At 33.7% G+C, this 72,089-nt stretch overlaps 3 protein-coding genes across 3 annotated transcripts in view; 1 reads left to right on the forward strand and 2 right to left on the reverse strand.

The window, feature by feature from the left end:
- The first annotated feature begins 2,075 nt into the window (after positions 1-2,075).
- On the forward strand, positions 2,076-28,922 carry LOC123658476 (spondin-2). The gene is made up of 7 exons (XM_045593890.1): positions 2,076-2,322; positions 21,577-21,776; positions 25,496-25,600; positions 25,867-26,046; positions 27,278-27,495; positions 28,162-28,346; positions 28,711-28,922. Exons 1-7 carry the CDS (start codon positions 2,136-2,138, stop codon positions 28,920-28,922), a joined length of 1,287 nt encoding a protein of 428 aa, XP_045449846.1. The 5' UTR covers positions 2,076-2,135.
- Positions 28,923-50,552: 21,630 nt separating this feature from the next.
- On the reverse strand, positions 50,553-52,529 carry LOC123658651. Its single transcript, XM_045594014.1, has one exon. The coding sequence runs from the start codon at positions 52,527-52,529 to the stop codon at positions 50,553-50,555; it is 1,977 nt and encodes a 658-aa protein (XP_045449970.1).
- Positions 52,530-70,878: 18,349 nt separating this feature from the next.
- Positions 70,879-72,089, reverse strand: part of LOC123658652 — a 7,967-nt gene continuing 6,756 nt past the window's right edge. The window contains exon 3 of the mRNA XM_045594015.1: positions 70,879-70,962. Coding sequence (XP_045449971.1) covers positions 70,879-70,962 — 84 coding nt within the window. The remainder of the gene's footprint in view (positions 70,963-72,089) is intronic.

Raw genomic sequence — 72,089 nt, forward strand, 5'->3', positions numbered from 1 at the left:
CGTGCCAGACATCCTGGATCTTTGTAATCCTCATTTAGCATATAAAGATAATCTTACGTAGATCGTCGGTACAAAATAGTTAAAATATTATTCAATTTATAGTTATTTATTAAAAGTTGTGACGTGAATGTAAATATACCTTCCTTGAAATTATAAAAATTATTAGACTCTATAACGCACATCACCTGTTCATAAAAAAAAAACATAAAATAATCCCTTTAATAACTTCAGTTCCCACAAGGAAATAAAACAAAAGTCCAAAACTATCGTATTTCCTCGCCCGTATGTAGTTTAATAGCATCCAGTCGCGTCTTAAACACAATATTTTGCATAAAGTCATAAACACGAAAATCCATCATCCTTTCAATGGCAGACATGGGATGGACGGTAATTTATGATGTGGTCCAGTATACGACGTTAAGGGTCGCAGTTTATAATCTTAGGCTAGTGAGGGTGTATCTGGCAACCAATTTGGAACCTTATGTTTACGAGGTTCGGGTTCCCTCGTACCTATTGGGTTGTTTCTTATATCTATTTGTCTTTTTTCGGGATAAAAGTGTACCGTATGTTTTGGCTTCATAATATACGGATATAATGATCTTAAGAATAGTTTTTTAATAAATATTTTGAGTATTATTGGACATTACATATTATTGGACATTAAATTATCACGTTTCGTCAATTTATTAAGTTACTAGCTTTTATCCGCGGCTTCGCTCGCATTGATTTTTTTAAATAAAAAGTATCCTATGTATGTACTACTTATACCTCCAAGAATATGTGTACCAAGTTTCATGATTATCAGTTAAGAAGTTTTCGCGTGAAAGCGTAACAAACAAACTTACATTCACATTTATAATATTAGTAGGGATTCCGAATGCGATTATTAGTTTTTCACGATTAATCATAACTTATAGTACTAAATGAGTGAGGATAAACTAGAAGTAGTGACGCAACACGTTACAATGCAATTGACTACAATGTGGGACATATTGTCGTTAATGATTACTCGTTTATTTTGTAAAGGGTTATATCTCGTCGCGTTATAATTATCTCGTCGCGTTATTATCTTTGTCTTTTGTCCCGAACAGCGGTTTTGAGGTCAAATCCTATAAGAAGATTTTTTGAAGTAAAACTTATTTACACACGCTTGACTTGGAGAGTAAGCTGGTGAATATGTGACGAGAGCGTTACGAAAAGTTTGATCGGGCGAGTGAACGGAAGTTGAGAGGGAGATATAAGTTAGGTAGAGCTAAAGAAAACTTACTTCAGTCGTGTGGTCTAAAGCACACTGTTTTTTTTTTCAGAATAATATTTAGCTTTAGTTCTCTAAAGTGCTTGACGAGTCATTATTTGTATCTATTTTAGTCTAAAAAAATTTTTAATAATTATAAATTTAAAAAAAAGATATAAAATGTCAACTCCAATATATAAAAATCAAATCTAAAACGTCTGTTTCAGTTTATATAGAACCATTCCTAATTAAAATGTCTCAACTCTGAAACCTTATTGAAATGTAAGACGTTTAATTTTAACTTCCGACAGAGACATACTTCAGCTCGGACAAGCTTTGGCTGTCACTGTTGATTCAAACGATTTTGCACCTCAAAGGGACGAAAATAGATAAGGACCGTTGACCTCACGTCAGATATTTGACTTACGATCTCATTCATTTCACAAACTATAATAATATTATCGGTGAGAAAGTAATGTAATAAATTTGTCTGTTTTCGTTTTTTATTATTTTTGAAGCTTTTTTTTAAATATCAAAAGAGGTTACAATTAAAAAGGTTCGTCTTAAACTGTTAAAGACCTAATTAATAACTAGAAACTTTTCAATAATAGTGTAATAATAATACACGTTGTGTAAAATAAATATATTTTTGTAGACAAAACCGTAGCTAGAAGCTGGTATATTAATCACAAATATTAACGTTATTTCAAGATCTGCATATCAATTTTATTTTTATTTCATTTGGCACAAAAAAATCGTAAATCATATGAAGATTATCTCAGGATTAGATTTGAATGATTGCTTTGAATATTAATAGATTTAATTTTGTTTCAGATTAAAGCCAGGCGTTTGTAAGCAGTATGAATGTAACATAGAGCTGAGGAGTGTATCGACACAGATAATGGCGTGGATTGCGCTGTTGTTACTTCCGGTTGTCACGGCAGCTCTGCCGGCGACTGACACGGATGCTTGCAATCCGGACAAAATGACCGTTTACCGAATGGTTCTTCACACATATTGGACGAGAGAAAAATTCCCGAAACATTATCCGGATTGGAGGCCGCCTGCTCAGTGGTCGAGAATTTATGGTAAGAGATACATTATAGATTATATAGATACATTATAGAGATACATATATTTATTAAAACATTGCTTCTGTTAAACTTGTTCTTTAAAATTCATTTTTATAACTTCTCAAGAAAATTTTAATATATAACATTTACGATTTAATAATAAAAATATTACATATTTAGTACATGTTTATTTTTTAAATCTCCAATTAAATACAACCTTTTTTTAATTATTTAGTAATTGATTAAGATGGTATTTTTGTAACATTATCTATGTATCACTATCTGATTTAGAAATTTGACAATAGAAGCTTTTTAAAAAGGTCGTTAAAAACTAATGGATATAAAAACTATTAATTCGTCCGGTTCGTTGATCTGTCTCATTTCTTTCGTGATCTTTAAATAAAACGATGAGAGTTTCTTTTAACAGCATTAAATTTATAAAATTTAAGAAGTTTGACATATTGTTTTGAACATTTAATTTCATTCATTGTTTCTCAACTGTCAGTTTAAATAACAGTTATAATTCAGTTTACATTTTTATTTAGGTTACATCCTACTAGTAATAAATGCGAAATTATGTATATTTGGTTGGATATTTATTGAGGTAAAACTTCTTCACGCAAGCTTGATTTTGGAAGTATGCTGGTGAATGTGTTACGAGAGCGTTACGGATAATGTCATCGGGCGAGGCGAACGGAAGTTGAGAGGGAGATATAAGTTAGTAAAGATAGAAAGAGAGAGAGTTACGTTTCGCAAGTTTTACTTCAGTCGTGTGGTCTAAAGAACACTCGTTTTTTTATTTATTCTATGCCAAAACTAATAAGCTGATTGTAATAACACTTAGTATATACACTACTTTTTATCCCTATATTGTCAAAAAATCAGAATTTACCATTTCTTCCAAATGGTTAAAATAATTGTAATCAAGCAATTAAATTTACAACACCATCTATAAACTTGGGTATCGGCAAAGATCACTATAATATACAATTAAGTAATGTAATTTGCGGCTGTGAAGTATAAATTCATATACATACATATATAATATATAATCCATATACAAATAAGTGTTACATCTAGATTAATATTCTGGGTTTGTTTTTTCTGGATTTACACCATGTACCTTTTTATATTTGAGGCTCCGATATTTCGGCGCAGTTGCATGCGCCATGGTCACGGAAGAACAAGAAATATCGGAGCCTCAAATATAAAAAGGTACATGGTGTAAATCCCGAAAAAACGAATCCAAATAATGTTAACAACCATGGAAATTTAAAACAATATATTAATATTCTGGGGTCGGTTCAAAACCTTTTTTTTTTGTTTACCAAGGTCCGTTATGGATACCTCCAGCCCTGGAGCAGCTGGAGTGTATGTCGGACTCGAACCGACTAAAAACCCTGGTGGTGTTCCTTCATCTCTCTTAGGGCGAGATCATGGTGACGCTATGTACTTCTGCGATCCCGTCGGCATTTGCCCAAACTAGGGCCCGTCGTAAAAAGCGTCTCCTTAGAGGCTTCCTCGAATACTATGGGCGCCTTTCTTCTCGGCACGTGCATTGCGGATGAAAAATCACCCGATCTATCGCCCGCTGGTCTGACGTTAAGGTTGCGGATTGGCCTGCGTCACCAACCACGCCTCCTGCGAAGAATTGCGAGCGAGTATGGATCTTATTCTCACTCCAGTTCTGCTGCTTCCTTTCGCAGCATGATCTCGCTGCAGAATGTGGCTGCTATGTGCCGACCATGGCCCTAATTAAAGCCGGCAGTGAGCTGTCCTTCTCCATGACCGTCGTCAGGGATGCACGCTGCTCAGTCCACGCTGGACATACAACACGCGTGTGTTTCGCAGTTTTTTCGTTACCGACGTTGCAGTGATGACATTTTAACACTCGACATAGATAGCAGCCGAAACAGCCGTGCCAAGTCAAAATTTGCGCCGAGTGGAACAACACCGCACTGTGTCTTCTTTCGATCCAGCTACGTATGAAAGGCTGAATCGTCAGCATCAGTTACCGGCTCGCCTCTGGATCCTCCAGACTAAATTCACAAACCTGGATAAGAAAGCACGACACCTTCGCACGACTAGTTGTTATTGATAAAAATATGTTTCTGGTTTCGGAAGTCTGGCCTTTTCGCCGAGGCCAGCCTGTCGCTGGAGGGATCCTGTGGCCTGCAGATCCGGGACCCTCCAATTAAAGCGGCTGAAGGCTCCCACAGCGGTTTTGGTCGGTATTGCACCGCCCAGTGCTGAAGCCGACATACGGTCCAGTACTGCCTACCCGGGCATCCTGAATATCACCCGTAAATAGGTTCCCCTGCGATACCAAAAAAAGGTTTCTGGTTTCGGTAATAATTATAATAACAATGTTATGAAACTCTCGTACGATATGTTGACCGTAAATTTAAAATTAAGACCTACTTTTGGTTACAATCAGACAATAATTGTTACTTAACAAAATTCTAAAAATCATTTACAAAGTAAATAATTAACGAACTAATTTAATGAAATTAATGGCAATTAAAAGTCCTATTAACTAGATTAAACTGAATACAACTATATGTCATTTTAAAAGTGTTTGGCAAGGCGCCAGTGTCGAGTTTTAAAATAGACAGGCATCGATAAAGACAGGAAACTAAACTGTCACAACAACAATTGGGGTTTGTAGGAATATTTGGGAAGTGTTGTAAAATTTTATCATTTGATAATATATACATGTCATTATTTTATTAGTTCTATTATACCTTCTAAAAATATTAATACGAAAGTTAAGACACATACATACATGTTCATATCATTCTAAAACTACTTTTTATCCTTTCGATTCGATTCCAGGGTCGAGAATTACGTGAGCGAAAGCGCGAGACTCAAAATCAAATCGAATCAATATTTTATCATAGCAGACGTCGCCGTATATAAAGTATCTGATACATAGCATAGAGATATGTTAAGAATAAGGAAATTTTGCAAGTAGAGCTTTTCATTATTCCCCTTTTTAATTTTCGATACGGTACGATTCAGCCTGTAACATCCTACTGCTGTGCACAGACCTCTTTCTCTGTATTGAATAAGAATCGGAGCTTAATCCACCACGCTGCTCCACTGTCGGTAGGCGGATTATTTTAACTTTCATTTACATTAATTAAATACCAATTTATTTTATGTTAACAAAGTTTATTGAAAATTGGCTATCCCTCGTTTCAGCGTCATTAATTCTAGCTATATATAATAACGTAACGATTAACCTTTTGTAGCTTAATTTTTGTACATAACGTACGTAAATACTTACTATTTGTGTATTTCTTAAGAATGTTAATGATAATAAATTTCTGTATATTTCTGTATTATATATAATAAAGGTATACTATTTAATAATTTTCTAAACTATATTTCTAATTCTTTACCCGAGAAGGAATTGTTAAATCGTTAAAATATTTAATTTACTGTGATAATCAGATTTAATTGATACAACATTCGATGTTTAAATTGGTAAATTTAAAACGTATTAAAACGAAAATCGTTTGTTTCTAAATTTCGAGTCTAATAGAATTAGTGTCTTAGATAATAAGAGAAAATATTTCTCGTCGAAAATCCCATAAAACGGATAAAAGCTTTGAAGTTGGAAATTGCTTTAATTACAGTTTGGAATTCGACTAAAGATCTCATTTTGATGTAATCTTATTATTTTAATAAAACGCTTCGACAATTTAAAAGGCAATTTGTTTAACATACGCGTTTTATTATGATTAGAGATAACGCAATGAATTTCAAATTGCGGATGATAATCGTACTTCTTAGCGATATTGTGCGGAATTAATAAGCTAGATATTTTTTTTTTTTGAACGAAGATCCTAATGGGGCGTTTCAGAGCGGTACTCTAGTCGGCAAGAAACGTCCGTAACGTTAAAAAAACACCTAAGATTTTTATGTATAGTCTTTGTATGACGGCTATACAGCGTCTAATGTATAGTCTACGTGATGACTGCTATGATTATTGCAGTTTGCTATTATTTTATTATAGCTGTGCCCGCGACTTCGCCCGCGTGGAATTTAATAAAAATGTTATTTTTTAGTTAGCTGAGTTATAAAATAAATAAATTTCTAAAATAAAAGTAGCCTAAGTTACTCCTGATTACATCAGCTATCCAGTAAAAGTCCCTTCAAAATAGGTCCAGCCGTTTCAGAGATTAGCCGGAACAAACAGACAGACGAACATTGTAAAAATATAAGATTTTAGATTAACACGGTTACTTCTATCACTAAAACTATTCATAAACGGTTATTTACTATGTTTATTATTTTCATTTGTCTCGTGAACAAGACATTCGCAGTTAATGTCGAAATATCGAGCACCGCAAAATGAAAAAAAAGACATGTTAATTATCCCGTTTATGAATAGTTATTGTAAATATTATTTTAGTATATGTATCTTGTATACATCCACATCCATATGTATTTAGTAAAAAGCGGTGATTTTAATATTACAAAAAGACAACCCATTTTTTTATTTGTATAGATTTTTGTAAATCATTGTAAATAAAATAAAGGTGCTAAGATAATTTTGTAAGGTATTTTTTTTTTAATTATTAAATTAATAAAAATCATAATAAAAATTCGTACCCGAATATTTATTTTCTTTATACCTCGAATACAACTTGAAATTAATATTTTATAATAAGGAACTTCATTCGTATCTGGTGTCCACCACGCGGTTTTTATTATCTCATTCTATTTAAATAAGTACATTATTCACAGGAACATAACAGATTATAAAAAGAATATGAAAAAAATTGGTCGATCTTAAATGTCTAGAAAAGTACGGCATAGATCGAATTTAGAAAAAAAATAAAATGTGGTATTTATATTTTTTATGATATGAAGGATTCTTTATCACCATGCTTCGCTTAATCAGGGATACATTAATTATAAATAAATTTGTGGTTATGGAAGCAAAAATTTGACGACTCGTTAGCGTAATGGCCGCATCAACTGGCAGATGCGCTAGCGGTCGTGGATTCGTCCTAGGATATAGGTTTGTAGATATTTTTTATGATCTTGACTATTGTGCTTATGTGTAGTATATTAACTAGTTATTACCCCTCACTTAGTATTTGTCGCGGTTGAAAAATGTTTACGTTAATAAAACACATTTTATAAAAATGCCAAATGTATGCCTCTTCCGTTTCCAGTAATAAAATTGAGACATAAAATAAGAATAGAAACGAATACATCATATTCATAGACACCGGCTATGGATATCTTTTTCTCAAACTTTCACCCATTTAATAAGTATAGATATATCAAATTGACTGATTGACTTCTTCTTAGCAAAATCGTTGTGTTAAATAAATAAATAACCTTTAAATATCAAAACGGTCAAATTTAGACTCAAAGCTGAATTTAACTTAAGAAAAAATGATGGTGTTTTTCGTAAATTAGAAAAAAAAAATAACAAAACAAAAATAGCTCAAGTTCGTCTGCTGAATAAACAACGGATTACGATGAAATATAAATAATTTTAATGAAACACCGAGATTGTTTTGCCAAAACATTGCTACAAAGTAACCTTGATTGGGTTATTGTAAACTTTAAATTTTGAGATTTTTTTTGTCAAAATACTGTCTATCTTGCTAATTATATCAAAGGATTTATAGTTAACTTAAATTGAGAAGAAGCAATTCCATATTTATAGTATAAAATAGTCAGATCTACTTTTTTATAAAAACAAGTTCAAATCTGTAGTTTCCTCTGTACTGATTTCATGTCATCTCTATTTGATTTATGCTTAAAATAGGATATATAGTAAAATGAACATGATTAGTTTATTGCTAAACTTTTTTAGGATTCTCGATATTTCAGAACTAGCAAGCGATATTGTCACGGATGCACTGCGTGACTATTGCATGTTACTATTCTTTTTAAGTTGAAAATAAGTTTAATAATATTTATAAAAGTTAAACTTCCAACAATATTTTTATTTATTTATTATATTATATATTAAAAACAAATGGTCGCCAATATATTACTACAGCCCTCATATTCAATAGTTCGTCTAAAACAATTGCATTTCAAAATTATTTTATTATATTTGAAACTCTTAAAAAGAATGCGTGGGCTGTTTTCTTATCTACTTCTTATTATTTTTCTTTTAAAAATAACTTGTAATGAAAAGTTCAAAAGTCCTTTTATTAAGCATCCCACGCAGAGTTTGTTAAATTTATTCTTTCTTCTAAATCTTTTGTACAAAATTATTTAAAATCACGAGTTACAGATGATGTAACATAATTATGTTTAGAACATATTGATGTGAAATTCGGATTAAGAGATCGTTACGCGTGATCATTATTAGATATATGTAAAAATAAATTTAATATAATACTCTGCTCTTCATTTAATATAATACTCAGCGTCTTCGCTGCGACGAAGCCAGCAATGCGTTCACCAACCCGCCTGCCCAGCGTGGTGACTATGGGCAAAACACATGAGTTCACGCCATTTTTGGCCTATGTCCAGCAGTGGACTACAATAGACTGAAGTGTTGTGACTCTGCTCAAAATTTGGAGCGGCTCGACTGGGGAAGTACCTCAACCTTACAAAAGATCACAGCTAAATAATACTGTTTTCAAACAGTATTGTATTCCCGTTGGTGAGGAAGGTGACCAGATCTCGTGGCCCCCCGGAAGCTCTGGTCACCTTACTCACGGGGACGACCTTTACGATTGGGGATGGGGTCGGCAACGCGCTTGCGATGCTTCTGGTGTTGCAGGCGTCTATAAGGTACGGTAATCGCTTACCATCAGGTGAGCCGTACGCTTGTTTGCCGACCTAGTGATATAAAAAAAAAGATCACAGCTAAATACTATTACTCTGAAGTAGTGTTGTGTTCCTGTGGTGAGTAAGGTGGCCAGAGTTCCTGGAAGGATCGGAGGTAGGAACGGCAACGCGCTTGAGTTTTTAGTATTGCAGACGTAGAACACTAGTTTACTAAAACATATATAAAAATACTAGCTGACTCGGCAAACGTTGTCTTGCCGCTAAACGCTATTTAAAAATAGGGGTCGGTGGTAGAAGGGTAAAAATTTAGGGTTGGACGTATTTTTCAACGCCAAATCATAATAAAATAAAAAATAATATATAAAAATTAAAAAAAAAAACACTTTAGGAGTGGACTACCCTTAAAATTCAGGGGGATGAAAAATAGATGTTGTTCGATTCTCAGACCTACCCGATATGCACACAAAATTTCATGAGAATCGGTCAGGCCGTTTCGGAGGAGTTTAACTAAAAACACCGCGACACGAGAATTTTATATATTAAATAAATAAATAATGTTTCCTGTATATTTATTTATTTATAAGCGTTCACATATTTATAACTCACATTACTGCACTTTCAATATTAGGAAAACGTGATTGTGAAGAGATCGTTAAATAATACAACATTATCTAGTTAAAATATTTATGACGTTAAAGTAGCTCTGGTTTTAAATTTCATTGTTGAAGATCCTGGTTTTAATTTCCATTCGTAGCGAATATTTTATTTAAACAAATATTTCTGTGTAATCTGGGTCTTTACTTCTTTAGTCTTATGTTAAGGTCTTCAGAGTTATAGTTCTTATGTCCATGCCACGGAAACTACTAGTTATTTTAAGAGTCTGAAAACAACTGATATTTTTGAAGGGAAAAATTATACACTTATCTGTTATTGAACCGGTGTGATGGATTAAGTTTTAACTCTTCTTTTTCGTAAGAGGTCAGAAGTAGGTCATTCATATATAATGTCAGTTAAGTTTAACATTTCTTACAGCAAATCGCTTTAGTTAGAAATTACACGGCAAACTTTGTACAACTTTTCTTTAAATATGTAAATTTTTTCTCTTATACAAATTTGGTATTGACTTAACAAAAAAAAAATCAATTTTTCTCAGTCGTGTAGTGGAAGTGATTTTTATTCGTTTTATGCTTTTTCGTTTTTAAATTTCATCGTTTTCTATATCCGTGCCACACCTGCCCAGTTTATATTTCGCCACAAGCGCCACTACGACGGTGTAAAATTAGTAAAATGTTCAACTATGACTTAGTCATATTGCTTTTGATATATTATTCGTACAAACTTGGCACGACTTCAATTCTGACCCGTCGATTCTCATTTCTCATTTGTAATGATGCCTTAGCGACTACTTAAAATTACATTATTTGAGTATTTGAATAAGTTATAGATTTATCTATATATACTGATGATATTAATATCAATTTTATTTATATTAATTGAATGCACTATTTTCTTAATTTACTAGTCTAATTTGACAACTGGCTTAAATATATGAAATGAAAAAAGCCCAGTAGGATGATAACAAACTTGTTTTCGAAGCAGAAAGTCGAAAGTGTTAATTAATTTAGTTTTTTATTTTTAACCCGTCAATTATTTCCTTATGCAGACGTAAATTATCGTATTAATATTTACAATGACTAATTTACGTTAAAAAACGTTTACGTACGAATGTACGAGATTTGACGCTAGCATAAAGGATCATCATTTCAGCCTATCACAGTCCACCGCCAGATATAGGCCTCCACAAGTTCGCACAATTTCCAAAAATGGCATGATCTCATGTGCTTTGCCCATAGGCAGGTTGGTGACCGCAGGGCCGGGTTTGTCGCACCGAAGACGCTGCTGCCCGTCTTAAGCCTGTGTATTTCAAAGCCAGCAGTTGGATGGTTATCCCGCCATCTCCCGGCTTTTTAAGTTCCAAGGTGGTAGTGGAACTGTGTTATCCCTTAGTCGCCTCTTACGACATCCACGAGAAGAAGGGGGGTGGCTATATTTTAGGGTAGCCACATAACATAAGGGATACTGAAAGGATAAAAAATATAGTTTTTCATATTTTCGTTAATTTATTTGTTACAAATAATATCTAACGTGCTGATTTCGACTGCGTTTTTATTACTTTTAATTTAATATAAAAAATTCTATTCTACTTGTATAATATCGACTTATAACTTTTTTAATAATATCTTATGATACAAATGACACAGAGAAAAATCGGAACTTAATTCACCACGCTGCTCAACTGCGGGTTGACGGAAATATTTCCTACTATGAGTAACAATCGCTATCAGGTGTATATGATAACACCCGGGACCGACAGCTTCACGGCATGGTGGGGAGAACCACGAGGACAGACATGCAACACGGAAAGAAATATCTGTCTAAAAACAAATATCCATCTCAAGCGGGAATCGAACCCCCAAACCGCCAGCGTTTAGGCGCGTAATGGCACCACTACACCAGGACGTTTCATCGTATTATCTTAAGATACATTAAAATAAACTTGCCTACTCTATCTAGCAAATAGTTATTGTATTTTGTGATGGTCGAATAATTTTATCTGTAAGATTTACCTTACATATCAGATAAAACAACAAAAGTATCTCAAATAAAGTTTCAGAACGATAAAAGTCTGAATGAATGTTCTTGTTAGTCTGTGGTATTTTTCTAAGAAAGAAAGATATTAAGAAGACGCCACTTTGAGAAAACAACACCATTTATAAGGTGCGCCTGCTCTTAATTGCGATCGTTAACACACGATACGAACATTGTCGTTAAGTGAGGCCGTTTCCGAACTATAAAAGCTTTTTTTTTAAATTGAATTTTTACTGGCTGACATTTTTCTAAGTAGTGTGATATTTAATTTCATATGCATTGAGTTTCAGGACTTTTATATCAGTTAATTGTCCTGTTGGTGCAATCGTTATCAGCTCCAAAACTTTTAGTTTAATTTTTGGAAGAAATACGTCAGTTTTTCTTCTAGTTACGTAGTTCGTAGTCGCGCGATAGATGTCGCCACAAATGTTCATCCTAAATCTGAATGTAATGTATATGTTATAGTTTATGTTATTGCGAGAACTGCATTTATAAGTAAACTAGCTGTGCCCGCGGCTTCGCCCGCGTTGAAATTAGTGTGTCACAAAGTTTTCCCGGCAAAATTATATTGAAACTCTCATCAAAATCCGCTTAGCCGTTCCGTAAACCTTCCTCTTAGCCCTTTCTCCAATGGTGAAACCGCATGAAAATCCGTTCAGTAGATTTTGAGCGAATCGATCACATACACTTTTGGGGACTTTGTTTTATACACTAACTGTTGCCCGCGATTACGTCCACGTGGTTATGAAGATACATCATTTGGACACCTTCTCACCATCTAAAGAGCGTACATTTTAAATTTCAAGTCTCTTCGTTCAAAAACATGGGACTTTAACACAAACTTCCAACCACCGTTTTACCCCCTTAAGGGTCGAATTTCATAAAATCAGTTCTTAGAAAATGTCTACGCCCTATAAGGAACCTACCTGCCAACTTTCAAGCTTGTAGGTATTACAGTTTCGGAGATTTCGTGATGAGTGAGTCAACTTACCATCCCCCGTTTTAACCCCAAAAGGGAGTTGATTTCTAAAGATACATTATTTGGACACCTTCTTACCATCTATAGAGCATACATTTTAAATTTCAAGTCTCTTACTTCAAAAACATAGAACTTTCATACAAACTTGCAACCCCCGTTTTACCCCCTTACTGTTCGAGTTTCGTAACATCCGTTCTTAGCGGATGTTTACGTCCTATAAGGAATCTATTTGTCAAATTTTATGTTTGTAGGTGGTATAGTTTCGGAGATTTCGTGATGAGTGAGTCAACCTACCATCCCCAGTTTTAACCCTAAAAGGGAGTTGATTTTTAAAGATACATTATTTAGACACTTTTTCACCATTTATAGAGCATACATTTCAAATTTCAAGTCTCTTACTTCAAAAACATAGGACTTTCATACAAACTTCCAACCCCCGTTTTACCCCCTTCGGGATCGAGTTTCGTAAAATCCGTTCTTAGCGGATGCCTACGTCTTATAAGGAGCCTACCTGCCAAATTTCAAGTTTGTAGGTGTTATAGTTTCGGAGATTTCGTGATGAATGACCTTTCGCTTTTATATATATAGAGATAATAAAAACATTGTAACACTGTTTCTTTTCCAGGACCTTATTGGTTTCAAGGACTATAGTCCTTGAAAGTTTGACTTACTACTTTTTCTTGTAAATAAGCATATAAAAAAGCAAATCTAGCTGATAATGTTGAGATTATAATATATGAAATAAATTCTTACCGACTTTACTTACTAAAGTATGTACATATAAATCCATGCTTATCCAGCTTATCTAGCATATTTATGTTAAAATCAAAGTCAAAATAAAATTTTCGCTGTTCAAGAATAATTTAAAAACGCTTTTGTATTATTGTAGAATAATACATCAAAGTATAAAGTGTGAAGTATGAAAAATGAAGTTTGCTGAAAAGAACCGTCACGAAAAATAAAATATGATATCATTTCTGCATACACATCAAACCACTAAAGTGATTTTATTAAAGTTTTGAAGAGATAATCGTATTCAAACATCTGGGTTACAGCGTGAGCTGTAAAATATTGTTTCCTAAGGAGTTTTAATATATAATCATGTGATGTTATTTAAAATCAACGCTAAGAAAAAAGTACAAACAGATAAAAGACCATTCACTTAAAAGAAAATGGCTAAATAAAATTGTCCTGGAGTGGGGACCGCGTGTTGCAAACGTAGTGTGGGATACCCTCTGGCCCGCTGGACCGACGATGTACGTAATATACGATGTACGGTGGTGGCTGGATGAGGATTGCGGAATACTGGGATGTTTGGCGCGAACTTGGGGAGGCCTTTGTTGAGCAGTGGACTACGATACGCTGAAGTGAAGAGATTAAATAAAATTTATAATTCTACGAAAAACAAAGTAATCATTTACTGATTTTTTAAGACATTTTTTTAAAACGTGGAAGAAACGGCGAATACGAGTGCATTTCCAATTAGTATGTGTCTAGAAACATTCAAATATTCAGTTTTCTAGCATTTTCGAGACCACATTTTACATTCAGAAAGTATCATCTTGACACTAGCTGACTTCGTACCGCCATTTTTTTTCGTGAACATTTTGAAAGAAATATCCACTGGCGCAGTCGTTCAGAAAATATATACATGCATACTTTTCGGTGATTATTTTGATACATATATTACATTTATTAATACAGATTCCCTATACTTTAGATTATTTTTTACATCGTATGAGTAAAACAATTATTTATCTGTGCATTTATTCTCGTTCTGTATCGCGGCCAATTGGCAGCGCGGGAGTTCAACAGACTCGTATCGGATGAATCACGCTTATGTAAACACGATGGCACCTCTTTGGTCATGGAAAGCGTCCATTCATATTCCGACAATTGTACTAGCCTATATGTTTAGTGTTTGGATTACAGATTATTTTTAGGTTCTATTTTTTTTTATATAGTTCAAATGTAGAAAAGTATTCACGTTCTGATTATAAACAAGTAGTGTTATCACCCGAGTTAATTTGAGGACAAACGTACTAAAATATTTTAAACCATTACTGTGGAACTCGACGACTAACGAAGTCGCGCGGCGCGATGCATTTGATTTTACATTATCTCCTAATTTATGTAAACCAACTTAAATTCTATAAAAGACAAATTTATCTTCATAAAATTGCCTTATTGACGAAGTATTTTTCATTCATAAGGATTCAGAGTTATTTTAAAACTGATAATTTCTAAGACATTCATTGAGATCAAATAATTTCGTGGGAAAATTTATTAAAAAAATATGTATTTCTTATGACTATCGTATTTATTTGGATAAAGATATCATCATAAAGTATATCATCTAAAAAACCACCTTCGCAAATAATAACATTATTTTAGAATAAACTTGATTACCATAAAAAAGGTTAGAATGAGTTAACCTTAAAAGATAAACATGCTTTCGCGGACTTTAGAACTTTTAATGTCAATCAAGTCCCTTCTACATAATTTTTGGTTAGCTTTAACCGTTTACGCAGCTCACGCAACGGAAGGTCTCAAAAAATACCCATATAATAATTATATATTTTGTATCCTTTTCGTAACATTTCTTATTGATGTTCAGCTCTTATTGGTCAAAGCGTGATGTTATATAGCACAAATAGAAATTTAACATTCAAACGATTCGTTCCAGAAATTAGAGCGTTTAAACAAACACACAAACTTTTCAGTTTTATAATATTAATATAGATGTGGACGTAGACGTGTTTATACAACACGCATTTCTTATAAATGTAAATATTATTACACTAATGCAAAAATCTTTTACAAATCAGACGAGTAACGTCTGAAATATGTAGTTCCTATTGTTTCCCTATGCAAAATAATTATAAAGGATACGTATAGGGAACTTTCATATACAAACACCACAGCAGAAAAAACAAACAGAATTACCATCGAACACATTATTATTCTTTGATAAATTAAATTAATTTTGAAAGCTACAGAGAATTTCAAAGCAAAACGCAAGGAAAAAGTTGTATAAAGTTTTTTTTTTACTTTTTATTTGAGTCACGTGTTACGTAAATAACACGACAGTGTTCTGCCGCAGAATTTACGAGGGAACATTTTGTATCGTCGATTTAAATGTATTCCAAATAACGATGTATTTTAGGAAAGCGTGTCTTAAAAAGTTTAATACTCTTGAATTACGTTTTATACGTTCGATCGAAATACAGTTATTAATAAAAAATGTACTACCGGAATAAATTCTTGTCGTTTAATATACGTTAGTTATCTTAATCGTGTCATGTGCGTTATAATACTATTTTTACGTTACGATTACAATTTTCGTGAAAACTTTTTATAATTTATAAAACGCCGACGTTCTTAAATAATTAAATACTAATTTGTTGGTCTATTTAATTGGTATAGATGACATTAAATTTAAATTTATTAACTCATTAGTTTTTATCTGTATAAGTTCCGCTACTTCGGTTGTTTTAATCTTTTTATCTAAAAAGCCTCTCAAACTTTCACATCCGGTTATCACTAATACGGAGGTAATATATTATCAAATCTCTTCCCGACCCATTGGTTTCAAGAAACCAATTAGATCTTGTAATACTTATCACAAATACACAAATAAACATGTATTGTTACGATCAGAAAGTGCTTAAAAAGTTTATTTTACTCATAATATATGTAAAAATTAATTAAAATAATATTACAGTTTAACTGAGTGCTTTCCAGCAGTGTTGTGTTATTGTAGTGAGTAAGGTGACCAGAGCTCCCAAGGGGGATGGAGGTAGGGTCGGAAACACGCTTGCAATGCTTCTGATGTTGCAGGCGTCAATAAACTATGGTAATCGTTCACCATTAGGTGAGCTGTACACTTCTTTGCCGACCTAGTTGTATGAAAAAAAGAAATTTGTGAAAAATATTACACTATTGAAAAAACATTATTACACAACTTTCTGGTACAGTCGGATAATTAGTAAATAATGACTATCATTAAATATATTAACGCATGTATAAACGTAATCAAGCAACCGAAACCTGTGCTGTGTGGTTACGGTAGTAAAGGTTAAGGTAGGAATATAGCCACCCCCACTCTTCCCGTGGGTGTCGTAACCCGTAAAAGAGGACTAAGGGATAACACAGTTCCACTACCACCTTGGAACTTAAAAAGCCGACTGATGGCATTATAACCATCCAACGGCTGGCTTTCAAATATAAAGGCCGAAGACAGGCAGCAGCGTCTTCGGTGCGACAAAGCTAGCCCTGCGGTCACCAACCCGACTGCCCAGCGTGGTGACTATGACTACTATATCAAAACACATGTGTTCGCACCATTTTTGGTGCGAGCTAGGGAAGGCTTATGTCCAGCAGTGAATTGTGATAGGCTGAAGTGAAATAGTCAAAATCTTTCGTTTAAAAACTCGCAAATGCCCCATAAAAAGTTTTGTAACAGTTAACCTTTCAACTTTGACAATGTTTGGCACATTAAACTCACGACTTTTTCATATAAAAATATGAGGTTAATATTCAGCAGTTGTAAATAGATATACATACGCTAAAAGACAGACATATATATATTATATATACGAAATTTTATAAAAATTACAAACATTACACAAAATAAGTTGCTATTTATTCTTGTTTTTCACAAACATCGTTATTTCTTTAAATTCCGCGTCACGAAACAATAATACTCGTAGATTTATTAACGCAACCAATTGTTTTATTTCGGTGTCATTGGCTCGACATTCCCCTGACTCATTCCTCCTTGAATCGTTATCAAAGTTTAACATTCATTTCATCAAGCAGAAACGGGCCAGTGAGTCTATTATTTCGACTTCATTTATATAAATATAATTAAACTAAATAAACGTTACAGTTCCCCTTAATCTAGTATTAATGCTTCTCGTTCTATTTCTATTTAATTTCCATAGGGCACAGTAGGAAGTATTTAGGTTAAAATTTGTAGCAGCCCGACTGGAGAGGCACCGAACAGAAAATTGAAGCCAAACACTGTAAAGAGTTTTTGTGTTCCTATGGTGTCTAATAAGCGTCGGTGTTTCCTGCGTCCGCTTCAGCCTGTAATATCTCACTACTGGGTATAGGCCTCTTTCCCCGTGTAGGAGAAGAATCAGAGCTTAATTCACCACGCTGCTCCAATGCGGGTTGGCGGATATATTCCTACTATGAGTAACGATCGCTATCAGGTGTATATGATAATAACCGAGACTGACGGCTTAACGTGCTCTCCGAGGCACGGTGGGGAGACCCACAAGGACTGCACAAACACCCAGACCACGGCAAACACCTGTATGGCCAATACAAATGTTTGTCATTTGCGGAGATCGAACCCGCAACCGCCAGCGCAACAGGTACAATCCATGGCTGTGACCGTTGTGCCAACGCGGCGTCTTTTGCGTCCATACACTTAATATCCCAGTGCTGAGCATAGGCCTCTTTCCCAATGTAGGTGAAGGATCAGAGCTTAATCCAACACGCAGCTCCAATGTGGATTCGCGGATGTTGCTACGTTAACCTACTATCAGGCAAAACGAAGTCTTGTTTCCCACCTTTGTGATAAAAATATATTAATGCTCTATTATTTGTTTATAATACCACTATAATAAGTTTATGGTCAATCTGCAACTCCACCATAGTGTATGTAAGTTTATGATTCGGTATCAAATCTGAAATTCAGTATTAAAATGACGTCATAAAGGTGTCATAATGATTTTCCGATAAGGTAATGCGGATGAAATAAAGGGAAATTATAACAATTACCTTGCATTATTGCATAACAAACGTTACAAATCAACCATCATTATGCAATCGTCGTAGTAGAAATGCGTTTGAAATAAGTAAATTTGCGATGAATTTTTTCAACAGGGTTCTAATACTTATAATAGCAACTAAAATGTTAAAGTCGAAAAAATATTAATATTTTTTCCTCCTGGGGGGATTGGGGATTGGGTCGGTAACGCGCTTGCGATGCTTCTGGTGTTGCAGGCGTCTATAAACTACGGTAATCGCTTACCATCAGGTGAGCCGTACGCTTGTTTGCCGACCTAGTGACATAAAAAAAAGAATTAATTAAGCGTAAAAATTGACACATATTGTCAATTTAACATCTTATTATTATACTTGAGGGTATATAGTATAGATTGTTTGTTTTTTTATACTACTTTTTCATTACAATTAAAACGACACAAATTGTATCTAGTTAAAAAGTGATTGACTGAAATTTTTACTTAATATATTGTTTCAGCGCGGTTTGTGAGAAAAACTAATAGTTTCTAAGAATATAAGAACCTGACGTTATCGTCAAAATACCCATCAATAAAAAACCTCCGATCACTACTTGAACATAATTTTGACTAGCTAAACTAATTATCAAGCTAATAAATTACCTACTTACTAACTACTAAATTCAAATTCATTTTCCACTAATTAATTAAACAGATTGAAAACTTCCACGAGAACTTTGTGAGTTTCGAGATGAAAGGCTTGATATAAAATATTGGATTGTAATACGATCCCTTCACAATTAACGCAAATAAAAGCCATTAAAAAGTATACTCACCGAAGTCAAGGATTATATATATATTTTTTATCTTTAATCTCTACAAAAACCGTTTGCTATCCCTTTTCATGCCGGATTCATGTAAGATTTAATAAACCTTCATTAAAGGAACCGTGAACCGTGATTCATTAAAAAAAGAATATGTCATTAATTGTTAGTAGGCTTATTTTAAGACACTTAAATTAAACATAAGGAAAATAAAACGTAAAAGATAAATAAACTAAATATGTTCGCAATTTCCTCTTGTAATTAATGTAGCTTAGTTGACAGGTGTAGTGAGACAAAGTCTGTTTATGAGTTTGTTCAAAAATATAGTGGCCATCATAAAAAAAAACAAAAACGAAGAAAATAGTTTTATTTAATAGAAACTATTCTCATTTTATAAGTGATATTGGTTCTGCTGTTCTCGAAAGATCTGTTTGCCAATGAACAATATACTTTTCATTTCTTAAGTAATCCCTGACAACTCTCCATTATTGATATTAAGAATTGTTTAAACTTAGAAAGATGTGGAAACTACAGCTAGTAAAAAGATATCTCTAACTAAGAGATACCCCTCTATATTGAAATTATTAAAAATATATACATATACCAATATTTCTATATTCTATTTATTGAAAGATAAAACCTTTTTAACTAAGTGTTTTTAAGAAATACATATATATTTATCGCTATATTTCTCGAAATTTGATCTTTAAAATTTACCTAATGTGTGCAAATAAGAGTGATGTACTGGTTTTTTATTAACTACACCTCGCACTTGGCTTTCCTTGTACTAAATTATCTATCCCTATTAAAATTTGATGGGTAAATTAATATATGAAATTAGTAAGTCGATGCACAAGTAGTACAACAACAAACAACATTAGTTATTTTCCTACTTGTTGTACTTGTAATATAAAAGTTTTATATATTCATTGATTTTCGAACTCCGAAGATTTTTACGGCACGTGTTTATTTCAATTACCTTTGACACGTTAATGGATATTTTGATTCGAATCTTGCTGTTCGATCCAGCAAAATGTCGTGGGAGTACATCAGTAAAAATGTTTTTCGTCGACATCAATGCTTTAACATTTTGCGTGCGTGAGTAAATCAAAGCCTGAGTGAGAGCTGGTATCTAACCACGTACGAATGAACTACTTATATTTGCCTATATTTTTATACGTAACGTAGACTTTTAGAAATATAATTATGTCGGCACCTGTGCTGTCGTAGGCAATTAACAAGAGATTTATAAACAACGGATGCAAAGATCACGCCACCTAGCACATCGTTCGATAGTTACCTACCCTCACTCATTCTATTATTCGAGTCATTCTGACATGTCGCTGGCCCCGGGCAATAAAGCGGTATACGCCGGTTACACCCTTTTTAATGTTATTTAATTTTTGGCTTCTCTGAGTATCAATCTATCACTCTTATTTTTCTCAGTTTTTTTTTATTAATATTTCGTTAGAATAAATGACAATAACCGTTTTATTGCATGGATAATTCTCTTACGACTAAGCTATGTATTATTGCATTATTCTTAAGAAAAATAACACAAAAAACCGGTGAACATCTTTACAGTAATTGTTAATTATCTTGCCATTAAAATAGTATCATCTATGAATTGTATTATACATTTTTTTAATTATTTCATTAAAAAAATATACGATTTGTTTTTTAAAAAATATTTTTAAAAGCTTAAATTGGTAAAAAAAATAGCTTTCATTTGACATATTGAACGTCTGTTTTGGATCACTGTACACTGCACTATAAACAAATTAGCTTCTTTTATTTCTCCTGTAAAATTTGATTTTTGATATTACCGCTTTATTGCCCGGGGACAGCGATGTATAAAACAATCGGTATAATCGCGGTTAGCCGCGATTATACCGATTGTTAGTTATATAGTGCACTTGTTGTATCCTGCTAGTAGCTTAACCTAGACTCTTTTAATAAATAATTATTTTATGCAAACGAATTAATTATTAAATATTACATTACGATCTATAATTTGGCTAGGCAGAGCGGGCAACTCGAGCAGTGAAGGTGAGCGTTGATGTACATCTCAAAGGGGGCCTCCTTAAAGCAAGTCCTAAGAACTGTTTTGAGTTTCTCCCTCTGACATAGAATGGACCCGGCACCATCGAATGCTAAGTTAACGGGGGGGAGACGAAGTTCTTAAACTTCTTCCCCCCCCCGTTACCTAATAACTGTCTTATGTTACATTACATTGTAATCAACTAGTCTGACCACCTCTTTCCTACATATATTTTTTTGTCCACAGGCGTATCCCACAGTCGGTCTTATATTTTGTTTCGCTTGGGACGACGAGTGTCAGCACCAGTCAGACAATTCGCCGAATCTGGTCGATCAGATGCGCTGGGTTCGAGTCCGGGTACTCTCGACGTGTTCGGAGCTCCAGCAATCAATCAAGGCGCGGGAAGAACCGAAACTGAGTTCTTTGTTGACGGAAATCACTCTAGAGTAAGTCTTTATAATACAATACAAATACATTACGATATAGTGTACTGCAATACGATTCATTACATTAGAGTACAATGCAATATTACATACAGTACCCAAAGGTTATCTGGAAGAAATCGCTATTTAGCAATAAGATCGCCTTTGTACATCTTGTATTGTATATTTCTTTATATGTGTCTGTATTTCGGGGTACATTAAGAATAAATAAATAAATAAATAAATATACATATTACATGTATTGAAGCTGTTAGTCATTAAATGTTATTTTTCACGTCAGTGTGTTGCTTGTATAGTTTTCTTGTTGGTTAGTAATGAAAATGTATATAACGCCGTAGACTTCCACACGTGTTTTATCTTAGTTTGTATTTCATACCACATTCATATCTGTTAACACTTCCAATGTTGGGGGCCGAAGTATTGATTATTTTCAATCTCTCCTAGAGTACTTATTTAATATTTGCAATCCACAACTCGCAATTAAATAACTTTTAGTGATAATTGTGTTTAAAAATTACATTAAAAGAAACAATTAACACCAATTTTTATGAAGTTATATAGTCGTTTTTTATTCGGACCATAAAAAAAGATTGTATTAAATATAAGTACACTAAAATAGAACATTTTACGTTAGAATTATTTTATACTGTAATATACTCGTATACTGTAATATACTCGTAAACAAAACAGAATATCGAGCAAGCGAAGAATAACAAATATATTTATTTGTAATGTTTTATTCAACAACACAAAAAAATATATATAAAGAAGGCAATAAAAACCACAATCCGAACTAAATAAAATATAATAACAATTTACGATGTCAATATTCAAAGTTGAATGTCGCCATTAATAATTAACACACAATTATTGAAACCACAAAGCACAAGTTCATGCGATAACGTTTCACCGAAACGATTGCAGACAACAATGCGACAGCGACAATTACGCAATTAAATTGACGATACGTAAAACGTTCGGCCCTTTCGAAAAATATCGTATTTCAACACTAATTAATGCCCGGGAGAGCAAACAACAAAACAACAATTACGATACGACAGACGACAACATAAAAAACTGTAGACGATTCAAATCGAGTAATAAAAGGGTAATTTATCGTAACAGTGGCGGCTGTTTTATAGACAGTTGTGAGTAATTTCGGTTGTTTACAGCGAAGTTTTTATGCCGGCTCGTTTATCAGTACAGGGAGGTCAAGAGGTCGATGAGGTCGACACTTATAGTCTAAGGATATATCTATTGACCTCGATTAAATAAAGTTACGGTAGTTGGTTTTTTAATACCTTTTACTGTTTACTTTTTTCGAATAATTTAATTAGAATTACATCTGTGAAGGTTTTACCAAAATGGGATAAAGATAACCCATATCACTTGAATGTCGGTCGGTACAACTGTCACAGCTGATTTACTGAGAATACACTCGTATGAAATTCTGTACACCGGACGTGATATGCAAGAAAACATTATGTTTTTGTAATCAATATAATATTTTATGGTGAGGATATCTTTGAATTTTTAATTATTCTTAACTATAGACTGTAATTTTACTTTTGAATAATTTCGTTTACTCGCAAACGAAAAAATAAAACTTCAATTACACGAACAAGTTGTACAAGTAGATATATGAAAAAATATGGACAAGTAAGTACGTAATACTGAAGATAACTCAAAAATTACACGTCAAATTAAAATGGGAATTAATCAAATTTAAATAGGACCACATGACAAGCACAACCTTTTGATTACAAAAAGAATCATCGAAATCAGTCCAACCAATAAAGTTCAGAAGTAACACACATAATAAATACAGTCGAATTGAGAACCTCCTCCTTTTTTGAAGTCGGTTAGGTTAGGTCGGTTATAAAGTGCTTTTCGTAATTTATCAAAGTACTAACGATAAAATATTATATCCCTCAACAAAATGACTTCATCGAGGTTAAGCTCTCAAAATATTGTTACTATGCTACCCAACTAAAAGGCCAGATTAAATAGTTGACCAAGAAAGTTGTTACATTTTGGGTCACTTCATGACATGTCACTATCATAATGCTAAATCATGTTAAATAAATACGAGGTAGGATACTGTAGGTTGGATAGTGACAGGATAGAGATTTGCTAAGCTCAGCTTGTTAAGTGATTTTATTAGAAAACACCTACGGTATCTACTGAACGATTAAACTATTAAGGGTTGCATTGGCGTTTCTCGGTCCGACCTCTACTCGTGACTTGATGATGATGACGTCTGTTTACGCTATATAGACTTGATTTGCTGCAGTTGTGTTGTGTGTTTTTGCAAATCAAATATAAAAATTTATTCTATTACGGCATTTTATTTTATGTAATTTAAAATTTTGTTAATATAAAGTTGTCATACATTGTTGGTTTATATTAATCCTAAATCTATACCGTCCAATAAATTCCTTCACTGCAATATTCGAAACTATTAAATTTTAGCTTCTCAATACGATTTGGACAGTCAAATACACTTTGATATTTGAAACAATATCCTTTGGCAAGTGAAATTATTAATTTCAATTGCTATTAAACTATCACTAAATGGAATAAACAACTTTTTATTGCTTAGGCTTCATTTTTGTATTAAAATTAAAAACCGTAGCTTATAATTAATATTTAGAGTAATAATACGTTGCTTTCTATAAACATAAATTTTAATTAAAATTGTTTTAAATTCTTGAAAATATATAAAAAAAAAACTACTGACTACACCATTTCACACATACAACAAGGTACATATCACACTGTACGTACGTCACATCAGTCAGCTCAGCTTATTGCAGTCCACTGCTGGACATAGGCCTCCCCAAGTTCGCGCCAAACATCCCGGTTTTCCGCAATCCTCATCCAGCCTACACCGGCAATCTTACGCAGATCGTCGGTCCAACGGGCCGGAGGACGTCCCACATTGCGTTTGCCAAGATGCGGTCTCCACTTTAGGACCCGTCTGATCCAACGACCATCGGTCCTGCGGCACAGATGGCCAGTCCATTGCCACTTCAACTTGCTAATTCTATGGACTGTGTACTGTGATGTTATATTCGTTATACTATGTTCGTTCTCTCGCGGATAGTCTCATTTCTAATCCTATCTTTGAGAGAGACCCCAAGCATAGCCCGTTCCATTGCACGTTGAGCGACTTTAAACTTGTGGACCAGTCCCTTCGTCAGTGTCCACGTCTCTGCTCCGTATGTTAACACAGGCAGGAAGCATTGCTCGAAGACTTTTGTCTTCAAGCGTTGCAGAATCTTCGAAGTGAAGACTTGACCAAGTCTGCCAAACGCTGCCCAGACCAATCAAATTCTCCTATCGGCCTCCCTCTCGAAGTTGGTGCGACACACTTAGTATCACATACTACGTATTAAACTTATACGTTCAAGTTTTAAACCAAATATTAATAACATTATTTTTTTTACTACACCAGAAGGTCCACTAGATTTCACTAGCACATAATTTTTTGATGAGTTCCTTGTATTGTATGATGTAGTAAGTTACATTAGGTATGTATTTGAATCATAAGTCTTACGTTTATTTTTATTTTTTGTAATTATTTTATTAGTATCTACTATGTATAAAATATATTAAACTGTAGATTAAATGTAAAAAAAAAATTACAAACTGCATATTTAAAACTAACATATATAGGAAATGTCCATGGTACAGGACGATATAACCTCATTTCTCCGCAGGTATCGGTAATGGCTCGAATGGTTCCGTCGCCAGATTGGTTCATTGGAGTTGACAGCTTTGATCTCTGCGTCGACGGCAACTGGTTAGACAGCATCACTATTGAGGTAACTATATATTTACTTGACTTTTGACTTTGACTTAAAAATGTTCATACATTTAAATGTGATAAATAAATAATTAAAAAATTTAACAAAAGAAAAAAGACTCACTAAAGATATTCCTTAGAAGATCAATCTCAAAAAACACATCCAAACTCGTTCAATTAAAAAAACCCTTAAAAATCAACACAGCCTGTATAAGAGACAACACACTAAAAATAAAGTTTAAGTGATAACATCCTCATTTTATAATAAATAAGTCAATGTTTTAGGTGGATCCACTAGATGCTGGTACTGACAACGGTTTTACATTTACGGCCCCCAACTGGCCGACTGCGCCGCAGGGAGTAGCGTATCGCATCACATCCAAATACCCCTCCCACCCTGCTGGCTCGTTCTTCTATCCACATTTGAGACGACTGCCTCCGATTGCTACTTTTCAATTCATAAAGGTATTATTGATTGATTTTTCATATATATTTTGGCTTCTGCAAAAAATTTGCCATGGAAATAGCTTAAACATATTTAGCATGTTATATTTAACATGTACAATATCTTCATCAATTATGAACTAAAAGTGATTTTTTTTTTGTTAAGCCCGTAAAATCATAATAGTTAGTTGAAAATACGAATAAGTTTGAGCTACCACCACAGATACTTCAAATGTTAAATGCTAATGTCTAAAAAAATATAGAGGTAAAACCTACATGTTTCATAAATTCTTAAAACAAAAATTCTGAGACTTTCATTAATTACCCCTTAGCGGAGAACCACAGCAAATTGAGCTGCATAATGTCTCTTTCATTGGATAATATCTCTTTGCTCATCTAGAATCATAGCCTATTTGCTGACTATTATAATATAATATAACACAGTTAACTTCATATTCGAAAGTAAATTATCTGAATAGAGAAAATCCAATTTTCTTGTACTAACAAATTGATTTTCTAAATATCATCTACAGCACATCGTTCGCCTAAATTTACTTTGACGGGCTTGATTAATTCCATTATATATTATGTTTAAACAGTAATACAATATTAAAAAAGATATTATCGCAATTTCAGTTTAAGTTTAAATCTTTCAATTTATACAAAATTACGATACAAAAGATGTCTACAAAATTGAAATATTATCTCCTCCTATCATACTGAAACGTGAATGCTGCTAGTGTAATTTATTTCTTAAATATATATATTTGAGATACATTTATGGTTTCGTAACGTTAAGGACTACCACAAACTAGAGATTATGTATCAATTAACCGATATTTAGTTTTTTCGACTCAATCTTTAAGATGGCCAGTTATATATGTTAGGAAAATCTATCATTGTGATCAGATAAGTAGAAGCATATATTTTTGTTTGAAAGCACTAAGACTAAAATGGTCACCGTGGCGCAACAATGAAATATATTTGTCTCTGTTTCGGCTTATTAGGCTAAGTAATACACAATTATACTAAGGATAATACTACACTTGAGATCGAAATGCTGATATCACATCTATTTCCTATACTAATGTTAATATACAGCCCATCACGCTCTGAAGCCTTTTTAAGCTCTTTCGAGACTTAAATTGTAAGACAGTCTAAATAAGAGTCAGAAAATAACACATTTTGTGCATGAAAACTTGGAGATTTGAACTCTACATTCAGAATTTCGCTGTTTGTTTTTCTTATGTAGCTCCGCGAATACGAGCTCTCCGAAGTATTTCACCGAGATAGCGACGACCAACGATACGACGTGCTTCAGCTCGACAAACTCAGTCATAACAACATTGACGTCCTTGATGGGAACAGAGCTCTGTCCATCGCTGAGGAAGTAGAGCGAGATGAGGCGCCGAGGATCTACTCTGAGGGATCTCTCACTACACCCGATAATGCTTATTCTTACTACTCAATGTAAGTTAATATTTTTTCTTGACTTGTTTTTAAGTTTATGGTTCGCTTCAGCCTGTAATATCTCACTACTGGGCATAGGCCTCTTTCCCCATGTAGGAGAAGGATCAGAGCTTGATCCACCACGCTGCTCCAATGCGGGTTGGCGGATATATTCCCTAATATGAGTAACGATCGCTATCAGATATGATAACAACCGGGACCGACGGCTTAACGTGCTCTCCGAGGCACGGTAGGGAGACCCACAAGGACTGCACAAACACCCAGACCACGGCAAATACCTGTATGGCCAATACAAATGTTTGTCATGTGCGGGGATCGAACCCACAACCGTCGACGCAACAGATACAATGTTATGCAAACAAGTTAATGGTTAATGTATATTTTTTTACTTTTAGTGGGACGGTAAGAGATGTGTTTTTATTTATTCGTTCTGTCTACAGAAATTTCTTGCATAATGTGTAACTAATGCTTAAGTAAATTTGATTTAAAGTCAATAAATCCGGAAAAAAATAATCTTTTTGCGTTGTCAGCAATCGAAAGATCAACACTTTGAATCAAAAAAAAATCTTGCTTTATTTAATAAAAATGTGCATTCAGTACAGTAGCGCCACATTTCAGAAAAATATATAATTGAATAACTGCATAAAATTTTATGTATCTACCCAGTACAAACAACACAGCGAGCACGACCGAAGAACCTCGGTCAGCGAACGAGCTACCAACATCAGGGCCGACAGCCAGCGAGCGATCAGCTCTGAGGAGCCTCGCGAGACGATACCGAGCAAGGAGACGCCGCAAGTTGCGAGCTGATAATACCGACCCCGCAGAACGGAGGAAGCGGAAAAGAGCAAGTAAGACTCAAGAAAAAAAATTATAAAATATATAGAGTTAAATATAAAAAATGCATAAAGAGACATCTATCTTATGAAAAAAAAATATTCTAAACTTATAATTATATTAAAGTAATTCACAAAACACCTACATATTTAGCTTTAACTTTGAAGTCGCACACGTTTACATACCCCATTCGAATGAAGTATTACATCTATCTATCATCTAACATAACATTGTGTGGGCAAGAATTGTTTTCCTTATAAATTTTGTTTATCATGAATAAAACATTCATCTTCAATAACGATATTGGTGTTTGGTTTTACTTATACTGTATATATTCTTCACAATGAATTCTTATTAATCAATATCATTTTTCAACAGAGCTGCTAGATTGCCGTGTATCAGACTGGGGAGAATGGAGTCCCTGCAGAAATGATGGCGGCTGTGTCGGATCGGCATTACGCACACGAAGAATCTTACGTCGCCAACGTCCTGGAGGCAAACCGTGTCCACCCACAGCGCAGTCGCGATGGTGCGCCACCAACTGCACCGCACCAGCGCCGCAGGACGACTGGCGGAATAATCTCACGTAATGCAAATTTGTAGTCACACAAAATTCCATTTTTAAAATTTTCTTTTTGTTTAATGACCAGTATTCTAACAACACAACTTGCGTTTATTAATTTCCTTATGTTGGCATCTGTCCGTCCGTCCAATAAAATTGATTTGATTCCGAACGTATCTGTCACTGGCATTTTGAATGTAAATTCGTGTTGTGTAAGAAAAATATTGAATAAAATTTCTGTATAAAATAATTTATTAAGATACGACTGTCAAAGTTCGGTGATGGTAGACTTCGATTGTTTCTCGCTGTACCTAATAACTGCTTTTTATTTTTATTTTCCTGTTAATTTGTCAATTATCTTTAGAAGTAAAATTTGTATTGAGATATGACTTATGCGTTACTTTTATCTTAAATTTTGTTACCCAATCTGTATCTCATACTAAGAGTTTATTTATATATCTAATTAATAATTAGAAATAGTAATAAATATATAATTTGATATAAATACAAAAATGGTGAAATAAGGCCAGCCACGCACTAACGTACTACAGTCGTTAATGAATATCTCAAATATTACCGTAATATTATTTATTTTTGTTTAGTAATTGTCTGTCGCCTTTTACTAGGTATTAGGTATTAGTTACGTAGATTTACGAAGACTTCAAAGCCACCTCATCTGCCTTCTCCGTGTATTTTCGGTGGTCCTCAGCGACATAGAAATATTAACATTTGCAATAGACAACGTGTGGGTTAGTCAATTAATAGTGAACTCGTTTCATCATTAAAATATACATATCGCTTAAGTAAACGATTTGTGACAGTAACTCAATAAAAAGTAGAAATGTTTTAGGGCGTAATAACTCCAAAGATTCAGCTTTTATTTTTAATACATTGTAAGTGTAAAAATAAATAAATAAATAAGTCTGTATTTAGTATATAAGGATTATTATCGTGCTTTTATTTTTTTTTCGGTAATTGTAAAAGAAAAACTCTTTTGTAAATTACTTTAAAGTGGCCATTTTTTTTAGTCAGTCGACAAAGAAGTTTTCAATTCAGAACATGTAATTAGTATGTGTTTTAATTTTAATAATGATAATAAACTAGATTTATAGTATATTTTTTAGATTATTTAACTAAGTTAAAAATTGTAAGTGGTAAATGGTTTGATAGCTTTATAATAAACAAATAAAGTTTTGCTTCTATATGCCAAAGAATAAATAAGCTTAATTTCGATACTGAAAGTTATCACACGATTATAATTAAAACAAAAAAAAAATGAATTAGTATGGAAAAAGTGATTCGAAATTATAACATATATATGTACCTAATTTGATTCAACCATAACTCTTACCAATTAGAAATAAATGTATATTCCTCCTAATTCAAAAAATAACGATATTTACAAACCGATAACAACATGACATAAACGACGAAACCAAAGACCGGTATTAAGTACTGAGAGAATAAAACTAATTTACAAAGTAAAGTAACTTCTGTATTCATTCAAATAAATTACTAAAATCGTTTATCAATAACGGTGGCTTAATGTTAAACGTTTGTGAACTGAGAACAATTTTCACTTGAAAATTGTACCGTTTTCAATTTCGAAATTCCCTTTCTCTTCTCCAAAGTAATTTTAATTAAGTTATTAATAAGTTCTTTTTTAAAATGAATCTTTTTATAAAAATTTAGAAATAAATCATTTCAAGTTTTTTTTTTATTGTTTAACTGATATCGTTGACGATAAAATAATATCGTTAACTCGTCCACGTGGACGATACCGATACCCTATTATCGGTGATGAAAAACTTAAACAGACCATTGCATGTTATGTGAATATTTTTACATATTATGAAAAAAAAGTTACAAGTATTATGTATCATTATTTTAATTAATGAAAAATCACTTTGACGAAAATATATCAGTATTTCAATCAAAAGTCGTCGAGTTTGTAGGAGTCCTTTATATTTTAAATTTAAACATATACTTTGAGTAATAACGAGAGATCCCGTTTATAAAATTTATCTCACAGTAATAACGTTGAAATTTGTAAAATAGATACAAAAAAAATTGTTAATCTTAGCGTAATAATTATTGAGCATGTGTATTTTTTACAATGTAAATTATTCTGATTTCAATAATAAAACATAATAACAACAGAGGTGTTTCATTTCATTGGTATATTATATGCAAAGCTCGAATAAAATGTGAATAAAGATTTTTATTTAAAACATAATTATAAATCATTTTTACAAAGGATGTTGGTAAGGGCGAACTTATTTCTATAAGTGATCTCTACCAGTCTACCAATGGTGGTGGGAAACAATGTTACTGCGGGGCACATTAGCGCAAGAGTGATAAAGTAAAAAAAAAAATAACAAAAATTTTAAAAATAAGCCATAAACTTTTTTTTTTTTTTTAATGTCACTAGGTCGGCAATCAAGCGTACGGCTCACCTGATGGTAAGCGATTACCGTAGCTTATAGACACCTGCAACACCAGAAGCATCGCAAGCGCGTTGCCGACCCAATCCCCAATCCCCCAGGAGCTCTGGTCACCTTACTCACCAACAGGAACACAATACTGCTTGAAAACAGTATTATTTTGCTGTGATCTTCTGTAAGGTCGAGGTACTACCCCAGTCGGGCTGCTCCAATTTTTGAGCAGGAAATTCCTGCTGTGCCCTACCTCAGTTAAGTTTAAACTTATTTAGTTGTTATATTTATTGGCATGGATATTCAGTGCCAACCTTCAACTTCACTGAATTCTAAATACTTTCATTTTATTTGTTTTTATTTTCGTACTGTAAACTACTTTCTTTTTGACGCCTGCACGATGCCGAAAAAGGATCTCCGCTCTATCGCCAAGCGCTCAATAGCCATGCCGATATGTTTACCATTGTATATTTTAGCAATGTAAAATACATATCAGGCATATCTGTGTACTAAGTAAGGAACATCAAGCTGCATACTCTCTAATCTCATGCAGTGGTATTTGTAATACATTCTTATAAGTGTAATAAAAAATATATACATAATAGGATTATAAAACAGTTTGTAGCGTCCATCACGACAATAGAATATTTATCATTAGTTGTATTTCAAACTTTGTAATACCAGAAATAGTAGTGGATGTTTTAAAAAATATATTTTAATATAGCATATTGGAACCCTTGGCAGGGATTCTGTTTTCAACTACATGGTTTGGTTGTGGGTTAGGTGAAATATGCAGAATAAATAGATTTTCATACTGATTATTATTCGAACGAATGACTCGCCTCATATTAAGTCATTCGTAGTGTACTATAGCTACACTTTTTTATTTATTTATTTTCAAACACCAACGAAAAGTACATTTACGTAAAATAAGAAATAAAAAAAAATTAAAAGTGCCTTCCAATTATATTATAATTATTACATATTTTTATTTCTACATGTATATTCTACACAAAAAAAAAAATAGAAAACTCACCCTAATACTTAACCGGCGTTACATTAGAAATTAAGCCTCTTGAGCGCGTAAAAAAATCCGTCTTTAACTTCAGTAATACCAATATGACTTTAATCATTTAATTATTATTTTATTACATTTCAATTAATTATTTTTTTTTTAATAAAATTTACATAAAATTATATAATGACGATCCGAAGATTCTTTTGAAGTCTATTTGAATAAAGCTATTTTAATTTTGATTAACTTTTTGAGTATTAAGCAACTCTATTTAAATGTATCCCGATTTAATACAATGCAATATAATTTTCCAAGCTCTTTAATTCAGTCTTATACTCGACATAGTTACATATATAAAATGCAGAAAATTACCCTCCCATAGTTGCACAGCGTCATTAATCGCTTTCATTAGCCGCACGGTCTTACACAGTGCCTCTAAGCCTACTTCAAGTTCTTAATTCGCTATTTAAAACGTAACACAATTTGACGCTTGCTACTGTTGGAAAGCACCTGTAGAAATCTACATTTATTTAACATCGTGACCTATTCCGAATTGGGTCGGGTTACGTTTAAATGACACGAATTTCCGTGTGAGCTGAATTAGAAGTACACTGGCAGAGTTATGAATGTCTCATATATTCACATGTAATAATAGGTATGTCTGTATAATGAAGTTATATTACAAGTTATAAGACGAGTATACAATGGAACATATACAATACAATACACATTATTACGGTTAATTCAAAAACTGCTTAATAGATCTCACTCATTATGAAAACACATTATACAGTCGAATTTAGAATCTCTTTTGAAGTGTGTTAAAAATGGGTCATTTCCATATAACCGAGTCATCGTTTACCCCTCATTATCTATGGAATTAATTAAGCTATTTTTCAGATTAAACGATAATTTATCGCATTCAGTAGTGAAAACAATGATTGGTACGCTTTTTGTTGTTCAATTAAAATTAATATGAGTTAATTAATTTCTGAAGTTGCCTTTGTTCAACGTTGATACACCGGGCAACGGGATCATTAATTTTTAAGTAGAAATAATCATGTGGATCGTTCCCAGCGAAGTATAGTCGGGCATTCCATACAATGTTTTAATATACAGCAATTTAAAATTTATCTACTTTTTTGTAAATTTTTCTTTTTTTGTTACTTTTGTTTCTCAAGTATGAATATGTTTTTTTTACTTGTTTAATAATTATTCAAGTTATTTTAATTTATCTTTGATTGATTGATTGATTGGTTTAATGGCTTTCAGTTGTGCCAAAGTAGCACGGTTGATTCCGCCAATGTCACGTAGAGTGGAGAACACACGAAGGAGATTAATTGGTCGGTGCAGTAGAGATAACAGTCTCTATTTAATTTTGAAAACAGGCAAAATAGTCAGACTTTCATTGTTACACCATAACCTAAAACAACACAAACATTTAATGTTAAACTAAGACTACAGCTGTTAGCGACTAAACTATTACAAACTAATTACACTAGGACAGACACATTAATTTATCTTTGGTTATATGAACTTTAATTGTATTTTTTGCTGGTTTTCATATTAAGTTTTTATTAGATGTTGTATCTATTAACTCGGTGTTACAACAAATGTACGGATATTATTAAAAAGAAAAAGTGTAGTAGTAAAGTCGTAACACTCAAAGGTAAATAAGTCGTGCTATGGTAATGGAATATAAAATATTAAAATACGTGTAAAATAAATAAATAATAAAGCCATAGCTGCGTTTACTATACAAGTGATAACAATTGATTTACAATCTGACAGAACTCGCTGGTGCGTGTCGGTTAAGAAGTAAAAAAATCCTGTGCGAACATGAACTTCAGAGAAATCGCCAGTGACCATGACATTACGCGTAACATTGACGCGTTGATGAAAAGAAATGATTCATGTCATCATTCAGTTAACTGTATTATTTTATATAGATATTTAGTTACTTTTTTATTCATTTTTGAGTAAGTGACGCCGCATTGGTGCAACGGTCAGAGTCATGTTGCGCTGGCAGTTGCAGGTTCGATCCCTGCACATGACAAACATTTGAATTAGCCGTACAGGTGTTTGCCGTGGTCTGGGTGTTTGTGCAGTTCTTGTGGGTCTCCCCACCGTGCCTCGGAGAGCACGTTAAGCCGTCGGTTCCGGTTGTTATCATGTACACCTGATAGCGATCGTTACTCATAGTAGGGAATATATCCGCCAACCCGCATTGGAGCAGCTTGGTGGATGCAGCGCAACAGGTACAATCTGTGGCTGTGACCGTTGCGCCAACGCGGCGTCAATTTAAATAATTTTAATCGGCTCAATATTAGTAGATATAATATATCGAGTCAATAAGTAATAGTTAAAGTAACCGAAGACGAGGACCAACTGAGGTAGGGCACAGCAGGAATTCCCTGCTCAAAATATGGAGCAGCCCGACTGGGGAAGTACCTCGACCTTACAGAAGATCACAGCTAAATAATACTGTTTTCAAACAGTATTGTGTTCCTGTTGGTGAGTAAGGTGACCAGAGCTCCTGGGGGGGGGGGGATTGGGGATTGGGTCGGCAACGCGCTTGCTATGCTTCTGGTGTTGCAGGCGTCTATAAGCTACGGTAATCGCTTACCATCAGGTGAGCCGTACGCTTGTTTGCCGACCTAGTGATATAAAAAAAAGACGAAATTAAAAATTTCGAATTCTACCTGAAGATTAAAGAAGAAGTTTTCTTAATTTCACCGTATTTCGGCGTATCTATAATAAAGTTACTATAACTAGTATTTTGAAGTACATTTGATAGTCTCCAGCTTTTAAAGTTCGCATTGATCTTTACGCTGTTTTTTAAATAAAAGATAAGGTGCTAATTTGCTATCTGCCAACCGGCATTGGAGCAGAGTGGCGGATTAAGCTTTGATCCTTCTCCTACATCAGGAAAGGGACATGTACCCAGCAGTGGGATATTACAGGCTGAATCGTAAGGTGCTAATTACGTCCTTATTACTTTATTATCTTTTTAAATCTTGTATGAATAAAAAATATTATTATATTTTGTGTGATACTCCTTACAAGAACTATTTTAGTCACAAACATGTCTTGTGTCTTTACCTTAATACAAAGGTTGCCCAGTGGTCGAATTTCGACCATAATTAATTTAAATTATAAGTTTGAACATTAAACAAAAGAGTTATATATTCGTGTGTATGTCAGATACGTGGTAGTGTGAGTAATATTTTTTTATTAATTTAATGTATTTTTATGCATAATTAAAAAAAAGATATTAAAATCATTTCAAAATTTTATACTCCTCGTAAAAAGTGGTACAAAGTTTTTGCTTCACGTATTAATATTTAAATTACCGATATATTTCATAAATATTTGTTTTGTAACGTTGATAGCACTTGTTGATTAATTTGACGCCAATTTGTGTGTACCAATTACATTATGGACTTATTTAGAATGAGGAAAATCATTATTAAAACATTTGAGGTAAATATAACAAAAAAGATCTTTTTTAACGACATATACCTAAACAAGAAAATTAGGCCTGAAAGAGGTCTACAGTCAGCAAGTCTGAGTGCTGCCTTTATTAAAGGCTCACCGATGTTCTTCTAACTTTATGAAACATCATATTTACAATTTACTATTGATCTACCATCAAACACTGTATGAAGCGATACATTTTGATTTGTTGAATTAACACAATCATATCTTTACATCACCATCATTGGCCTTAGTCTGTCTATTGCAGACGATTTAATTCGACGATTCTTCAGGAAAATGCAGAGTTGGCGTTCGATTGCGTTGATCTTTACATTTAGCAACTATAAATTTGTAGTTATTTTTTGGTATTTTTACATTACTCTTACCGCTTCCGCATCCCGAATATTATATTTATCAAAAAAAAAAAAAAAATTGCAGTCGGCTGTTACCTGTAACATAAGCATTAAATTGTTTAACATGGGCACAGATGGCCGTGTGTGTATGATATAAGATATTATATTATTTTAAGATATTTAAAAACATTAGGTATCATAATTATAAAAAAGTCCAGAAACAAGAAGTCAGAACTTCTAACGAGAATTTCTTGTAACATATATTAATGAGTGACAGAAAAAAATCCTTAGCTTGGCTTCACTAGACACTCATCAGATCACGCAATGACAATTTACGATGGTGGAAAATTAGTCTAAAAGCCATCAGACCAATTACTTAATCAAGAATACCAAGATACAGCGAGCTCATTTGTGTTGTTTTATTCACTAGACGTAGTTATTTGTCGTACATTTATGTCATACATGTTACATTCAGACTAATTTTCTACAAAATCAGGAAACATCAGGCTGAGGCTTAAACTAAATTAATATGTTATTTATATTAGTATAAACATTATTTATCCAAATATATATATTATTAATCAAAAATATGTAGCTTAAAATTTAATATAGTATGGTTCAGTAAGTCCTATGCGAAAATAACTGAGGTAGGGCACAGCAGGAATTTTCTGCTCAAAATATGGAGCAGCCCGACTGGGGTAGTACCTCGACCTTACAGAAGATCACAGCAAAATAATACTGTTTTCAAGCAGTATTGTGTTCCTGTTGGTGAGTAAGGTGACCAGAGCTCCTGGGGGGATTGGGGATTGGGTCGGCAACGCGCTTGCGATGCTTTTGGTGTGCTTCTGGTGTTGCTAGTCTATAAGCTACGGTAATCTCTTACCATCAGGTGAGCCGTACGCTTGTTTTCCGAACTAGTGATATAAAAAAAATACAAATAACACAACCAGATACGCCCAAACCACGACCGAATACCTGTATGACCTATACACATATTTGTTAAGTGCGGGGATTGAACCCGCTACCGCTAGTGCATTAACCAGTTACAGCAATTATTGCGTCAATGTGTCGTCGTACTTATTTAAGACTAGCTGTGCCCGCAACTTCGTCCACGTGGAATGTAACAAAAAAATTATTGTTCAGTTTGCAGAGTTATACAATAAAATAAATTTCTAAACTAAAAGTATCCTAAGTTACTCCTTTTACATCGATTAAATTATGATATTGAAAATAGGATTTATGTGGATAGATAACAAATATCGCAAAAAGCATTGATGAATCATACTCGAAGCTTAGCAGATGTTATGAAAGCGGTTTAGTTACGATTGTATTTGCATCTGCAATAAAAATATCGAATCATTTTACTACGAGTGTTTTCGAATATCGAAGAATGATCGAATTTCGTTTGCATGTTCGAAATTAGGTCACTGCCAATGTATGTGGTTTGTGTAATTTCAATTCTCTAATCGAACATTGAATTTTGATTTGTCTTTTTGATTTTTTTGGTGTAATTATTACTATTGTCACAAAGAGATGACTTCAGATATTGAAACATAATACGTATTAACCATACTTATATACGTACTACCAAAGTAGAATGATTTAAAAATGTATCATAATAAGATTGTGGATCGTCTGAATGGATATTTCAAGCAGCTTCATATTTAATTTTAAAATATTCTTAGAATAAGGGTACCAAATATTCGGTATTTATGCCAACCACCGCTCTTATACAGGAGTTGTATTTGAATCTGGAATAGTCTATAACAAGGATTGTCCAAATAGATTAAAATTTTGTGTTGTATACCTATAGAAATGTTTATAGAGAAACTATCTATACGTGCATTTGTACAGTCCACTATGATGAATGATGGTCAAATCAGTCGCAAATAAACTTAAAATAAAACTAAGCATTCAAACTACACGTCGTTTTCTTAAAACCAATCGCCGCAAGCAAATATCAACCTTATTCAAATGAACAAGGATATAGATATATAATATATAGCCGCTATTGATAGATAATATAGAGCCGCACAGCCAAAAGTTACTTAGCAAAATATTTCTATTTGCAACAATAATCACGATATGACACTAAGGAACTCAACGTACACTTTCTTTATATAGATTTTTAGGACATTTTACACGGTGTTTTCATTAGCAGTGAATCGACATAAATAATTATTTTTTTATTCAATAGACTTACACTACGAGGGTGGCTCCCTATAATTCGAAAACGCCTACCATTCATAATAGACATTTTTTGTTTTCACCCCTAATTGACTGTGAGTGTTAGCGACGCAGTATTATAGTGGGGTCCGTTGAACAGGAGACGTTGATGACATTATTATTAAGCTTCTTTTCGGAATCTTCTTTGTATAGTATGTACGTGCTACTTGTGCATATATCATACAAAGTAACTTGATTTAGTTATTTTTTTTTATTAAATAAATTTGTTCAATTTTATTTTAAAATTTGCCTACTATAGTCGACACAAAACAAGAGGCCCGTTTGGACATTTGATGAATACCCTACAACGTAACTTGGTACGAAACGGTAAGAAACTATAAAATAATTGTTAATAACATAAAGTGTTTTTAAAACATACGTAAATTTTTTGGCCCGTTATATAATATGAGAGAATATATTGGGAGTATTCTTTTCGCGCTTACTTTATAGTAGCATGCAATTTCCAATTATTACGAAACGTCTCAATAACAATTACGTTCTAAGTCTTTTTTTAAACACTAGTGATGTAACTAATTAATTACTGAATTCCACTAGCTTCATTCGATTTTAATCGTAATTAAATGTCGTGTCGTGATCGTTACTGAAAAAAAGAGCTTGGCACTCAAAGTCGTAAATAAAATTTTGATTTTTCTAATAAACCGCGATGAAATCCGGAAAAAAAATGTTTAATTCTAATGATTAAAATGCGTGTAAACAATAGAAAACAATATAAAAATATAAAATAAAGACAAGTTGACCTTTTTTACCATTTTATTATTTCAAATTTCCTAAAGTTTAAGTTAAATTTTTGATAAAAAAATATAGTTATAATTACTCAATCAAATCGATCAAATACTCATACAAACTTGTATCGATTTTCCGTGAGTATCGAATACCGAGTTGTATGGTTACTCCGCTATTTATGTCCCGATGACATGTGTCCAAACGGGCCTATTATTTTGTGACGACATCGCTGACAGTCGCGGGTTCAATTCCCGCTGATAGCAACCCTGTGTATAGACCGTATAGAGTTGTCGTAGTCTGAGTATTTTTGTTTTTATGTTGTGTGTATCAGACCCACGACATAGTACTAAATCTTAGTGAGGGTGAGTGTGAAACCTTTTATTTGATTAACCCTTCATACAAAAAGAGGAAAGCCATAATTTCGACGCCAATATATGTTTGTGTGTTTGTCGTTGGTACCTCAATTGAATGGACCTGTATCGATGCGTTTTTGTTTTTAATTTGAAACTAATCATTACTACAAGGAAACTGGTTTATGTGTTAAGTAAAAATCGATACACTAGTACGAAGAGTAGACGCTCTTTAAAAAAAAAATTATGACATTTTCGAAAGTTATTACAAACATCATTTTTTATATATTGTAAGCTTTGCTGGTACAGAATGCAATGAATAGTATTAACCTCACCTATTATACAACTTACCTACATATTATATTACATTATACATATCTCAAATAGGTCATTAGTTAGATACAAGGATGCGTACATAACCATAAATATCAGTTGTATTTATAACGTAGCCCACAGAGATCGTTTTGGGTCGTACGATTCGCCACTAATTAGTCCCCCCATCTGTCGCCGGCCCTTATCACGATTGCTACTGTTAATGATTGTTTTAGTTAATTGGTCACTACGATGTTAGGAGATTGGTACAATTGTACACACATATTTTTAAGATTTATAGCATGTACTGTACATTTGTACACAAATACTAGAAATAAAATAAATATTATAGTACACCAGACATTAAGATTATATAAAATAAGAATCCATAGACTATTAAAAATTAATCAATAATAAACTGAATTCGGTACTTTGAGTAGTGCAGAATATTATAAATAGATAAATATAAATAATAGCTATATATAAATAAAGATATTAGAAATAAAAAAAAATCTTTAACTAACAGTAACATAGATTAAGTGTATATTGTAAGTAGAACGCAAGTCTACATATATGGTAACTAGGAAATAAATGTATCAAAATCAAATCAATCAAAACACCAAAAATTACATTTACAATTTTAGCACTCGATAAATCGAATTTATTTAAAAAAGGAACGGCATTTGAATTAAAAAAATAACATTCATTTTTTCGCAACTTGAATTTCAATGTATACTTTTATACAACCTCCGCTTGCAAAGTTTGCAGTTTTTACTCTCATTTAAAAAAAAGTATCACAAGTACACTACGATGGTCCACGACCTATTTCTCTAGGGTTTAAAGAATCCTCTAATTAATGAGGTAACCGTGCCAGCCTTTTTGCTACGTTCATATTTTATTCGAATTCTTTATCGAGATTATCTTTTTTTTTATCTAACTGAACAGCTGTTCCCTAATTTTATCCACCGAAAGTTTTGTAATGTTGTCCACCGATTTTGTGTTGAAGTTTTGTTTCATAAGTAGTTTCAACGTCAAAGAGTAACAAATCATTTATATAAATTCCTCCGAACTTTCGAGTTCAGAGGCATTAAATTAAACCGCAAATATAATATTTCTAAGCTATGTACAGAAATAATTAAAATAGATGAAGTCGTTTAAGCATGAGATATACTTTCAATATAAATCAAATGTTCATTTTTGTTGTACTATTAGCAATAATACTAATAAGTACTGTATGGCTACGGTACTAAAGAATATAGCCATCCCCTCTCTTCCCGTGGGTGTCTTAAGAGGCGACTAAGGGATAGTGCAATTCCACTGCTACCTTGGAACTTATAAAGCCGACCGATGGCGGGATAGCCATCCAACTGCTGGCTTTGAAATACACAGGCCGAAGACGGGCAGCAGCGTCTTCGGTGCGACAAAGCCAGCCCTGCGGTCATCAAGCCGCCTTCCCAGCGTGGTGACTATGGGCAAAACACATGAGTTCACGTTATTTTCGGCGTAAATTTGTGGAGGCCTATGTCCAGCAGTGGACTGTATAGGCTGTAATGATTAGCAATGAAAATTCCAAAACGGTACTTAGCGTACTTACTACCATCAAATAAAACACATATTCTACTAATCATATTTTAGTAATTTTTTAGTATCTAAGTAGGTATTTTTTTTTTGTTGCATACGAGTATATTAGGGGCTACAAAATATTTGTTTTTTACGATCTCAAAAATCCAATTAACTTTGTAATCTCGACCGCAGCGATTAATTAATTATCTTCGTGTTTTCTCCATTCTACATGACATCGGCCTAATCATCTGTGATATTTTGGCACTGTTGGAATTCATTAAGAAAATGAATGAATATCTTTCATCTAATTGCTCTTCTATATGTGCACCATTAAAATATCCCCTGAGCCAGAGCGAGCTATCCATCTTGTAAGTCAATGTGGCGAGGAGGGTGCTACTCATGAGTCATGACGAACGTGCCGCGTTTGCGTTTGAACGCATAAAATCGTGTACATGCATTCGCGAAAATTGCATTTTAATAATTTAGATATATTTACTAGTAAATTTTTGTCCACGTTCCCATTGTGATGGCTTAAAATTATATTTAATGTTCGTATGAATATAGCCTTTACATATTATGTAATACATTAGCGATCATACTAGGTTGTTCTAGAATAAACCTGATCACGTCACGCAATTCTGGATAATAAGTATAGGTTAAATTAGTTTTGAGAAAGTAATTAAAATTAAAAAAAAAAAAAAAAAAACAAAAAAAATTAATGTAATGAAGCGTGTTTTTGTTGTTTTTTTTTTTCAAACCTATGCAAAATAAGAAAAACTGTAGTTACTAGAACTGTAGTTAGTAGAAAAACTGTTAGTTATTCAACGAGACATTTTCAAAATTCAAAGTATCAAAATAAAATACATGACTGTAATTGTTACTTTAGTACTGAGGTAAGCACCTAGAAAATATATTGCTTGAAATTTCAGAGCAGCCCGACTGCGGAAGTACTTCGACCTTAAAGAAGATCATAGCGAAATAACACTACTCTCAGGTAGGTTGTGGTTTTGTGGTAAGTAAGGTAGCCAGATCTCCTAGAAAGGTAGGTAGAGTCGGCAAAGCGTCTGAAATGCTTTAGGTATATCAGATGTAATGATAAGGCTACGCTATTATTACAATGGTCCGTACTCTGATTTGTCACTAGAACTTTAAAAGAAAAAATCGTATCGTTGTCTTCTCGTGAGATATTAATACGTTTAAGTATAAACGTAGGCGGCCTGTTGACGTATTTATTTATTATCAATACGGATTGCCGGGTAAGTTTTGAGATGACTTGGAGTGTCCTCTGATATTTCAAGGAATTAAATTGATAAGTATTCGTTAAGAAAAAAAAATATAAAGACTTGTTCAATTTTTTTTAATTTTGATAAAAAAATCGTTATAAAACAACACAATTAAATGAGGTCGTTACTTAAATACCAATTCGACACAAATAATTAACATCAATTTAAATTTTAATGGTTAAAATTAAACGAACAGACAACATTTTGTAAATTATTGTTACTGCTGTGACTAAAGCAGCTTAAAAATATTGTGTGAAAAAAGTATAAGACGCCTAAAACTGCCATCATTAGAATTTTTTTATGTAATTAGATCGTCAAACAAGCGTACGGTTCACCTGATGGTTAGCGATTACCGTAGCTTATAATGCCTACAACACCAGAAGCATTGCAAACGCGTTGCCGACCTTATCCCCAATTCCCCTAAGGTGCTCTGGCCACCTTACCTACCAACAGGAATACAACAAACTAGTTATTAAGGCTTCTAGATTCTAAAGTTGCGGTGAAATACCGATGTATGTTAAAAAATAATAATAATAATATATGGAATAACAAAAGCACGGGCATAATAAGCCTGTAAATATATCACATAATTAAAAAAAAAAAAAAAAAAAAACAGGAATACAACAGTTTTTGAAAATAATATTATTTAGCTGTGATCTTCTATAAGGTCGAGGTACTACCCCAGCCAGGCTGCTCCATATTTTTGAGCAGGAAATTTCCTGCTGTGCCCTACCTCAGTGAAGAATATTTTACTATGGACATAATATTATTTATTTCGACAAAATAGACAATTTATTACGTGATAGAATTATTACGGGAATAGTAACACAACATCTAAAAATAACATAAGTTATTTTTAGCTTTATATATTGAGATGTCGAAGGTATTGAAAGGAAACTTCAAACATTGTAGTTGTTTATTACTTAACAAACAATAAGTACAAATATAATCAACTTAAAGAGCTATTTCGTATAACTCGGGGTAACCACAGGCATTCCCAGTGTTATTTATATATAGGTGTCCGGTTTCTATGTACCTACCTTCAAAGGTTAGGGGAGCGTTACTGTAGGTACATAAAGCCTAATTTAATATTTAAAGGGATGGTAGTAAAAATATTATGATGAAAAAATTAAATATTCAGTGATAATATCACATACACGCTATATGCTATCGTTACTACTGGAAACTTTTTTATTAAATTTGTTAAAGCTTTTAATTCACACCAAACAGGAAATTAAGTAACGGGTATTGATTATACAAAACTATCTATTCGCCATTGAAATACTAACACACAGTAAAAATTCCATTTTTTGTGTCAAATTTTGCTACATTTCAAAATTTGTATTTCTAGTAACTAAAAATTTTCTTACTAAATTATTAAGTAAATTGTTATATTGTCTACTTCCTGCAAGATGTTAGACAATCTTGAATAGCGATGTTGAGTGTGTAATTGAAATACTGTTGTAGCAAACAGTTCGTTATAAAACGGAAACCATAAAACAGTGTTGTATTATCCACAAATCAACGGCGGCTTTCTTTGCCCTCATCACGTTATTGACATTTGAAGAAATTTGAATCTTAAAAACAAGAGTTAAGACATAACTTGGCGTGAAGGGAAACTGAGTAAAGAAGTACAGCGGTATATTTTGGTTTGTCATAATGTAGTTTATGGATCATTGTCTTGTTCCGGCTGTTCTTATTTTCTCGATGGTAAATTCTTGTACAAAATACGGAACATGGACAATATTTGCTAACTTTACTCTATACAGTTATGTTTTAAGGAGTTAAGACGTCTTAAAATAAAAATTTATAGGTCCAAATTCAAAATTTCTGTAACATTTTTATTTATTAATACAATTGCATATTAAAATTATTGCAAAATATTTAAATTTAATTGAATTCTGACATGTGATTTTCGAGTTACATCTAATAATGCATATTACTTGATTATTTTTTTCGTTGACCTACGTTGTATAATACCTCATAACTCTCTGATGACTACTTTTTGAGTAATCTTTGAACATGCATATTTACTTGACTATTATATTTATATACTTTTTATTAATAATAATATATTTATATTATAAATAATAATATTATATTTTATATTGTCGATGTAATTGAAGTATTTTTTTTTAGTTTCTGAGCAAACGTAATGGTAATAAACATTACCAGTAGTTTTTTGGACAAGGAATGGATCACAAACATAAATGAGAAAAGTCTCGCTATTCCTATAGTCGATGTATCTGAAGGAAAGCTTAATTGAATCCTGTTCATATTCAAGAATCTTTTACATGAATAGAAATCCGACAAAACATGACACATATTGCACAAGATAGACAAAGTGCGTGTGTTACATGCGCTAGTTTCTCTCAATGAATGGCTCAAAGACGTGTCACCTTTTCAGAACAAGTCGAAAGAAACTACTTCATTATCATTTTCCTTTCAAAAGTCCACACCTGTGATTTGACCTGTGACCAATGTTATGCGAAAATAGGTCATAAAATGAACTAACAAAGGATGAATTTTCCGAATTTCGCCAACTTTGAAGTAGACAGGGCTATATTCGTTGACTTTAATTCAGAAGTTTTCCTTAAAAAGAGAAGTTAACTTACGTAATTTAGGCTATAAAAGGTTCTTAGCAAAATTGTAAATGATTAATTGCTTTAATTACAAAAAAAAAAATATTGAGAGAAAAATATCGAAAATATTATTTTACAAAATATATCTGTATATTTGAAATTATACTAAAAATATATTAAGTCTAATTATTATCTTGTACAGTAAATTATTGAAACATTTTATTTCTTAGTGTCCATTAAAAATAATATTAAATATGATTATTACAGAACCACTAAACCTTTAAATACTTCCCTGGCTTCACGTTTGTATTACAAGAGCAACTTGTAATACAAACGTACTAGAAACGTAGGTTCAAAGTATAAAGGGACATTTACTCGGATATTCTTTTGATTGTCCATTTGCGTAAATTTCGTTCGATGTTATAACGAATGGCTGGAGCCTTTTAGGTATTTTTCATTTGAATTCACTGGATAGAAGGGTTTAAAGTAAATAATTTTCACGTTTGGATACCCCTTTAGTCGTTTTATTTGATTGGTAAAACGTTTCCATATACCTTACGTAAACATATTTCGATTTAATTTGTTGTAGTTGTATATTTCACAAATTTGTTAATTTTTTTTTATAATTTATTAGGCTTGCGTTTGACCACTATTTCACCTGATTTTAAGTGAGTATGTGGTCTAGGATGGAACACGCTTACCTAGAAGTAGCCTATTCACTCGCTACTTAAATATCCCCAGATTGTAGTTTATTTTGTAGCTTATTTTACAGAAATCTATGTCTGTCTCGAGCAGGAATGGAGCACGTGGCTGTCAGCAATGAGTTCATTTCTCGCACCAATGTATCAGATAAGAGAATCCTAAAATATATGTTTTTAATTAACCTTTAATTTGACGTCGCGTTGGCGCAACGGTCACAGCCATGGATTGGCTGGCGATTGCGGGTTTGATCCCCTCATATGACAAACATTTGTATTGGACATACAGGTGTTTGCCGTGGTTAGCGTGGTGGATTAAGCTCTGATCCTTTTCCTACATGGGGAAAGAGGCCTATGCCCAGTAGTGGGACATTACAGGCTGAAGCGTATTTTTAATTAACTATTTGTTTTATTTCAATCTGCCGATCAGTTTATCAAAATATATTGTAACTGTCGGAAAGGAATTGGTACTTAGGCATCTATTGCATAGCTGGTATACATGGATATATTTGCTGGTGGTACAGTATTATTTCGACAGCCCCTCTGGTGTAGTGGTGCGAGTAGTCGCCTGAAACACCGACAGTTTGCGGGTTCGATTCCCGCTCGGGATGGATATTTGTATTATCACAAATATTTCTTTCTGATTTGTATTTGTCTTTATGGGTCTCCCCACTATCCCTCGGAGAACACGTTAAGCCGTTAGTCCCAGTTGTTATCATCAAGAACTGATAGCAATCGATACTTATAGTAGGGAACATATCCGCCTAATCGCAGTGGAGCAGCGTGGTGAATTAAATTCCAATCCTTCACCTACATGGAGAAAGAGGCCTATACCCAGCAGTGATGGTACAGGCTGCATCTTGTGTGGGTCTGTTGGTATTGTTGTGAAGGAACATAACAATAAAATTTTTTGTGATCCTTCATAGTTCTTAGTTAAGTTTCTAAGAAGAATTACGACAATACGATTATAATTTTGCAAGACTATCATAAGATAAATTTAAAGTGTCATACATATCAAAGTGCGTGTAAAGAAATATAATTTAAGTACTTTTCATATTAATGCAGTCATTAATTGTAATAGTAATCCCTACTTAATCTATACATATTAATAAAAATTGAGTGTTTTTTTTTAATATTAAAATAACCGCTTTTTACTAAATTCGGTACATATACAAAAATATTTTTTTTTTACAATTTTGTCTGTCTGTCTGTTTATCTAATCTGTCTGTTTGTTCCAGCTAATCTCTGAAATAACTGGATTGATTTTGACGGGACTTTCACTGGCAGATAGCTGGTGTTACAAAGAGTAACTTGGGCTACTTTAATATCAGAAATTTATTTATTTTGTAACTCTGCAAACTGAACAATAACATTTTTTTTTTATTCCACGCTGTTGAAGTCGCGGGCACAGCTAGTTAGTTTGTTTGTTACGCTTTCACGCAAAAACTACTTAACCGATCATCATGAAAATTTGTATACATATTTTTAGAGATATCAAAAGTAACATAGGGTACTTTATATAAAAAAAATTCAATGCAAGTCGCGGGTAAAAGCTAGTTGAATTATAAAAATATTTTTGCCGTCAGTTTACGCAATTCACTAAAACTCATTTTTTTTATGATTTACTGCCATCAGAATCCACATAACACAAATTAAAAGTTACACAATTATCTTAAATTTAACGTAAAAATACACTCTTTAAAAGTTAATAATAGCATTTGCAGAATTTATACTATAGTTCGATTGCAATAGGGTGAAGAACCAAAAACATGATTAACTTTATCGTCATCGATAAAATGCAAAGTGAAATGAGGGTAAAATTTAAACCAGAAACAGTAAGAAGAGATTAGATTTCATTTCCAGGAATAAGATATTCCTTTAACAAATAAGCTAAAGAAATAAAATGAAAAATAATACAAAAGGGCAAACGAATTCCCGGACGCTAACTAAGCCGTCCTTGACAAGGATAGAGCTCTACTTTTAAGCTCAATGCAAAATGCTTTTTATAAACAAATATTTTTTAAGAGTTGATGGCATTCAGCTGTTATGCTGTTCGTAACTTTTTTTGTACCCTAAAAGTCAAATATTTTAAAAATTACGTCTTTTTCGTGTATATGTTCCTTTACCGTGAGAATCAATCTTGATAATTGTATATGTTTCTTTTTTTTATGATTAACGTTTCAAAATTTCTTAGTATTCATTGCTTACCTTTATAAATTTATAGTACTACATTCCACTTTATAAAAATAGCTTGTATGTTATTGTTTAAAAACATTCATTAGCTAGATATTCCCACGTAAGTAGAACTAAAGTTGCAATTCTAAGTAAGCGGGTCTCTACATAAACATTATTTTACATCTCTATCATAATAGACCCAATCTGCATATTACAGCTCTCCTAAATCTTAATTATTTTATAATTAATGATACCGTCTTACGAATGAATGATAAATTATAATCATGATTAATTATTGTTCACACTCAATTACGCAACATTTACTTTATGAAAAATTCTCGTTTATTCAAATGTCTGTCGGTAGGTAAATAAGTATAATAATTATATTGTGTAATAAGTCAATATATATATTTGTTTTTTTTTTTTGTTACAACCCTTATTTATTTCTTTTTTCTTTATATTTCTTCGTATACTTAAACAGGCTAATTATAGATGGGTTTTCCTTCCTTCTATTGAAAGTTCTGGAAAGGCTAATAGATCGGGAGCTGAGGAGCACAACCCTAGTTGAGCGACCTCTGAATCCCAACCAGCACGCCTACTCAATGGGCAAATCAACGGATTCTGCCCTACATAAGGTTGTATCCTATATAGAGGGCAATCTCCACCACAAAATATCAACTCTAGGCGCCTTTATCGATATTGAAGGAGCCTTTGATAAAACTAAGTTCACCAGCATAAGCCGGGCCCTGACTAAGCATGGAGTCAACACCACAATTGCCGGGTGGATTGACAGCATGCTAAAGTACAGGACCATCCAATTCACTGTGAATGAAACAACTAGAGGCGTTGTAGCGAGGGGGTGTCCGCAGGGGGGGGTCCTTTCCCCACTTCTGTGGAACATAGTGATCGACGAACTGATCACCTTGCTCAATGACCGCAGATTTCTCACAGTGGGCTATGCAGACGACTTAATTGTACTCATCAGTGGACCTTCTGAGGGGACAGTCTGCGATCAAATGAGGGCCGCATTTAAAGTCGTTGAACAGTGGTGTATGGACCACGAACGGGAACAGTGAACCCCGCAAAGACAGAACTTGTGATGTTCACAAATAAACGAAATTTAGGGAACCTTAAACTCCCTAAATTATTTGGCACCAGTCTCGCCTTAACCAAGGAGGTCAAATATCTTGGAGTAATCCTAGATAGTAAACTTCTCTGGAACAGGCATTTAGACTCAAAAATCAACAAAGCCAGCATAATCCTCTGCCAATGCAAACGGCTCCTCGGCAAAAGCTGGGGAATATCACCTAAAAGTACTCTATGGCTTTACAAAACTATTGTCAGGCCTATAATCACCTACGGTGCGATAATCTGGTGGCAGAGAACAGAACTTACAACCGTCAAAAATAAGCTCCAGCGGTTTCAGAGAATAGCATGCTCTGCAATCACTGGTTGCATGCGTACCGCCCCACGGCAGCTCTTGAGGTTATGCTTGACCTGGCACCGCTTGACTTGTTTATACAACAAGAGGCTTATGATGCAACCAGGAGGGTCCACACAATAGACTTTGAAGCAACCTTGTGAGCTATGAGCCACTACTTGCTGCTCCGTGTGATAGGATTCCCAAACAACATATTTTCGAAAGGAAATACCATATACAACCATTTGAGGCTGAAAGAGACCAGTCCGGCTTACGCGAGGTCCGCATCTACACCGATTGCTCCAAAATGGGGTCTGGCACCGGTGCCGGAGTGTACTCACAAGACCTTAATATCAATTTATCACTAACGCTGGGCCAACACAGCTCCATCTTCCAATGTGAGTATGTTGCGATAACCCATGCAGCCACCGCCGTCCTGTCAAAAGGCATTAGAGATTACAACATCCGTATTCTGTCAGACAGCATGGCTGTACTCAAAGCACTAGGGAGCAACTCGACCAACTCTAGTCTTATATACGAATGTCACCAAACCCTGGAAGTATTGGCCTCACATAATGAGGTAATCCTCCAGTGGATAAAAGGACATAGTGGATCACACGGAAACGATGCCGCCGACGAGCTTGCAAGATAGGGGTCCAAAACAAAGGTTGCTGGCCCAACCATCCTAATGCCACTACCATTTGGACAACTGCGCTCGTGGGTAAGGCAACGAACGCGTGCAACTCACAATGCCCTCTGGGCAAACCAAACCGGCTGTAGACAGTCCAAAATGATACTAACGGAAGTATCACCGCATCTATCGTGCCGAGTGCTCAGTCTTAACCGCTTGGGCATCCGAATAGTCGTTGGCACGATTACCGGCCACATGGCACTTAATCATATTTTAATGTTCATACGGGGATTAACGCGAACAAAATTTTTTAAGGTAAAATATATTACCTTGAGGCCTGACGTTTCGGCCAGGTTACACCAGCCGTGGTCGCAGGCAGACTGATCCAGCGATGTCACGACTCCGCTGTCAGGGTAGATGTTTCTTCATCCACCCTCAACTCGTGATTATTGTCATTTGTACCGCGACACACAACACTTATTATGTCCCTATTCTGTAAGTCAACCGGAAGGTGCCTATTCTGATATTTAACCGACTGCGAACTAAAACGAGGTTGTGTAATTTTAATCACTGGGTTCCATGTCGGGGATAGTTTGAAACCGTCTTCGCGATTGAATGTTTTGTGTTTTTTAATTTCAATTGCTTCTCGCACTAGTCTTGAGTAAAAGTGGCGATCTGTGGAGAGGATTTCCGTGCGATGGAATTCGATCCAGTGATTAATGCCCGGTTGTAATATATGTTCGGCTATCGCTGATTTATTCGTTTGTCGGTTTTTTACAGCGGCGATATGTTCTTTGACCCTTTCAGCTATCGTCCGCTTAGTCTGGCCTATGTAAGAACTGCCGCAGCTGCAGTTTATCCTATAGACACCTGGTGTTTGTAACGGCAAAACATCCTTCGGTGTGCCCACTATGTTGCTAACCTTTGCCCCCGGCGTAAAGATAGTGGGTATTGAATATTTCTTCAATAGACCGCCGATCTTGTCTGTCACTCCTCTCACATAGGGCATGTAGGCCGGTTGTCGTTTAACTTCCGGATGTTTGCGTCTTTTTGTCGGTTGCCTGGTTTGTCTGTTCACTTGATATCCGTTGTTCGCAAGTACCTCCTGAACATGGTCCAGCTCCTGCTCCAAATGTTCAGGGTCACAGAGATCCTGAGCTCTGTTCTTTAACGAGGTTACAACGGACTGTAAGTGACGAGGATGGTGGTGTGACGATGCGTGTAGGTACCTATCGGTGTGTGTCGGTTTGCGGTATACACAGTGCGATAAGGACCCATTAGGTTTCACTTTTATTCGTACATCTAGGAAAGGTAGCGATCTTTCCGCCTCCATTTCATATGTAAATATCATCTTAGGATGAATGGAGTTTAAATGTTGTATATATTGATCCACCTCTATTCTACTACCCTTGACGATGCTAAAAATATCATCTACGTATCTTTTCCACAGTCTGATGATCTTCGGTCCAAGGCTGAGAGCTTTCTCTTCAAAATGTTCCATCCAGAGGTTGGCAAGTACCGGGGCTACTGGACTACCCATTGCGACACCATCGATCTGGAGGTAGTACTGACCTTGGAAAAGAAAATAGTTGCCCTCTAGGCAGTGCTTTAGTAGATCAATATAATTTAACGGCATTTCGCTATCCCTAAGTTTCTCTCTCACTACGTCCAGACACTCATCTATTGGAACATTGGTGAAAAGGGACTCCACATCAAAGCTCACCATTATTTCATTCGGTTCCAATGTAATCTCCTTGATTATTTGAACGAAGTGGCGTGAATCCTTAACATAAGACGGTGATTTACCCACAAATGGCTGCAATACTGATGCGACGTGCTTTGCAAGGTCGTAAGTAGGAGAGGCGATTTGACTTACGATAGGCCGCAGCGGCACGCCGGACTTATGTATTTTAGGCAAGCCATATAACCTAGGTGGTTGGTGTGCTTTAGGTCTATAAAGTCTTTCGTACTCGTCTTCTGTAAACAGGTCCTGGTTTTCCTGTATCAAAGTGCGTATTTTGCGTGTGACCCTGGCCGTGGGATTGTATGAGACCGGTTTATATACCTTTTTATCACACAATAGTTCCCGTATTTTTTGTTGGTAATCAGTCGTATTTATCACTACAGTGGCGTTTCCTTTGTCAGCCTTAAGCACTAAGATGTCCTGGTTGTCCCGAACACTTTTCAGTGCTTGACGCTCTTCTGTAGTAATGTTGGTAGCAGGCGGTTTCGATTTCCGTAATATTACCGCGACGTCCTGTCTGAGAGTGTCCGCATCACTGTCCGGTATTTTATTACGTGCTATCGTTTCTTCAACACTGCTGATTACATTCTCATACGGTATTCGCTTAGGTGTTAAAGCGAAATTCATACCTTTAGCCAAGATGTTAATTGCAATGTCATCTAGATTTTGTTCGCGTTAATCCCCGTATGAACATTAAAATATAATAATGAAACGCGAAAGTTTAAAAGTTGTTATGGCACTTAATCACCAACTATTCACTATGAAAGCAACGGACAGTTCTCTTTGCAGGGGATGTCTGGCTGCTGAAGAAACAGCCGCCCACGTAATCCTGGAATGCGAGGGAGTGGCCGCACACCGGGCTACCATCCTTAAGGAAATAAAGACGCTCCGAGAAGCCTGTGAACGTCCCAGGAGGCTTCTGAGCTTCTGGAAGGAGCTGGGCTGGCTGAATTAGCTAGCCCTCTTTTCACGCATAACGGACCACCCTTGTGTCTAAATGCGGAAAACCGAGCCCACAACAACAATAGATGGGTTTTAAAAATTCTTTTTTTTTAACATTGGTTTTTAATTTCATTGAAATTAAGTATAACCTAAAATATTGAGTCTTACTAGTCTACTTTTTGCACTGAACAATAAATTGATTTAGATAGGGGACAGCGAAAATATCTTGCTCCAAATCTGGAGCCAAAATCTTCAACATCATTGAAGATTGATTGCCAAGCAATACCGCTTCCAAGAAGAGCTATAATCTCACGATTGACTGTGGTAGTAGGATTAATAACACCTTTGATAAGATACTCTTGTTATATAGGCCTTTGTAGGGCTTACTCTGCTCTTACTGCTCTAGTGGTGTAACTAAAAATAACTAACCTTTTAAATCATATAATCAACTGTCACAAACTAATTTAATGATGACATTACATATTCACATTTATAACTAACAAACGGAGGAACAGCAACACGTGTGTCGTCAATAACAATCTAGTGATTACACGATGCAGCCCATTCGGTATGCGATGCGTGTCTTGATTAGACTACCTAAATACCTTAATGTGTGCTAGAATCTAGTGTATTGATACCAGTATATATTAGGTAGTATATGGATGGTAAGCGTTAGGTGTACAAAGAAAATAAATTTTCTAATATAGTCAATTATTTTCTGATATGATGGATATATAACTGAATTATAGAACCATACCATAGTTTTTTTTTTAATCCAAAATATTTTTACAGCAATAATATTATGGATGCCAAAAATGTTGTCAGATAGAGGGATACGGGGAAGCAGGAGGAGTTTAAAATAAAGGAAAAATCACTCTTATACGCAATTATATATGTACGAATAGGATATATGCATCGCATTCTATATATACGAGCTCAAATAATGTAAACCTATATAGAGCTTCATATTTTGTTGTATTAAATGAGTCACAATTTTAAATTTTAAAATTGATGACTCTCATCTTGGAGTCCCGCCATTTTCCTTTAGAAATTTCATCATATTTTAAGACAGTAGTTTCGACGTTTCCTTCGTGCAAAAGCTAACTATATATGTATATTTAGGGTACAAGAATTAGTAAGTGATGTTTACTGAAATTAGGGTTGAATTTTGGGTTTGTTGGTAATCACAACTTTATTAATATTATTAAAATTCATTTTTTTAATAAATGAACAAAATCTGATATAAAGAGGTAAAGTCACTAACTTTGTTTGTTTATAGAGGGTAATCTTCGCAAATATTGATCCGATCTCGAAAATTCTTTCACTAATAGAAACTACACTATTCAGGAGTAACATAGCCTATATTTTATTGTAATAGAACAAAAAATTCAAACAAAAATCTTATATATTAAATATATTAAATCTTATGTAATTATTATTATTCATAGTAGGGAATATATCCGCCAACTCGCATTGGAGCAGCATGGTGGATTAAGCTCTGATCCTTCTCCTACATGGGGAAAGTGGCCTATGCCTAGTAGTGGGATATTACAGGCTGAAGCGAAGCGATATAATTATTGTTTCCAATAAAAATATGCGTTTATAATAATTACTTCAAGTAATAAATACACGAAATAGGTCAGCGATGTTAAAATATTTTGAGAAACAATACTTTTAAGTATTGAAAAATCAGCGCCGACGAAGTTTTCATTAAAGAAAATGTTGGGTAAACATAAAAGAAAATTTAACAAATATTTAACAAAACTGAAAAGTATGAAATGGAAGCAAAATCAATCGGATGTGAAGGCAAAATTAATCAACGTTCACACGTTGATAATAATTTTTTTATTAAAATTATTATATATTAATATAAAATGGAAAAAATTATACTAAGGCAAAAAAAATCTATAAAACTGTCTATACAAATGTAATTGTATAAAGCTGAAAATGTTGTTTCTTTTTGTTTAAGCCTGCTAATTTTAGAAACTACTAGTTCATAAAAATAAAATAATAACTTTTTGATTTGAAACCACGGTGCACAGCTATAGTAGTTTTATAAACCGTATTATGAACTGTCAATTACGATAAAAATATACCTAATGTAAAACCTCAACACAACCTCAGTACAATTTTTATTTAGGTACAAGTTGGTGTAACTTTGTTTCAAAAGCGTACAGACTTCAAGAACCACTACACCAATATTTTTCAAGTCAAGATAAACAAATTTTAAATGGTATCGTATTCATCACTTCAGCCTAATACAGTCCACTGCTGGACACAGGCCTCCACAAGTTCGCGCCAAAAATGGAGTGAACTCACGTGTTTTGCCCATAGTCACCGCGGCGGCGTTGTGCCCGCATGGCTGGCTTTGTCGCACCGAAGACGCCGCTGCCCGTCTTCGGCCTGTGATTTCAAACCCAGCCGTTAGATGGCTAGGTAATTATGTACATTGCCGGCAAGAAATTTATGGGGTTGCGGGGAAAGTGGGTGGGAGGGAATGTGGGTTTTGCACCCCCCCCCCCGGACGACTATTTTCGTGTAAATCCCGTTGTTACAGAGATATCGTGGTTGAAGTTTTGAGGTTCAATTTTTAAATCGGAAAAAGTTAACCTACCACCTTTGAGGTTAGAGTAACGCTTGGCTCCGGCGCTGCGGGAAGTGCAGCCCTTCCGCCTTTGCGTGCGAAAGCACGCTCACTCATGCTCCGTTACGCTCTTCTACGCATTCATTCGCGCGCTTTCGCACGGCGGGCGAGGGCTTCCCTCCCTCCGCGCCTCCGGCTTAAAATAAACACTCTAGGGGTAGGACAGACCAAGACCATCAGGACAGTGGGATGCTCCGATTCGGTTTTGGGTATTTTTCGAATTTCTATACCTTTATTCTAGCACGCAATGTTACTAATTTTATTAGAATATTATGTCTGACGCGTTATTTTGTTTAAAAGTGTCTATTTGTCAGTCGTTAAAGGTTAGTTCGTATCGTATGTTGATCTTGCAGTAAAGATCGTTTTTACGTAAATTTGTTGGAAAATAACGCGTGATAGTCGCAGAACGGAGCATGCGTACACTTCCCGCAAAACCAGAATTAAGGTAGAGTCAGAAATAACAAAAATTTAACCTCCCATAAAAAAATCTTCCTGTAATGTACATAATAGGCGATGGCTATCACGCCATCGGTCGGCTTTTTAAGTTCCAAGGTGGTAGTGGATCTGTGTTATCCCTTAGTCGGTATCGTATTACACAAAATAATTTTATGAGCTGTTCAATACACAAACACAATGCTTTGAAACTCTATCTGTTTATAAATCGATCTAAAGTAAGTTTTCAGTAATTTGATAAGGCAAAAGATAATTTGTTTACGAAGCAGAATTTAATTGCCGCTTCGGATACTGAATTTATCGAAATTCATGAATTCATTCACAATTTGTTGACTCATTTAATTTCGAGTTGTAATAATATTATGAAAATAAAGCCTAGATAGTACAACAAATGAAACACGTGGATCTTAAATTAAAAGCGATGATTTCGTATTGTTGCTAACTGCACATGTATTTTCTGAATATATATATACGACTAGTTTGGCTACCAAGCATACGGCCCACCTGATGGTTAGAGTTTACTGAAGCCTATCTCTGTAACACTAGGAGCATCACAATTAGAAATTAGAATACAATGCCCTAAAATCAAATTCAAGACCGGCAAAGTTATTTTGATTACTCTCGTCACTCTATGGATTTTCAATTTTTATCATTTTAACCCCCACCGTAAAAAGAGCGTTTTTATAGGTTTGACGTCAATGTCTCCCTGATCTCCATGATTTTGTTACGAGAAGCAGTTTTTTTACGAGAAATCGGGTTTGGTTGCGGTGATTTTTGGCTATGTTAAGTAAAAATTGATCTAACAGTTTAGAAAGTATCAGTTCTTTTCCTCAATGGCATAAGTTTCAACTATCAGTTATTTAACATATTAGTCTCTAGTGATTGATTTTTGAGTAGGGGTGAAGTTAACTTTTAAGATTCTATCACAAAGATTCGTCCTTTTCTATCGATGTCAAATTTCCTATTTTTATAAAACTTATTAAAAAAGTACACATTAATAAAATTATAACATTTATACTAAATGGTTTCTAAACAAGTAACAGCTAATAGCAATTTTTATACAAAAAAAAAATATTAATTATTCATTGAATACGTAAACCTGTAACCACTAATCCTAATGAGATGGTCAGTAATCTCTGTATTCAACCATAATAAACCTGCCTTCGAATTGTAGTGGGGAACTATTCACTTCGACTATTATTAACCGACGTACATTAGTGATGTTACGAGTCGATTATATTAAATCAAGCAAACTGTGGTGAGTATTTATGACAGCAATCGCTCAGCGACCATAAACCATACACAACCATAAACGAAATTTAATAGTACAAGTATTAATTTTATTTATTTCAAAAATTAAAGTTTATTTGTACAATTTTATCATCAGTTTTATTTATTGTTGGCCGATTTTATGGTTTTTATTTTTACTGCTAGCTATTACAAACAAATATATCTATGCCATATTACTGTAGGTAAATCATACTGTGATCAATAAAAAAATAAAACATATAAAAAAAAAACTGCACTACAGCCGATTATCGATATCGATAAAAAATACGAAAACACCACTTTAATATAATTATGTTTCATTCGTCAATGGTCGCCAACCCTAAGTTAGGTCTTCTGCATCGATCTCCAACATTAAAGCAGATGCCATTACATAACTACTTCCTTTATTAAACGACCTAGCTTGTTGCGACAGGAAACTGTCTTATACACGATTATAATCGTTATGAGTTCTTATCAGCTGAACTATCTAAAGCTGAAGATTACTTGTGTAGTTAAGACTTAATAAGATTTTATCGTTTTCCAATACATTACATGTGGTTATTTGGACCGAAATCATTATTATTGAATTGTATTATATTACTCGTATTTATTGTTTTTCTTGTTATGAAGATAAGTTTTATTAAAGTGATATAATATACCTAGTAACATACAAAAAGTCGATATCGATATTTCGATATATATCGAGACAGAGCTATGGAACGTTTATTTTTATTATAACAATTAACACCTCTTTCATTTTAGATTTAGCAATAGATAAATATATGATGATATTGATATATGATGATATTGATATATGATGATAAGACAGCCATAGAAATTATTATAAGTCGTAGTGTAAATTATAAATATCTTGTTGTGAAGAATAATAAAAAAACTAAATCTATAACCGACGCGATAAAAGATGGTTCTATTTTAAACTAGCTAAAACTGCTACAAATAAAAAAAACCAGATTCTCCTTCAAAATGGCTTTAAAATGGCTTTCAATAGTACCAAATGAGCACAGATAATTTCGCCAATGTCACGTAGCAACAAAAAAAATCTATGAACTCTTGAAATGATTACAATAATTTACTCGTACCACATGTTTGACGGCAAAGTAAAACACTTTCAGTTGACACGTTTTGGTACATACGCAAACACATAGTCATTTATAAAACTCTTATCGTACGGCCTAATGTATATGAGAGATATTTGGAAATCTTCGAAACATTTATAAGATGTAGAGTTGTGTCATACATACTAGGTACATGGCGATACGAGTCGTCACAGTGACTGTAATTTTAAAATATCATTGACAAATACCCGTGACAAAATACTAAGTACCTACTCGACTACTCGATATTACTAATAATACTAAGTTTGTCTCATCTCCTCTTAGTGTAAACGCTTAAGCACGAGCGAGATGATGATAATATTTTTTAAATACTAGTGTTCCTTATCATCATCGATAACAGATGGCGCCACATATCTATTTACATATTCAAAATGCTACGTTTTCTCATCTCTTAGTGTATCTGCTTGGGTACCAGTGATATGAAACTAATATCTTTAATACTTGTTATAAAACTAACAATAGATACGTCATGGTGATTTTCGTAAACCAGTTACAATGAAAGATGAGTATTTATACCAGTGACGATAAATCTCCTCATGCCTAATAAGATGGTATTACAACATGAATACATACTATTACAATTACAGGCTTCAGCCTGTAATATCTCATTTCTGGGAATAGGTTTCTTTCCCTGTGTAGGAGAAGGATCAGAGATTAATGCACCACGCTGCTTCAATGCGGGTTGGCGGATATATTCCCTACTATAAGTAACATTTACTATCAGGTATACATGATAACAATCGGGACCAACGACTTAACATGCTCTCCGAGGTACGACGGGGAGACTCACATGGACTGGACAAACACCCAGACCACCGCAAACATTAAATTAAGGCAAAATTTATATCAAGCCAAAGTTCGATCATGCATGGAGTACTGCTCTCATCTTTGGGATGGCTCAGCCAAGTACCAGCTGGAGCTTCTTGAGTCAATTGAGAGACGAGCCAGGAGGATCATCGGTGATGATACACTGGTCGCTGCAAAGCTGCAAAGCTTGCGTTATCGGCGTAGGGTGGCCGGCCTGTCGGTTTTTGTCGGATACTCTTCGAAAAGTGTGCTCAGGAACTCCGTGACCTGATTCCCCCCTCCCCCGTTCATCTTCGTACAACCAGATGCTCTGTGTTTTGACACCCTTATATGATTGTCATTCCCCCTATACGAACTAAGCGATTCGCTAGTACATTCTTGATCCGTACTGCCAAAGAATGGAACTCTCTACGAGCGTCTGTGTTTCCGGAAAACTGTTACCTGGGGATCTTTAAGTCGCGAGTGAAGAGGTTACTACTAGGTAAGCGTGCTCCATCTTAGACCGCATTTTCATTTATCATCAGTCAAAAAACATCTGCATGGCCAATGCAAATATTTGTCAGATGATTGTGGGGATTGAACCCGCAACTGCCAGTGCAACAGCCACAAACCAGTGCTGTGACCGTTGCGCCAACGCGTTGTTACATTACACGTTATTGCTAAATTGCTACAATAGTTACTTTCCAACACGAACTTCCTCAAAAGCATAATGCAACATGTCTTAATATTAGATAAATATGTTATATTTTTTATTCTTTTCTTTTTTAGGGACTTTTGTTTACTCAGACATGCCAGCCCCATTAAATTTGTAATATTAAACGAGTCAATTTAGTTACCGTATATCGATATGTAACATGAGCGTCACTAAAACGTTTAGTGTTGGTAACAACTGTGCTCATTAAGCGCTAGTTGCACTGCGCCATGAAAGTTCCACTGGACGCTGGCAAACGTATCAAGCGCCTCAGCGATACAATCGTTAATTCAGATCATTTAACATACTATATAAATATTATTATAATTATACATAAATATTATTTAATTATTATATACATAAATATTATTATAATTATTAAATGTATTAAAAAAATCTGGTTTAGCTCGCAGAGTTACAAGATAAAAAAAATCTAAAAAAAAAGTAGCCTAAGTTACTCCTTATTACATCAGCTGAAATTCTCGTCAAACTGGTCTAGTCGTTTCAGAGATTAGCCGGAACAAACAGACAGACAGATAAAAATTTAAAAAAATGTAATTTTGGTATATGTACCGTGTGTATATACATTTGTTTATCTATATGCACTTAGTAAAAAGCGATTATTTTAATATTACAAGCAGACACTCCAATTTTATTTATTTGTATAGATGAATTACATTGGAAATATTTTTGACTGAAGACAAAACACAGAATCCAGAATAATATACGTATAAATAGGCATCCCATACTTAAATAATGCCAAAAATTGATTTTAAAAAGAAAAGGTATCTTTCTCAGTTATTAGAATTTTAACAGAAAAATTTAGGTTTTTGTAGCCGACTTCAAAAAAAGGAGGTTCTCAATTCGACTGTATTTTTATGTATGTTACCTCTTACTTTTGACAGGGTGGACCAATTTTGAAGTTTTTTTTAAATCGAAAGGTAAGGGGCATATCACGGGGTCCTATATAAATTCGATCAAGATCTGATGACTACTTTTTGACTAATCTTTGATAACGCGTATTTACTCGACTATTTTTTCTTGTATCTACGTTGTTTTACTTTTCTATGTAATTGAAGTCGGTTTTACTTTCATTTGCGAGCAAATACTATTATTTTGTATTACATTCAAAATCAAAATTAATGATATACATTTATATTAGGTTTTCTTTAAAATTACTAGAAAAAACTTTTCAAACTAATGTAATATGTAGTTTGGTTTGTCAATGAATGAAAATTATCCTTTTTAATGCGCACGGCCAAGGAGTGGAATTTCCTGCCGGCGTCTGTATTTCCGAGTTCATACAACCCGAACATGTTTAAAGAGCGAGTGAACAGACTTCTTCTGGGCAAGCTCGCTCCATCTTCGACCTGGTCTCTGCTTTAGAGCTAGACTGGGGCTAGAGAAAGCCCATTTTATAATTAAAAAAAATGAATGAAACACAAAAATAATGTATATATTTCATAAGCTTTAAAAATATTGACACGTGTATAATCACAATATGTCATTCTGATCACATCACCGTCTAATTTATTTCTTTTAAAAGTTGCAAATACTTTCATCTCTAACTCTAAAAAAATATTTATTCGAAACGAACACCCCGAATAATAATCCAAACATAAGTATAGACAATTAGGTTTTTTACATCCCGGGGCGAAGTGGCGAATACTAACACGACCCCATCTCGCCCCACCCAGGCGGATGACTGCTCACACGTGGTGGTTTTTGGTCAGTAAAGGTCTGACATAACCTCTCCAGTGCCCCTGCGCTGAAGGGGTGTCCATGAAGATATCCCCACGAGTTGTTATAATAAGTCTTACATTGCAATATGAACAGCTTTAATTTTTTTTAATAATATTTATTTTTGGTAATATAAACAATAATCTAAATAATAAATAATAATAAATAATAATGTGACCATGGAGATAAATAATTTAAATAGGAAAAACTAGTATTTTAACAAAGTTCCGAGATGAGTAGATTCAGGTTGGTGAGTAGAAATTGAGTAAGTAGTACGTTTGAGTAAGTTTATCTATACGGCTTAGAAGATTATTGACTTCGATCTTATTATTAGGATAACCGAGTTCTGTCTAGTGTACGTAAATATATAAAAAAATTGTTGAATTTAAAGATTTTCGTTCTTGGCAACTTTTCAATAAAAATAGAATTAACTGGTAATAAAACAAACAAAACAGATAAAAAAATACATATTAAAATTTAGAACTATCTGTTCTTTTTTTAAAAAGAAAACGATCCTTTTAACAGATGCCATAAATATTAAAGAATACCAATCTCTCTTTTTCTCCAAATAAAAACTCTCCAAATAAAAACCAATGTTCTACATAAAAATCCATTTAACATAAGGTAACACAAAATTACAACAATTCCTTCACACAGTAATTCCTACGAAACGTAGCGATGAAAATTAAAATTAGTATGATTTAATTAATTCCTTTGTTCCCATAGTATAATATTCGGGTCCATTGCACCCGTCGGTCCCCCCTTTAATTAATTATTCGTTATCAAATCGAGAAGACAGCCGACAGGTTGTGTTTATTGTTTATCAGTGAAATTGCAACGGGACTGCGTATTTGTTCTTAAATTAAACGTCGAGAAAGTGATTGACGTGTTGTAACCTATAGTTGAATTGAAATATGTTGTGGTCGGTTGAAAAAATTACTATGATATGTGACCTTTGAGGTTAATTTGAGGTGCGATTATTGTTAGTCGGTTAAAAAATAGTGTATGTCAATTTACCTTTTTATGAAGACTGGTCTACAATACAATATCCAAGTGTACAATATTCGGAAAAATTAGTTTTAATATTTTAAATCTGAGGTACAAATCGCATTCCAAATGATTTCTTATTTAAATTAGCCAGTTAAATTATTTCAAACATTAAAATTATTTTTTGTACATGTACGACGATAGCAGCAACCTTTGTTTTCACCGTAAATATTAAATCATTCAGTATAAGCATTCAGTATAATGTAGTATAATCTCTTTAAACGCAAGTCGATTTTTAGAAATGTTTAAAAATTTTAAAAAATACAACGCATACGTATAAAAATTTCAAACACAGTCCATTCAAAATCAATAGCAGAGCTTAATTTTATTTTATCTTCAGCACTCAAACGTGTTTTTTTTTAATAGAATGTAAATGTCAGCATTGAACTACGTCTAACCTTTGGCAGTCTTTTGACTGTTCATCTGAACTGTTCAACTATGATTTTGTCGTACAATATTCACGAAGAAAATGTATATTCATATCAACACTAATCAATGAAAAATTAAGTAAATCACTTGATCAGTACCACGATACAATCAACACTTAAACAGATCAAGGGCTGGGCTCTCATAGAATCTAATTATCAAAGCCCTTCCAACCTTTCCAACCTAACCCGATTAAGAGTCCTCAAACACTATACGTGTGGCCACACTCCGCACACCTTTGAAAGCCTCTTTCGAATTTCTCTTCATTGATTAAGTGTGCCCTTTTCAAGAATTTTTACATTCATGCTTAAGTGAGTCTTAAGTAAATTTAAGTATTTTTACCTTCTGAGACGGTAGACTTATGACACAATAATCGACTCTGTCTCTCTATCTACGTATACATAACTTGTCATGATTATTTTAATAATCTATTTATTTACTAGCTGTACCCTGCGCGCTTTGCTACGCATTTTATTCTTTATTTTTTTTTGCTCGTTCTAACTCAGAAACCTTTGTGGGCATGCAACACTTTGCTGATCAGATCATGTCATGATTAAATGCAACGTTTACTATAAAATTTGAATTTTGAAAGTTCCACATTTTATATGATTACAAGTCTTAGCAACTCGTTATTATGCTAAGAATCACAATTTCCCACTGCTGTAATATCCCACTGCTGGGCATAGGCCGCTTTCCCCATACAGGAGAAGGATCAGAGCTTAATCCACCATGCTGCTGCAATGCAGGTTGTCGGATATATTCCCTACTATGAGTAACGATCGCTATCAGGTGTATATGATAACAACCCGGACCGACGGCTTAACGTGCTCTCTGAGGCACTTTCAACCCCGGTAATTTCACCCCGTTCATGGTAAAATATAATTAAAACTATAGATATGAAATATATGGCTTTTTTGATTTTTATTCTGTATAAGTTATAGTTATAATAAGCACATGTAAGCTATCTTAATAAAAAAAGAAATAAATAAATAAAAACAAGTTTTTATTTTTTTTAAGTACATTTGTGTTTATGTTGTGCATATTTCCTCCCTTCTATTAATACCTTTGAGTAAGACATATTCATACATATTACATATAAATTATTTATTTTACCTAAATCTAAGTAACATAATTACCTAGATAACAAACTAGATAATTATGTATTAGCACAAAATTTAAGAAAAGTCGAATAATCGTTACTAGTGTCGACAGCCTCTATCAAAGGCCACTAGTGCATAATGTATACCCTCATTAGAGTCTCCTTCAAATGGAACAAATACCTTCCTCGTAGACCCCTAATTGGCCCCATTGAGAGGGCCCGACGTGACCTGAACACGAAATTTTTACCTAAAGCTTGTATTTAAATATCTAGTTATAAATCCGAAATGGAAGTAGCAGAGATATTTAATATAATTTGCTAAATCGTCGTGAAAGATTACTTTGAAATGTGAAAAAAATACATGTTATAAAAATGTTAAATTTTATTTTTGTTTCTTCAAAATTTTATTAGACTTTATTAAGAATTAATAAAATCAAGTTTGGGTAATATTTATAAAATACGAAGTCAAGATAATGAGATTAACTTGTTATCTTAGAGTATCAAGCATTTACTATACCATACTATAATCAATACTATATATTAATACGTGAAGAAAAAACTTTGTGCCCCTTTTCACGAAATTTGCGCAGACGGAGGAGTATGAAATATTCTACACGTATAGTTTATATAAAAAAGGAGTGCAGAATACTAATTTTTTTTTAATTATGCATAAAAATATATTAAATCGATAAAAAAAAACATTACATACACTACCATGTATTCGACACACACACGCATGTTGATTGTCAAAGTTTGTAGTCAAATTGAAATTTTTTAAAAAAAGGTTCTTTATTTTCATTATTTTTTGGTTTTCTTTAATTTAAATTTTTAATCATGGTCGAATTGCGACCACTACTAGAGTTAATTTAACATTTCTAGTCACTAGACGTTTCAAAACTAAACTCAAAATACTATTTCTATCGACAGTATTTTTATTAGATCATTTTATTCTCGACCAACTTCGTCGTATAAAGAAAACAAATTCTGAAATGTGAAACTTGTATTTCCCTTCTAGAAATATTATAGTTGATGAACTTAAGCAACACACAAAGTTTAAGAAAGTTGAAATAAACTTATTATCTGCCTTTGTGCGAGGCTCTATAGAAGATATAAAGCAAATAACATTCCTGCTGCTATATTGTTGCGTGCGTTCCTGTTTGAAACTTTATGAGACAAATTTTTATTTATCAATTTCGAAAAACAGTAGGTACTTAAGTAATTCTATGATGTTTACTGTGTACATTGTTATGACTTTAGATAGAGTACCACAATCAATGGTCCATATTAATATGATTTTAATTATTATCATTGACAGTTTCAATTTTATGAGATATTCCGTACATATGATTGAAGACTAGCTGATCAGACGAACTTTGTACCATCATTTTTTTCGTGAGTATATTTAACGTTTCATATATTTTTAACATTTTCTTGTATACAAATCTTGCCCTACAAATAAAAAAATAAAAAAAAAAAACAAAAAAAAGAATTAACCAGCTTGATCAGTCATTTGGAAGTTATGCGAGTGCCTATACTCGTATTTTGACAATAGATTTTTATTTGTATAGATTATTATGATTGGCTGATTCTTATTTATCATTAAGTTGTATGAAATATATATTATTATATAGCCGACGCATTATAACGTTATTTAATCCCCGCTGCTAGTACAAATGTAAAAAAAAACCTGTACATACACCTAGCATGTTTTATTACAACAAATATTACACAGACAAAACACATTTTGTCATCGTTGACTCAATTGTCACAAAATAAATTGTAATCAATAATGGTGAGTTTAAATATTCACTACCATTATTATGATTGATTACATTGACAATGGTCTAGTGGTCATAGAAATCGATTCAAACACTAGCTATCGTAAATTTGATATCCACTCATTTTTTTTTTAATAAGTCACAGATATGTTTGTCAATGACTGAACGTTTGTTTTTCATTCGTAAGGTTGAAAACAATGTCTGACGTTTTTGTTTGTTTTTTTTTTAACATCCACACACGGTCGTCTATTCCGATGGTAAGTATCTTAATGCTTGTGTTATAAGGTAACAAGAGACTGTTATGGCTAAATCTGCACTGATCGAAACTTGAAAAACAGTAACATCATATTTACTTGACAATCATAAGAGATTGGATCTAGCTCAGATTTCAAAGTAAATAGCGTTAACTTATAACAAGGTAACTTATATCTCCAATAGACATGACTCCAATAGACATTGCGTGGATTTCAGAAGAAAAAAGCTATTTATTTGATATATTAACTTTATTTCATTTCGCAAGTATTTCAGTGATCAGAGTATATAATTTATTATGCTTTTATTGTTCGTCAACAAATCTTCTACTTACGTTTTGGGATTTATTAACATAATAAAGTTTGAAAAAGATAAGGTATTGTTGAGATCTTTTTTATACGTGTCTGGTATTAATATTTAGTAATACAACTATCAGGTTGTTTTTTGTTTTTGTTTTATAAAATAATTAATAGTGTTAAAACTGGTTATTAAGAAGATCATTAAAAGAAGTTTAATTTGAAAAGAAGAGATTTTTTTAAATCTATACAAATAAATAAAATTAGAGTGTCTGTTTGTAATATTAAAAATAATCGCTTTTTACTAAATGCATATGGATGTACACGGCACATATAGCAAAATAACATTTTTTACAATTTTTGTTTCTCTGTCTGTCTGTTTGTTCCGTCTAATCTCTGAAACGGCTGGACCGATTTTGACGAGACTTCTACTGGCAGATAGCTGATGTAATAAGGAGTAATATAGGCTACTTTAATTTTTAAATTTATTTATTTTGTAGCTCTGAGCTGAACGATAATTATTTTTAAATTTCACGCTGACGTAGTTGCGGGCACAGCTACTACTAATATAATATACATCTATCTAAAAATTACATTTAGTTTACAGTTTAGTACCCACCAGTAATTTTGTAAATTATATAAACTACCTAAAATAAAAAAGACACTGTCAACTCTAATAGATTGATCTTTTTATTTACTTCACCTAAAAGTCCATAATTTAATAACTTGGGGGCAAGTTAATCCTAGGATCATCTTTTCCATACCTTAGGGATCATTTCGGAGACTGGGGACTAAAAGATGTAGCTTTGATAGGGTTCTAGAATTGTTAAAAAAATTTAAATAAAAGATCAGTCAATTTAATATTTTGATAATAATAACAGGCTATGCTTTAGATTAACTACATTAATTTGAAATGAAAACTTCACCCTTAAGACGATCAAATCAAACACCTTTCCCCTACTTCTTCCTACTTCGAATGGCTGCAAGGAAACTGCTGATGCTGCATATCGTCACAAGTCGTTGTTGCCATTAAGCTGGTTTGAGCATCTAACAGCGGTCACTTTTGTGTTTAATGTGCTTGACTGTTATTGTAGCAGTTTAATAATATAATAAAGTTTTTGGATTTTTTAAGTATGTCCTTAACGGAATTGAAATGAGGTACTTCTCCAATCGAGGTTCTCCAAATATAGCATAATATTTCCTGCTGTGCGCTAACTCAAGTTGAATACAACATTGTTTGAATAAAACAAACATCTAAAACAGGGAATAATTTGCACGTAATTTTTAAGTATACATTTAAACACAAAACGTGTAACATTCAGAAGGAACAGTTACGAACAACTATAACGATTACCGGAAGTTTTGCTGAGAGTTTTAAACAGGTGGAATACTTTTGTTTCCTTAAACTCGGCCGGGTCGAGGCTGTCTCCATCACGATAATTATATAGAAAGTTCTTACAATATTTAAAACTTAGGACTTAATGTGAATTAAGTATTTAAGTCTGTTTGTAATATTAATTTCACTAAACTGTTAATAAATACTGGATAAAAGAATTTCTTACTGGACTTTACAGGGAGCTTTAACCTCCACAACGCGTCCGTAAATTATGACAGCTGAAAAATCAAATTGACATAATTATAATAAAAGTTAACCATTAATACTCGTAATTGCGACGCGTTGGCGCAACTCTGTGTGTGCGTGTGTGTGTGTGTATGTGTGTGTGTGTGATTGAGTAAACCGTTTATTATATTCCATTCGATACTTTCATAAACTATAGACATTTTAGTGCTCCAAATTATTGCTCGCGTGGACAATAAAGTTCTACAAAACACTGAGTCAAGTAAAAAAGAAATTTCGGGCTTGATTAATGAAAATAAAACTGATTTTATTATATATAATATTAGAACGGATAATTCAAATTCTGAGTCCATTTTTTATTTTACTTTAACATCGAGAGTTCAAAGTTTTACAGCCTCAACATAAAACCAGGAAAACGTCGAATCTAAAAACGAATTACGAGTGTTTTATTTTGATACGGTATCGATATTTCTTTATATTTTAAAGTATGTTTCATACAAATCAGTCTCATGTTCCATTAATGAATATTTTTTTGAAAGTAGATTTGGATCTTAATACATTTTGTTGCTATACCTATCAGCTGTCAGTAACTTAACAATTACTATGGTGTATATCATACTAACCGGAACCCATAGCTTGACACAAGTGTATTTTATTTTTCTTACTAATATATTATCATTATCAATCACAATATATTTTTGATAGTTTACCAGTAGTAGTAGTAAATGACAACATATTTTTGATAATTTACCGGTAGTAGTAAATATTACTAGTTAATAAAAAAATCATCATCATCATCATCATGAAATGTTCACTCAAAATTAAACCTACTAAAAATATATATGTGTTCCTTAAGTAATAAACACGTCACATAGGAACGCACATGCGCACTAGCTTACAAAAAAAATACCATAAATGCCCCCCTTCATGCCATACTTTACCTTTTTCTTATAGTCATGCATTAAATTTTAAATTTTTAGTAATTTCATTCGCAGTAATACAAACTTTTTTATCTAAAAAAATATCTAGTTGAAATCACAAGGCGGTATTCAGTTTTATATGAAGCACGCACAGACAGATAAATACGAAAATCCAATCTCCTCAATCTATTTTTATGTACATTGCACTGTTAAAGTTTTACTATGTTGATAAAATCAAAGCAACTTTTCGCTACACAATACCGAAGAGTGACAATCAAATGAAACGAGATTTATTTTAAACGAAGAGTTTTTCACATTTTATCGAATGAAAAGATCCAATTTTGCGTAATGTCTTTCTACATGTAATCTATCTTAATCAGTTTGTTATCGTCTTCTGTGAGTTGGCAGATAGTTTCTGTAACTTTAGTATGAATTCACTGTCAGTTGCTTATGATAACAATTGGGAGCGACGGTTTACGTGCTCTCCTAGACGTGGTGTGGGGGACACATAAGAATATAAACTCAGATAAGAAACAAAAATATATGACCTGAACACACATTGTATTCTCAACCGTCAGCTAAATAATAATGAACACGCAGCATTACATTTTACTTGAAAGTGGTCACACCTAAACAGAAATATTCTGATATTACCTTATCTATTAAGAATTGTTTATGTTAATTATGTATTCTTATTTAAAAGGAAATAAATAACTCGAAACTTATGGCCTATGTAGTTTTATTTTTATCAAAGCCTAAATATACACATATTTATATTGCTAGTTTGATAACTAACCTTATCTTACAGAGCATCTAATCGGCTCTTTTACTTATTTCAACAATACAAGCAATATTAAAAAAGCTAAAATTTCGTTACAAGTCGTACGTTATCTACTTTTTTTCGTAGCTCCACGATTCTCTCGGCAAACTAGAAAGAACATTACAGATGCACCCCTACATAGGCTTTCACAAAATTAGCTGAAATTTGCCGGAAAAACATGGTTCCTGAATTTTACACCAGAGACCGTAATCAGCTAAGTGCATTGCCATTTCTGAACGTCGACGCGGCAGAGATCTTACACGCGTAAAGAAGGGTAACAATCAGTGATACTTGGTCGATTTTGAGCTTAGAAATTATATAACTTCGATAAGTATAGCTATATAACGCTTTAAATTACCTTTATCTTAAAAAATAAAACAGGTTCCGTAACACTATGTTTATTTTACAGTTATAAATTTTGTTAGGGATGTTATAAAATTATTAAGCTACTTTGTCTATATGAACAAAACAAAAAAAGTATGTGTGTCAGCTCCGTTGCACACTGGAGTTCACTTCTTCAAATCGACTGTCTAAATAGGCACAAAAAGGCTTACTAGTCTAAGAAAAAGATTAATACCATATCAAATTGTAAATAAACGAATCAAATAACGCCATCTATCTCTAGATGATGTTATTAGAAAACGTCGTAACCCTATTGGGTTCCGATGGACGGTGCACAAAAACGTAACGAGGTCCAAAAACCTAATCCTTTCGAGACTACATTTAAAAATGTCATGTGCTATTTGTGGTTTTATATAATTTCTTTTGCTTGTATCCGTAGAGTACATAATTCGCTAAGTCACCATCATTAAATTATCTATATATTTATATACGCTAACCTCTTCCGTCGGTCTGTGCATTTTGCCGATGTCTCATCCTACTCACTACTTTCATAACTCCAGACCATCTCTTATTGATTTAGCTTTTGTCTCCAGTCCTAACCTTGTTCTTTCTCATGGCAAAATTTTCCTTCAGTGCAATTTCAAACAAACAGATTTGGAACGATTAAGAGAAGATGTGAAGAAAATCGATTGGTCTTCGGTGTTTGCTGCAGATGACATTAATTACATGGTTCAATCATTGACTACTGAACTGATCAAGTTGCACATGCACCTGTAAGACCAGTAAGGATGAAACAGGCTCCAGCTCAGTGGCTAACTCCTGCAATAAAAAAAACCATGTCTAAGCGAGACAGAGCTAAGACTATCAATAAAAAATTTCCAACGTTGGAAAACTTAAGTATATACTAAACTTTGCAGAACCTCTGCAACAGACTGTGTAGGGATACCAAACTTCGCTATATTCACAACACACTTCTGAATCTTAGCCAAACGCAAATTTGGAGATTCCTGCGGTCACTAGGGGTGGGCAAACCCCACTGAAGATTCCCAGAGCACAATGGATCTTTTTTTTTTTTTTACAAGTCATATACATCCACGGGCTTATGAACCCATGTCCTTTTTTACTCTAAATACATGCAAATTTTTATTTTTATTTTTTTCTATTTCAAGGTAGGCGTTACTCAGCAACATCGCTGTTCAAGTCAGACTATGTTTGTTTTTAATGTCTCCAAAAGAGACGTGAGTCCACCGACCGGTTCTTAATCTAATGTATGGTACAACTTTTTTTTTTTTGTATTATTATTATTTCCTTATAATACTATACTTATATCTAGCTAAATCTTACATTATTTACATGCGTAATAATCGTTTTCTTAGAAATATATTTTTTAAATATTTTCTATATTACTACCAACTCCGCTACTCCGCCCAAGCAAAGCAACCTATTCGAATTTTATTTTGACATCTCGAGAATACTCTCAACGACGGCGGTGTCTCTATTATGAATCGCCATCTTGAGACTATGCTCGAGGATGTCTTTTTCCGTAGCCTCCGCCGCCCTCCCGACGAAACGACAGATCGCGTCATCTCTGTAGTCGGTGTAGTAGACACAGGCCTTGGTGTGTCTAGTCACCGCGACTATCGCGTGCGAAACGCTGTCATGTATTCGCAGCCTCCCACTCCTCGTCTGGATGACGATGACACTCTCACTCGTCTGGCCCTGCGCCTCGTGGATAGTCAAGACACGCGACCCCTCCCCGTTCCCGTATCCCCGGTCCACCAGCAACTTCTTCTCTTCCTGCGTGAAGACCAGGTATAGGGTCCAGTTCTGTCTTGCAGAGATTTGCGCGCCCGTGAAGCTTTCCACGCGCAGGGAACGGATTATTGGGCTTGAGCTATAAATATCTTTGTAGACCTCGCTGATGGCGAAGGCGACATCCTTGGGGT

This window comes from Melitaea cinxia, chromosome 12, assembly GCF_905220565.1.
Source record: "Melitaea cinxia chromosome 12, ilMelCinx1.1, whole genome shotgun sequence".
NCBI classification, from domain to species: domain Eukaryota; kingdom Metazoa; phylum Arthropoda; class Insecta; order Lepidoptera; family Nymphalidae; genus Melitaea; species Melitaea cinxia.

Coding starts and splice junctions, on each gene's coding strand:
- LOC123658651 (XM_045594014.1), bottom strand. CDS start 52,529: ATGAATTTCGCTTTAACACCTAAGCGAATACCGTATGAGAATGTAATC.
- LOC123658476 (XM_045593890.1), top strand. CDS start 2,136: ATGGCGTGGATTGCGCTGTTGTTACTTCCGGTTGTCACGGCAGCTCTG. Junction 25,601..25,866: donor TAGACAGCATCACTATTGAG/GTAACTATATAT, acceptor TCAATGTTTTAG/GTGGATCCACTAGATGCTGG. Junction 26,047..27,277: donor CTACTTTTCAATTCATAAAG/GTATTATTGATT, acceptor TTTCTTATGTAG/CTCCGCGAATACGAGCTCTC.